The following is a 71,201-nucleotide window of genomic DNA, read 5'->3' on the forward strand; positions in this document are numbered from 1 at the left end:
ACCAGTTTCAGTTTGCTAAAAGCCCGTTCACCCCCAGCAACAGTCACAGGTAGTGTGCAAAATATCCTCAGTCCAATACAAACTTCTCCAAAAATGCTCTGTAATTGCATCCTGTAAGGCATTAAGCAGCTCAAGAGGAGACCGAATGTGTGGGAATGTGGCACCATATATTGTTCTCAGGTGTAGCATCTCATTCTCAAATTCAGCTGTGAGATCCTTGTAATATTTTCTCATCAGTGCCTGGCATGATATCTTCATCTGCTCTTCAGTCATGTTTGTCATGGTTCGTGATGTTAAGCTTTGCTAATACTGATATATCTTGATATATTAAATACATATGACATGAAATAAACCAGGTTCTCTCTGTGAATGTAATGTACTCTAAATTTTATAATCGCTGCATTATCAGCCAAATTATAAGATTGTCCGTTTTCAAGATCAAATATAAAGAAATTTAAAATAGGCTTAAAATATCTAACCAAGTCAATAACAATCCTCTAACACCAGTGTCATCATGCTATACGAAAAACAGTGGCAGCTTCACATTCCTGAGATTACCACGAATCCATCGATACCAAGTTTGTCCTGCTCCATGATTGGGAAGGAGCTGAAATATCCACACAGAGTGAACCTGTTTTTACTGCAAGGTCCGCGAATTAATTGGCGGCGGCCGCCCGCAATAATAATTCTGGTTAATATATATATATTAATTAGTGTTTTCACTGACAACACTAATTAATTTATATTTGATCTTGATGGTGAAACTAAAGGCGTTTAACACTGAACACCTAACATGATTGCAGCTTCTGAGAGCTAGCTAATATCAGCTAAAACTGTGTTCTGCTGCTGCTGCTCACCGTCCTTCTACTTGCTTCTTTCAATTAACTTTTTCTCCTTCTCCTTCTTTTCTTTTCTTTTCTGGAAGCCAGATTTCCCTTTCTTGGGAAAAGACATGACTGACTCCTGCCTCCAGCTCTGGCTGTCGGCATCTGCGATGTCTCATTAGCTGTATGCGGCCGTGCAGCCCCTGGCTGCGGGTGTGGACTAAACCACTTTGCACATTTTTAAGGGGTGATAGATGCCTCAGAGATTATTCAGTTATTATTTTTAAGGCGAAATTCTGTTTCTTAACCTCTTTATCCAGGTAAAGGGAAGTTTATTAAGACATTAAGTAAGTTGGGGGGAAAAAACAACAACAATAAAACATTTTTATTCAAAGCTGTCTCAGGGCCCCTCCCTGCAGTGGGCCCTGGGTAAACGGTACCCTTCCCCCCCCCCCCCCCCCCCCCAGTCCGACGCCCCTGCTCACTACATCTGGATTGGTGAAGAAACTGGAAAAAGTTATGAAAAAGAAAATATAAACCACCTGGGGTCCATCTGACCCCAACAGGAGCATGTGAAGGTTATATTAAAAAATTCACTTATTAACTTATTGATTTTTGCCCTTGTTCTGAAACGTTTGGACATCCCTGCTTTGGAGCGTGCTGTCAGTGTGCGTCTTGAACAGAAAAGGGGAAAATCTGTTAAAGTCCCTCGTTTTTTGAAATTACAATGGAAAATCTGGATTTTTCAAATGAGATTGCAAATATCACTTCCAAGAAATTTAAGCTGAAACTCATCAGTAGAGTCCCTTTGAAGGGGGAATTTACAGATTTATTGTCTTTATTTATTTTTTATCTCATCTGGTCATTTGAGATGGTGTTATGTTCAAAAATCCTGTTTTTCTTTATCTGGACATCAAAACAGATTTGTCTAAACCCTTAATCTAATCCAAATGATTTTATATTTACTGACATTTGTGTAATGTCACTGCGAAATGTCCTGTTGGCTCTAACTCGTTCAACTGATTTCGTATCATAAAGCAGACAGGAAATAAATTGTCATGCTAGGAAATGCACAGCCGTTGTGTCAGATGTGATCCAAAGCTAAGGTAAAAATAAGAAGCAAAACAAACACGAAGTTTTCCTTCCCTTTGTTTTAGAGGAAGAAAGGACCAACTTCCTGTAAAGGAATGTGGATGTGATTCAGGAAGTGAGAAGTGGAACAAATCGTCCGAGACTTTCTGTGCTCATCTGACACCACGGGGCAGCTATAGGGAATGTTGGCATTTTCATTTTGACATGAGCAAAACATTACAGGAAACATAATGTTGGGAAATCCCTGCTCACACCATCGGCCATCTTTTTAATCAGAGAGTACGTTTACTTTCATATGAACATTTATGAGGACATAGTTTAATTTTCTTTATGTGAAGACCTGCTTTGATCATTACAAGGTTACCATAATGGGGTCAGAATGTGAAATCAGAGTCATCCCCCACCTACAGTTCAGCCTACACGACTCAAAAACACAGCGGGAAACCAAAGCATGAGTACTGTAAGGTGACTCAGTTCATTTCTGTCCCTGTTGCCTGCGGCAATGACTGCCGTAACCTCATCAGACCCTGAAAGTGTGACTTGACTCAGCCTGATGTGGTTAACTGAAGGGGAAAGTTAGTAAACAACCACCTGAAGCCAGCGCCGAGTCGAGCTTTCTCCCCCACATTCTGTATCCTGTTGTTGAGATCACACTGAGCGAAAACGAAGCTAAACTCTTTTTGCATGTACTCAACAAAAGTGTTCCCATTGTTGTGCATCATTCTTTTGTTGTGAAGGAATTTTGATATTTTCCATCCATATCCTGACGTTTTGTATACATTTTCATGCAAATATGACTTTTTGACCCAAAACAAAAGTTCCTTGTTGAAGAGATTCTCAGATTATTGTAGCATGGTGCTGTAATAAAATGGTTTGTGAAATTTCAAACAATTCCACTGATAGTGATCAACACTTGTAGACTTTCTCTGTGTTTACTATAAAGGTCAAACTGAGTTCATTTTAAAGAGATAGTGCAGATATTCTGACGTACGTTTCTGTGGAAAGGTTGTTGACAATTTATATCTCATCTGTTGTAGATAGCTCTTTGAACAACTTCAGTTTGGAGAAATATAGATTTAAGGCCAACATCTCTGTCTGTAGTACAGAGACACGCGACGCCAGTAGCCGTCATCGCAAAGGCTCTCCAACAGGCTCGCAGGGACGGACTGAGCCTAATTTTAAATTTTAAAGCCTAATTTATGCTTCTCCATCTGCATTGGTTCGGAGACACACAACGCCATTATTTGTCATTGCGAGGACCAATGGAGTAACGCCCACTTTTCTAAAAAATCCATCAAACGAGATGAAGATCGCAAGCTTGTGATTGGTCAGGATGCTGCTTCCTATATCTTTATCAATAGCACATCCATTGCACCCTCAAAAAATTAAGAGACCAGAAGGTATTTAGCGACAGAGACGGAGCAGCTTGAAGAAAACCTCCAGGAAAAGCTTGAAATATGAACATTTAATCAGTCACCCGTTACTGGAGAAGTATAATGATACACAGCAAGCATTTTATACGTGAACATAAATGACAAGAAACGTGGAACTGGAGGTGGGGAGCACATGAAGAGGTGGAGGAGAATGGATGGACAGATGTGTCTTTGTTAAAAAGACTCTGAAACACAATGTAAACAACAAAACAGTAAAAGCACAACTCTGGAGTGGATAAACGACTGTAATGATGGCAGGATACCCCAGAAAACGCCCTCTGTTGTCCTGGCGGGGAATTGCTTTGCAACACCCCCCGGGTTACGGAGAAGTTGGAAGGCAAAACATCTCCGTCAATGCGTGTGCGTCCCTCCGTTTCCGGAGCTGATGGAGAAGCATAAATTAGGCTGAACTCTGACCAGATTTTCCATCTGAAGGTGAGTCACAGTGGGGCAAGTTCAAACATAGATTTCTACTTTAAAACAAGAGCAATGTCTAGGTCATAACAGTTCACACTAGGGTTTCTTAACATCGTCGTAAACATTGCCACTGCTGTCAGTTTCACACTACAGAACAGTTGTGGCAGCTATAAGATATAATACCATACCTCATTTATTTATAAAGCACCTTTAAAGTTCCAGCAGCAGGGTTAAGTGCTAAACTATAGAAAATTACACTTCAAACAAATCAAGACACGTGCAGGGTGTAAAAGAGGTTTAAACCGTGACTAGAAGAGTTACTTCCTCTTATATCTGCTGTAATTAAACAACTATGTTAGCATAAATATTCATGACATAGTTCAGATTAGAGGATTCATTTTACAGGAATGCAATTTGTAACTGCAGTTACACTAAATGTGACCATGGTCCCTCTCATACTAGCCACCAGAACATCCATCTGGTTCTAAGCCATTAGAAATAGTCTGTGTTTGTCTAAACTGAGTCTGTTCAAACAACAGCAGGCAGTTTAACCCTTTCTACAAAATCCCAGTTCACACTGTAAGGCATTTATTGTTGTGCTTTCACAAAAAGGATTGATTTAATTCAATTCAATTCAATATTTACATTTGGCAAATATTTGATTTTTTTTAGTAATTAGTTAAATTCTGATTGACTTTATGTAATTATACAAACAACTTTAAAACTAAACTAGAGAGTTTGCAGCTGTGTTGGGCACAAGTAGGTGTGTGTGAACGACTAGACATGTCGGTTTGCACTGAAGATAACCCACTGATCGGGTTTCTTAAAAAAAAAGGAAAATCACGGACCAGCGTCTTCAGAAACAACGCGAGAGTCTTTAATCTGCGTGACCTTCGATCCGCTCCTTCATCAGTGCTTAAAACTAACAAACACACAAGATAGTTTATCTAGTGGAACAGATGAAAGCAGGCAAACATGTTAATCTATTTAGTGAGTTTGTGATTATTACGCCATTGTCGCTCGCGCGCCACCACCTCCAGAACGCTCGCGCTTCCTAAAACCGCGCGACGCGTGCGGCGTTGGCTTGCCATAGACCAGGAGGCGGAGACGGACCTCCGTGTAGGTGTCGAGTGTTTTCTTTAACGCGCGGACGGACGCCGCAGCTGGAAACGCTTCGGACCTTTTCTGATTGGTTGTCTCGGCCGTTTGGCGTCTTTTAACAGCAACGAAAACGCTGACGGACTGTAACGCACCTGCCGCGATGGACAAAGAGTGATCTAACACCGGTGCGTTCCTCTGCCGACAGCTGACTCTCAGTCGAAAGATCCGCTGTTTTTTAACGTCGGGTGAATGTTTAAAGCTTCCGGTTGCAGTTTGACGTTGAAGTGCACCAAATGTGCCGTTTATGGACTGCCATGCAGGCCGACGGAACCGAGCCGTAGCTAACAGGCTCGTTTAATTATAGCAGCGCGTTTTTATTTTGCTGTGGACATCCAGCTGAAGGGTGGAGATTAACCAGCCCTGTAGTGTAAATAATTAACCGTTTGTGGACCCGGAGTCCCGTTCCAGTAAGACCAGTTTGACGGCTGCCACTCAGCAGTCCTGTCTGTGGGTTCAATGTTCCTGTAAAACCAATAAGAGCAGGAAAATGTGGGTCATTCCCGAAGACGTGCTGCTGGCGGGAGCGTTATGGATCACCGAGAGAGCAAACCCGTACTTCATCCTCCAGAGACGTAAGGGACACGGGGATGGAGGCGGAGGACTGGCGGGTGAGTGCCACCTCCCTGCTGCTGGCATCATTTCATTATATATATATTTTAAAAAACAGAATTTTATTTACCTATTTTGTTGACATAAGGTGTGTTTTGGTGCAGGGCATCAGAAAAAAAATCTCTGCGAAAGAGTCAGGTGACAAATCAGCTGTGAAAATGTCCTTTCGCACCCTTCACTAATTGATTAGTCGAACTTTTTCAAACATTACGTCAAAATAAAACTCCTTCCAGGACAAAAAGCATCACACAATCAGCCATCTGATTGCAGTTTTCCCACACACACAAGATCCTGCTGTATCCTGCCTGGTTAACCCAAACAAAGACCACTGCCTTGTTTTTATGCTGCTGCTAGCTGCAGAGCCTCAACAACAGTGGATCTATTTGACAACAAGTTAAAACACAGTCTGTCTGCGTGTTCATGCTGAATCATTCCCCTTCTTCCCCCTCTCACTCCTCCTCTGCTCATTGGCTAACTCCATCCGAAATGGGTCAAGAAACAGCAGGAGGAAGAGTAGTCAGGTCATTAAAAGGACTAGCCAAAGTCCACATTTGAAAGCTTGATGTCCTGTTTTGTCTCTGGTTGTGAAATGTGCTTTTCACTGATTTGTCCCATAAGTTTAACACCTTTGAGAAACTCTGGACTCTACATATTCTGGCATTTCAATACATTCACATGTAAAAAATGCAGTGTAGCCTCTGAATTAAACAGGAAGTGATGCTTCTTTTTATACTTTGGTTTCATTTGGATAAATGATGAGGAATTCTCACTTTTAGCGTCTTGATGTTAAAGCTAACTGACAACAGCAGCATTTGAAGAGGAAAACTGATGCTGAATTTTCCAGATGTTCACTGTGGGTGTCTGGGGCTGGGGGGCTGCTGCCCCCCTCTGGAGGTACTTGAGTTGCCTCAGAGGGTCGACTACTGACTGTTGTGAGTGGGGCCCCCTTGGGGGTTCTCAGCGGCGGCCATGGGTTGCTGCATCGCCCCTGAGTAGGTCTGGGTGGGGGCCTGGGGGCTCGGGGTGTGAGAGCGGCGGGCCGCATGTGAGGGTCTGGGCGGGGACTTGGGGATGGGGTCCTGACTCGTAAGCTGCCGGGAAGAAGGCAGGAACAAGCGGCAGTGCATGGCCCAGGCTTAGGGGCCTCAGGTGGACCTTGACTCCTCTGAAATAATAACAACACTGTCCCATCACAGGGGAGGGGGATGTCCAGGAGGGCGAGGACCCAACCTTTACTGGATGTCTCATGTCTTATATATTCTGGAAGTTGCGCAAATGCAAGGATGGGATTAGATATTCTGCTGGGGTGCCGCTGGGCTGGTGCCCTCAGACTCCGTGGAGCTCTGCGATGCTGCTGCTTTGGGCCCTGGTGAGATGGGCTGGGGTCTCGATGCCCTGGGGAGCATTTTGGGAACAGAGGTGCCTATTGGGGCCAGTGGGGAAGCTTGCTTCCTGGAGGGCTTAGGCCAACCAGCCATTCCCACACATTTTTCTCCTCCAGCTCCTTCACATCATCACAGTCATGCACAAAGATGCTTCTAGAAGTGCTTCTATTTTACAAAAACATACAGTTTCCTTACTTATTTAAAGCTGTAATTTGAATTTAAAATCTTCTATTTCTGATTTATTTAATATTCTCAAAAAACTGGTTACATGTAAATCATAGGGTGATTTTTCCCGATTAGTTCCGACACTGCATGATTTTAGTCATAGGTCTGCTCTTTGGTCATGGCTGGCGGTGTGAGCTTCTCACAGCACAAATCTACGGACACTCACGACCAAACATTTTTCTCATGATTTTTTTCCACAAAAACGTGTCTGTGTGAACCCAACTATTGGAGCTGGATTGATATCAACACAGTGGCTATATTTGGAGGTCTTTAACACTGTTTTCACTTTACTGTTAACAAAACACTTTTCACACAGTCGTTTTTAGCTTCCTATCTTGGTGTTTGTGTGCCAACACTCCTCTCACACTTCACATATAGGAGTCGACAACTGCAGACAACTTTTATACCCAATTATGGAGGAATCATTAGTTTATATGAGGAAAAAGTATTGATATGAAGCAGATAAACAGTGGTTAATATTTAAAGGCCCTATTTCGTGCAAAATCTACTTTTTGTAGCTTTCGACCATGTTTTATTAATTTGTCATGAGGAAAACCCTTACGCACTGGTTTTCCTCTTCACACATGCATCCAGGGACTCTCCAGTCCAGATCCCTCCTTCGCTGGACTGTAAACACTAACATCCAGTCTCTCCATGTAGCTAGCAGGGAGTTTCATTTCCATATTTGTGAAGAAGTAATTTCATTCTCATCTTGTCTGCATTTTAAGTAATGCCTAGACCCACAGTACAGGCCAAAAGTTTGGGCACACCTCCTCATTCGGTGTGTTTTCTTTATTTTCATGACCATGACCATTAACAAAGGGGCCAACCAATGCTAAATACTTCTGGGAACTCCTTCTAGACTGTTGGAAAACCATTTCAGGCGACTACCTTTTGAAGCTCATCAAGAGAATGCCAAGAGTGTGCAAAGCAGTAATCCGAGCCACGGGTGGCTATTTAGAAGAAAATAGAATATCAAATGTTTTCAGTTATTTCACCTGTTTTGGTGAAGTACATAACTCCACATGTGTTCGTTCATAGTTTTGATGCCTTCAGTGAGAATCTACCATGAAAATAAAGAAAACACATTGAATGAGACAGATGTCTCCAAACTCTTGGCCTGTACTGTATATTTGCGATAAGTAAAGGATCCCTGTCCAGTCTTTTAAAGAAATGGTTGGATTTTATATTTTGGACACAGACTGCTTGCTAAACCAAAGCCAGTGCTGGAGTGGGTTGTCAACGCCACTGAAATGTTAATATCACCTGAGAAACCATCAGGGCTGCACAGTGGCGCAGTGGTTGGAGCTGTTGCCTTGCAGCTAGAAGGTCCTGGGTTCGCTTCCCAGCCTGGGATCTTTCTGCATGGAGTTTGCATGTTCTCCCTGTGCATGCATGGGTTCTCTCCGGGTACTCCGGCTTCCACCCCACCTGATTGCCCATTGACCGCTGGCGATAGGCACCAGCCCCCCCCCCCCCCGGGGGTGGGTGTGCGCATTTAGCAACTTGGACACCGGGAAATGTCACAGTGCTCTTGGTGGCTTGTTCGCCACAAGTGTGTGTGTTGCCACAGCTGCTCTCTTCTTTGCGACCCATCCATGACATTTTGCTGGGGATCTGGGTTTACATTATGCAATAGATGGAATTCACACAGGGGAGGCAGGATTTGTCTTTTTTCTGAGTTGAAGGAATGGCTCACAAAAATAACTTGTATTTCATAAAAAATGGCATCTTAAAAGTTTCGAGAGTAAAGTTTTATCACATATTGTGTATCACTTTGGAAGGTGTAAAACTGCATGACGCAGGACCATTAATGTTTCCATAATATAGGAGTGGACCTTTTGGCATTAAACATCGTTGCAGCATTGTGCTTTACGCCTCTTTGTGAGTTCACGCTATGGAAGTGGTGCCGGACATGATGTCACTGTTATGTAAAAGCTCAGCTTGCTGACTTGTCTTGTGGGCCAGCTGGCACGGAGCATTACCTAGCAACACTGGCACTGGCTTTGAACCTTCCTTATAGGAGGAGGGGGAAGTTGCTATCGGCACCAGGCCGTAGCGTTTGACTTAGCAAAGCTCTGATTGGAGCAGAAAGCTCCAGTGTGACAGGAAGGGGAGGCTGAAGGGGTCATTAGTGTGTGTTTGCTCCAGCAGAACACAGCAGCATCTTGTGAGAGGAAGCATGATGAGGTGTGAATACAACAGCTGCAACGGGGACTGCAGAATTATGCAGGAGAGTTCAATGGCACTGATCAAGTGTGGAGAAGACGTGATTTTCTGCTGCTTCTGAGCGTTTAGATAAAAATAATTAAGCGTGCAGCTGTCTGACTATTCCTTCCTCAGCCTGACATTCAAAACAGAGCATCCCTCCTCCATCAACATGCTCCAGTCTAGAGTTCCACTGATATTGGTTCTCTGTTGCCGATACCAATATACAGGAGACCTGGTCAGCCGATAGCCGATCTGTACCACCGATTTTCATGGGCTGATTTTCATGGCAGATATCAGTTTTCCACCTTATTTTCATGCTAAAATGAAAATATCATCGATTGATGCAAAAATTGAAGCTGAATCTGTTTTTGAACTCTAATTTAACTAAGTGTTAAATAGTAACTTTGTGCACCACTCAGTTTTAAACACCTAAATAAAATTATTCTAGGGTATGTGTATTATACGAATGTTATTGGTGAACATGCAAATCCATTTAAATTCAAATCTCCAACAGCACCGGGCTGCCCGAGGATGCGCCTGACATTAAAGCAGCTTAAGGACAAATATCAGCTAATTTGTAAAATTCCGTAAATCTCGGCCGATCTGTCTACCTCTACTCCAGTCCACATTTAATACATCAAAAAGTCTTCTCCACCAACCTTTACACACCAACCCACATGGGAAACCGACCAAATGATAAGCCTAAGTTGTACAATGCTGTGAGATTTCTCTGATAATTGTTCATAAATATTTCTGGTAGATTTTACACGTATGCATTGGACTATAAATCCTCAGATAAAACTGCTGATTAGTGTGGCGCTAAGGATGTCATTTTCATTGAGTTCTGTTCAGTTTGAAACACGATTACATTTCAGCGTTCACTTCTCCTTCCAGCTTGTGCTTGAAAAAGCGCACAACTGTTTCAGGAACTTCCTTCCATTTCACCTCTATACATGTGTTCAAGGCTGATATGCTCAGAGTTAAATATGTAACCAAACATCATCTTGCTTGACTGTAAGTTGACAAAATTTCAGGCTGTTGAGTCACTTGACACGAGCATCATCTGAGTCAGTAAAGAACATCATTTCATAATACAGCTGAGATGCTAATCCTGTTTGATTTGATCGTGAAGTCTAATGTTTAGAGTTTGTTGTGTTGGATTGTTTGAGAATGTTCAGTTCGAGGCAGCGAAACAGTTATGTTCACCAGACACTTTTGTTATTTGATATTGTTCAGGTTTCAGGTGGGGGGGGGGGGGGGGGGGGGTCATTGACCTTTTTGTGGTTTGATTTGCATCCCACAACAAAAACCTTTCTTATTTAGTGAAGCGACGCGGGCCTGGAAAAGTGGCACAAAAGTAAAAACTAAAAAAAATTAATAAACAAATGTTCAGCTGGTTTCCTGTTCTTCCTCCATGTGGCTAAAATTGAACATGTCAGGGAATCACTGGTTTCCTGGTTTTCTCAGTTGGAAAAACTCTAAAGTGTCAAGATGTTTTATTTAGCTCGGTTTCCTACCAGCCAGAGATAATAATTGAAACCGTAATTTTGTTTCTAGGCTTGTTTGGTTGTGTTTTAGTTTGTTCGCTACTAACTTAGTGTGTGGAAATAATAACTGAGGTGAGGAAGAACAAGTAGTCACATGTTCTGATGAGTTCATGCTGCAGACGCGACGCTTGGAGCGCCTGACGAGCCTGACACTAACGTCGCCTTAAGCCTCAGAGTTCTGGGTTTAAGTAACAGCTGCAGTGTTGATGAAAACCAAAGTCTCAACCAAAACCGCGTAAGAGTCTTAACAACAACAACAACCTTTTTGTTTCTGTTTTTGAGGTTTCACTGAAACCCTGAAGGCAGAGAAAAGGTGTTCTCACCTGAGTTTCCTGAGTTAAACCTCAACTCTCACACACGCTGAAAGGATCGGGTCCAGTGGTGTGACTAAAGTCTAGACGGGATGCGTTTTATCACAACACCGTAGCTTATTCTCACACAGGCTTTTCACTTGTTCTTTCAGTCGGTGTGGAAACGGCAGCTATGACTGAGCTTTAAACTTGTTGGGTTTTTTTTGTCATGAGGAAGTTCATCTGAATAGTTCTTTATTTATTTATTTATTTGCACATTTGAAACTCACTTCATCCGTTTAATATTCATGTCTTAAGCCGTATAACGAGGGGTGAAGGAGTTCCAGATAAATGAATACAAGGGTATTTTTTCTGGAATGCATTGAACCAAACAGTAAAGAGGTAATGAGAAAATCTAAAGTAAGGACATGAAAATCAGCGGTTCATTTTCCCACTGACTTGTTTTTTTGTTTTTTACTTACGGTAAATAATCAAATGATTTAGTTCTCCTCCATAGGCTCGTCTCTTCTCCCCCTCCCCCTTATTTTCATGGGTGACTCATGCTGTTTGCCACAAAAAGCTGCAGAACAAAAATAACCTTATGTGGTGGTTAAACATATCAACTGAGAAAAATCAAGAATAAAGAAAACATTGCCTGCAGTTTTCTGACTCCTTCAATCAGATGTGTTAAAACTCCCTTGTATGTGAGAGATTCATAATAAACTCAAAACAGGTGCTAATGAGCACACTTTCTCATGAATAATGCCTGATTCACCCAGACTACGGAACGATGCGGCCCAGTTTCTGTACATCGTCCTGACGAAATGTCCTCCACACCAACTACGGTTCTTGGACATCTGCTCCAGCAAGAGCACCAGCATTTTTAGGGTTCACAGTAGGGATGTAAGAAGAGGTTCAAAAGCCGTGTATCTAATTTTTGGAAGAATTTACATACAAACATTTGTGTGTATTCTTTTCTTTTGGTGCAGTTCAAACATCGACCACTAGTTAGTAGCAGTGTGCAGTGGGTTTTGTTTCCACCACTGAAATGTAAATCCCTCGGTTATGGTTCAGATACATAACATGTTTAAAACGCGGTATCAGTTAGGACTGTTTATTGAATATTTCTACAATAAATTCGGTTAAAATAATCACTAACGTCTGACTGAATGTATCGCAGTATGCATTGTATCATCTCCCCTGTATCGTATCGCCAGGATTTCACCAATGCACATTCCTAGTTCACACAATAACAACTATGTACAGGGGTGTGAAAGTTTGGGTAGCCTTGTTAATTTTCATGATTTTCCTTTATATATTGTTGGTTATGATTATAATATTTCAGTGATATATATCATATAGGAGACGCACAGTGATATTTGAAAAGTGAAACAGTTTATCGGATTTAAAGAAAGTGTGCAATAATTGTATAAACAAAATTAGGCACGTGCATAAATTTTGGCGCCACAAATAAGAAATGAAATCAATTTTTAGTAGATCCTCCTATTTCTCCAACCTGGTGTCCCAGAGCAAAGGGAACCCCAAGGTGCTGTTTAACACCATCAGCAGCATCGTCTCTCCTGCCTCTCCTACAGCCTCCATCCACTCTGTTGCAGACTGTGAGAACTTTCTGTCTTTCTTTGTGGACAAAGTCAATAAGGTTAGATCTAGCATCTCTCCTTCAGCCTTATCGCTGCCCCTCCCAACTCCAACCAGGCCCATCATCCTAGATAGCTTTGCTCCTGTTTCTTTGCCTGAGTTAACCAAACTAGTTAACTCTATGAAGACCTCTGCATGCCCCCTCGAAATCTTTCCCTCATCTTTGTTTAAAAGTGCTTTTCAGTCCATCGGTCCCAGCGTGCTCTCTATAATTAATGCTTCTCTGGTTTCTAGTCAGGTCCCTACTTACTTTAAGAATGCTGTAATCCACCCTCTTCTTAAAAAACCGAGTCTCGACCCCTCTCTTCTTAGCAGCTTCAGACCCATCTCTAAACTTCTGTTCATCTCCAAGATCTTGGAAAAGGTTGTGGCTAAACAACTCACAGCTGCTCTTGATGAACATAACATCTATGATAGCTTCCAGTCAGGTTTTCGTAGAGCTCATTCTAATGAAACAGCTCTTCTTAGGGTCTCTAATGACCTTCTGACTCACAGTGATGCAGGGGATTGTTCTGTTCTGGTCCTGCTGGACCTGACTGCAGCCTTTGACACTGTTGACCATCACCTGCTACTGGAGAGTCTGAGAGACTGGGTAGGCCTATCAGGAACTGCTCTGGAGTGGTTCTCCTCTTATCTCTCTGAGCGCTCCTTTTCTGTGGCCGTCTCCAAGTTTAGGTCCTCCACCACCTCTCTTACCCATGGTGTCTCACAAGGTTCTGTGCTGGGGCCTCTACTCTTCCTCCTCTATCTGTTTCCTCTTCAGCACATCCTGAGCTCCTTCAAAGGAATCTCCTACCATCTTTATGCAGATGACATCCAGCTGTACATCTCCTTCAAGCCCCATGAGATGTCTAAGCTGCAGCTGTTACACACCTGCTTAGACTCTATCAAAACCTGGAAGGCTGGGAGCTTTCTTCAGCTGAATGAAGATAAGACTGAGATCCTCATCTGTGCCCCAGACAAGCTGGTTCCCAAAGTCAGAGACTCTCTTTGTCAGCTTGCTTCTCACACCAAACCTTCTGTCAGGAATCTTGGCGTGACCTTTGACCCAGCTCTTAACCTGGATTCTCATGTCAGTTCTCTTGTTGGCTCTTCCTTCTTCCATCTCAGGAACATTGCTAAGCTGAGTCCCATTCTGTCTCGCTCTGAACTTGAGACAGTTCTCCACACCTTCATCTCCTCACGCTTAGACTACTGTAACTCTCTTTTCACGTGTCTGAGCAGAACCTCCCTGAACCGTCTACAGGTGGTTCAGAAGGCCTGTGCTCGGCTTCTGACCAAGTCCTCCAAACACACCCACATCACCCCGCTTCTCCTCCAGCTTCACTGGCTGCCAGTCAACTTCAGGGTTCATTTCAAGATCCTGGTTCTGGTCTGTAGGGCCTTACATGGACAAGCACCATCTTACATTGGTGATCTTCTTAGTCCCTACACCCCCAGCAGGTCCCTGAGGTCCAGTGATCAATTCCACCTTCCTCAGGGTCCACTAATTTCCCTTTTTCCTATTCACTCTCTCTCTTTCTTTACATTTTTAATCACAATTATCTAGTTTTTGCTCATTTTAAAAATATTTTTCATCATTTTCTAAATTCTTTTTTTATATTTTTACATTTTTTGTTTTTGTTAAGCGCCTCGTGATTTTTATCTTGAGAGGCGCTATAGAAAAGATTTTCATCTTTCGCCTCCTTTTGCAGAAATAACAGCCTCTAAACACTTCCTATAGTTTCCAATGACAGTCTGGATTCTGGTTGAAGGTACTATGGACCATTCTTCTTTACTAAACATCTCTAGTTCTTTCAGCTGAGCATGGACAGCTCTCTGTAACTCACCCCACAGATTTTCAACAATATTCAAGTCTGGGGACTGAGATGTTCACGCTTTACTGAAGGTAGCAGGTGTTTTTCTTGAAATGCTGTGCTCTTTTTCCTCCATGCATAGCGCCCCATGTTATGTCCAAATAACTCAGTTTTAGTTTCATCAGTCCACAGCACCTTATTCCAGATTAGGCTGGTTTGTCCAAATGTGCTTTAGCAAACCTCAAGCAGCTCTGCTTGTTCTGCTTCACTTTTCATACAGCATCTCCTTCTCAAAAACATTTGGTAATGTTCCAGTGAATCATTTCTTCTCTTTTAATACCTTACTAGTTTATTTCTATAGCACATTTAAAAACAGCATGAGAGCTGACCAAAGTGCTGCACAGGACAACAATCATAGAACTTCAGAGATTAAATTAAAAAAGCAAACATAAAAAGGAGTCGCTGTCCAAAAGCCAAGACACAAAAGTGGGTCTTCAGCCGTCATTTAAAGACGGCAATGTATGAAGGCTGTCTAATTGTGAGGGGTAATCCATTCCTGAGCACGGGATCGATGCATACGAAGCCTGCTCCCCCTCTAGCTTACCTAGCTCATGGAAGGAGTGCATCCTTCCATCCATCCAGAGTAGCAAGTCAGCTGACCTCAGTGAGCGTACCAGTACGTGAGCAGTGAGCAGGTCCAAATCGTCAAGAAGCCTGATGACATTCTTTGTTATTAAAGGGAAAAGTATGATTCCAAACATTTTCTATTTGAAGGTTTCTGTGATTTTTTTTTTCTCTCTTAACCATATTTTGGTCTCATCCAGGTTTGCTGGTTGGGACCTTGGATGTGGTTCTGGACTCGAGCGCTCGGATGGCCCCTTACAGGATCCTCTACCAGACTCCCGACTCTGTAGTCTACTGGATTATTGCTCATGGTACGTGAACCACCAGCACCTGCCATCACACCTGTTTTAATTTGAAGCAAAACAAACCACTTGGACCCATTCCAGGATCACAGCAGGTATGAACTTATTCCATACGGACCCTGCTGTAATTTTACCCCCGCCCTGCCCCAGCTCCATCACAACACTCCGTAATCTAACATCCTGCCTTTTCCCGTGCTAACTGCATTACTTCATGCCTCGGAGGTTTCAGAGCAGGATTACAGGAACGATGGAGGAATCAATGTCCTCCAGCTAATTACTTGATGGAGTTTCTTTATGATTTACCGTTTTCAGATTAACCCCGCTCTGCTTTTTCTGCTTTTTCTTTTCTCTCCAGAAAATCTCCATTTGCTGCTTTTACAGTTTTGATGGGAATAAAAGTGCTTTGTAGACGACTTCTGGTGGTAATTTATGCTAATTCTTAACAAAGCTCCTGACTGACTTTTTTTTCTGCACTGTCATCTGAATTATGTCATTGCTCTGAGTGTGGCCTTAAATAGTTAGAAAGAAAAAGGGAAAAACTAAATCTGCGACACTATTTTTGATTTGATCTCAAGCGGACAGAATAAAGACTAAATTTTAAATTGTTAAAGTCTGCAGCCATGTGATAAGTGTGTGTGTGATGTTTTCATCATGCACATTCAGTTATCTTCTATCTGAAATGGAGGCCTACACAAGGAGTGCTTGTGTCAGAAATAAGATGGGCTCTCCTCTCTTCCTCCTCCCAGCAGTCCGGCCGGGACATGTGTGATGTGGTCTGTGTGCTCTCGCTGAAGGCTGTTAGCAGCCATGTTTGTGGTATAATGGTCTACTGTGGCAGCTGTTACTTGTCCAAAGGGGTTGGTTGTAATCTTGCTGCTCGGTTGATGTGACAGTGTAAATATAAGATTTTGTTTGTTCTCTTTACTTCAGCAATGCTACAGGATGTTTTTATTTTACAATGAGCTCTCTAAAATGACAAGTCAACACCAAACTGCATTTTCTCCACTCAGATTTGCACAAATTATTTCTGTTAAAACTATTGTGTGACCAAAATGTTTCACTATATCATAGTTTTGAATATTTTTGAGTTCTACCTGCAGGAACACAAAACCATATTATATGAAAGTTTTGCTTTTCCAATGGAAAATCCAACTTTTTAATCAATGGGTGATGCTTAATAGCAGAGCTATTCAATTGTGGGCCTCAAGGGCCGGTATCCAGCGGGTTTTAGGGGTTTCTTTCCAACACACATGCTTCAGTGGTTGAATCAGCTGTGCAGCAGCTCATCAGGCTCTGCAGAAGCCTGTTAATCACCAGCTGATTGAAATCAGGTGTGTTGAAGCGGAGTTGAAACCAAGACGTGCTGGATACTGTCCTTCAAAGCCCGGAATTGAATAGCCCTGCTTTATAGTCTGGTTTGTGATGCTAAAGACTCATTGAAGTTATTCTTTACATCTGGGTAACCTCACATCTGCACAAGCTGAATGTCAAGAACCTTGTCTCCAGTCATTATCCAGAGGTGTATCTCTGCGATTTAATCTAACAAAATAAAACCTAGGGATTTAGATCTTGCTACTTTAGTGTCCGCCCTGGTACTAGGAGATTAGGGTTTGATTCCCGGTCGGGTCATACCAAAGACTTTTAAAATGGGACCCAGTGCCTGCCTCCCTGCATGGCACTCGGCTCAAAGGGGTTGGATTGGGGGATCAAACCGTCAAATAGTTCCCAAGCGCAGCCACCGCTCCCCTCCATGGGGATGGATCAAATGCGGAGATGAATTTCACCAGCATGATGGTGGCAATTGGACTTTAACTTTGACTTTAACATTATACAACACATCTTTGTACTGATGAACAATAAAATAAACCTCTTAAAGCTAGCAGTGTTTAGCACAGAGCTTCCAGATGAATTTGATAGAGCTAATGAGCTGCAGGGATAAAAGTCCTCCGCGGAACCGGCCGTTTGAACTTCTCACAGCTGAACCAACGAAGGTGCAACCGGATCTCTTCTACGTTTTACGCATTAATGCTGAAGGATCACCGTGGCACAGCTCCGTTTATTCTGGCGAACAACAGAAACAAACACAAACGTATACAATTACGCAACACATTTTGTGTAATCAATGTAACAAAACTGTTCCTGTGGGTCACACAGAACCACACACCACACTGGTGGTGTCACCACTTTCACACACGTTTATTTCTCAGGACTGATCGGTCTACAGCTCCTCCCCGCTACTGGATCCGCTCGGTCGGTTCTCCCCAGCTCCTCGTCCCTGCAGCCGCGCACAATTATATAAAAAAGCACAGAAGTCATTAGATGGCTGTAACATGTTTGTTTCTGGACATGTGGGGCGATTGTTTAACTTTTTTATTCTGTCACGACTCACGAGACTTTGTCTGCACTAGAACTGGCCGCTAACCACTGCCTTCAGCGTATTTTATGGAAACCTGTAAAGTTGAACTTTACTGTCATTTTGTCTACTTGTGCAGCTACAGCTCTACTTGTGCTAACCATGCCAACAGATTTTATTTAGCTGCTGTTTATCTCTTGTTGACAACTAACAGATAAACACAACAGTGATCAATGGGGAGGTGCTGGTGTGCATCGGTTTCTTGCCCTCCAGTCTGGGGTGGGCGTGTGGGCACGTGACTCTAAACAAAATGTTCTAAATAAACATCGACTCGAACAATAAAACCTTCTAAAGCTGTTTTATGTTTTATTCATGCATTAAAATCATTTCAACTCTGCAGCATAATGCTTACAAGACCGACTGTCGTTATGCCCTTTGCTCCTGAGTATTCTGACTCCCCCCACCTCCTCTGCAGGGACGTCCCGTAAAGAGATCACAGAGCACTGGGAGTGGCTGGAACACAACCTGCTGCAGACTCTCTCCATCTTTGAGAATGAGAATGACATCACCACCTTTGTCAAGGGAAAAGTGCAGGTAGGTTCTGTTAAAGCTCCAGTGGGTTTAAAAATCATTTTATGACATAAAAGCTGCAATTAAGTCCTTAACACTATGACCCAAACACTTGTGGTGACGTTTCTATTTTGTTGCAGGGAATCATCGCAGAGTACAACAAGAATCATGACGTCAAAGAGGATGATGACACGGACAAGTTCAAGGAGGCGAGCTCCAAGTTTCGTAAGCTGTTTGGGATGCCTGAAGAGGAGAAGCTGGTCAACTATTACTCTTGCAGCTACTGGAAGGGGAAGGTTCCCCGGCAGGGATGGATGTACCTCAGCATCAACCACCTCTGCTTTTATTCCTACTTACTGGGCAAAGAAGGTCTCATATCTAGTCTTTCATTAACCAAAACACATTTTAACGTAACTTTTTGGTTCCGTGACTTTTTACAAAGAGCCAAATTCTAAACGGCTTAAATAATCTACAGTATGCTACCTTTCAGAGCAAAGATAGGCCCATCTATTGACTGAATGATTGAAACGTTCATCAGAACATTAGACAACACATTCTAAAAACAACTAATACATATAGAAAAGGAAAGGGGGAAAAAGTCATTGCCCCTAAGGGAGTGGGTAACAAATTACAAGCCTGAATTATTGTCCCAGTCTATTCCCCGACTCATATCCACCTACCTTTTTAACCATTCAGCTAGCGGTTAGCATCTTGGTTTCACTTGCATCTCTGGCCTATCCGTCGAGTGGTTTTAACGTTTCAATGGCGCTGGCTTGAAGAAGTAACTCGTCTGAAAACTAACTACAGTACTGGCGGTGGCCAGTATAGTCTGTGACATTGCTGTCATGTTCTGGCTCTGCTTTTATGAGATATACTGAAGATAAAATCCAACTATTTCTGGTGATTAAACTCTTCTTTGGAACGACAGAACAGATCCCTGTGTCTCTCGCAGCAAAAAGGCATTTTTGCATCCTAGCCAATATTTAAAGTGCAGATGAGACGAGAAAGAAATTACTTCTTCACAACTGTGGAGATTAGACTCCCTGCTAGCTACACAGAGAGACTGGGAGTTAGTGTTTACAGTCAAGGGGCCTCATTTATAAAGCTTCCGTATGCACAAAACTGGGTCTGAAAAAAGTGAATGTCCACACAAACTTTGTGATTTATAAAGAAAAATTGGATGTGTGATTTCAGACATATTTTCAGATGTGTAGATTCTCCTGCGCACACACAACCAACAATAACCCCTCCTATCTCTGAACTGAGAATAAAAGTAACATTTGTAATTAAAATTTATTGTTTTTAAGATATTGTATTTGTATGTCTAAAAAATTACTTAATGATGCAGTAATGTGTCTCTCATCAGCGCATCTGTGAGTTTAGCTGTAAACTTAAATGGCATCGCAGCAAACCGGGCAGAGGCGCTGTTGTCGGGGCGTCCTTAAACAGAAGTTCTGACAGAACACCAGCTTGTGTTCTGTCGATTAGCCGATTAGGCTCATTTGTTAGATCTAAAAAGATTTCCTCCCTAAACCCATTTTGGGTTACATTCAATGTTTTCAGAAAATGTTGCCCTTAACTCTGGAAAAGCGTGATCCCTCCCTTCACGGTCAGGCTGTTCTGTGGAGTCAAGTTCCTATGCTCTGGTTCGCTGGAGCGCTGGCAGTAAAATTCTCTCTGATTCTCTGATTCTGATTCACACCATTGTGCCACTTTTACTGATTTAGTAGTAGCATAGTATAATTCTAAGTTTTTACCTATTATATCTGCTGATCGCTCCAAAACGCACCGCTGTAGCAACATTTTGTCCACATCTACGTCACGACCCAGAGCATACGCTTTAACTTTTGAATCAAGGCCTTTCTTTTCTAAAGTGAAACTTCATTTAAAAACTTTTTTTCTTTTTCCTATTTGTTTTTTAACATTTGACCCATTGCAACTTTTATCAGTTAGATCTTGTAAAATAAATGTAAAACATATCTAGTTTATATCTTTTGACAGGCACACATGGCTTTTATGACCAATATTTTTCACTATGTGATCGTTTTTAATCAGTTTTACTGGTGAGAAATAGTTGCAGGTAAACAAAATCATAATAGAAGAACTACATATCTAGAACCTCTTTTAAGGAAAACTTAACTTTTGTGTCTAAATTTTTAATTTTTGTAGCTCTTTAACTAAATGAGTTTTATATGGGGATAATCATAAGAAAAATATGAAGTCTTAGATTTCTTTAGCCAAGTATTGAAATAAATGGGTGTAATTTAGACATAAAGCAGTGTAAAGCATTACTTAACAAAAGCCTGTTCATTTGGTTAGCTGAATAAGGAATCTTCTCATGTTTTCAGTCAAACTGGTGGTGCGCTGGGCTGATATCACCCAACTGGAGAAGAGCGCCACCCTCCTCCTGCCCGACGTAATCAAGGTGAGCACGAGAGCCAAGGAGCACCTCTTCTCCGTCTTCCTGAACATCAACGAGACCTTCAAGCTGGCAGAACAGCTGGCCAACATCGCCATGCGCCAGCTGCTGGACAACAAAGGCTTTGAACAGGACCGCTCGCTGCCCAAACTCAAAAAGAAATCTCCACAGAAGGTGTCTGCACTGAAAAGGTGGGAGCTGGCGTTCATTACTGATTAATCCTGTTTACTGTGGATTGAAAGTAATCCTCAATATTATAATTGCAAATTCTATTTTAGATGTGCCCTTGTGAGAAGGATTATTAATTCTAATGCTCTTTGAGCTCATTAAAATGCTAAATTCATTCATGGTGACTAAAGTCTTAGTTTTTATGTTTGAACATTTAAGGTTGATGCTTCTAGCAGAACTCTTTACTGCCTTTACTTAGCATTACTCTGTGGATTCATTTGGGCTTTATGATGGCCGATAAGCTAACGGCTGCACTGTTTATCGACTCATTTATGTACAAATCTTACGTGTTTTGCATCTTTCAGAGATCTGGATGCGAGAGCAAAAAGCGAGCGCTACCGAGCCCTCTTCCGTCTGCCCAAAGATGAGAAACTGGATGGGCACACAGACTGCACCCTGTGGACCCCCTTTAACAAGATGCACATCCTGGGACAGATGTTTGTTTCCACAAACTACATCTGCTTCACCAGCAAGGAGGAGACGCTGTGTAGCCTCATCATTCCTCTGCGGGAGGTCAGTTGTTGGGATTATGGCTTGGATTGGATTATGTTGGTGGTGTTGTCCGTAGCGAAGCGTAAAAATGCAGCTGTGCGCCTGAATTCATCCCCTTTATTTAGCTGTTGACTTACAGAAAGGTCTTGTTCAAACTTTCATCTCCTTCATTTAGTTTCCGTGAAGTTAATCTAATATTGTTTCCTTTTGTCCCACAGGTGACCATCGTGGAGAAGGCAGACAGCTCCAATGTGCTCCCCAGCCCACTCTCCATCAGCACCAAGAACCGTATGACCTTTCTGTTTGCCAACCTGAAAGACAGAGACTTCCTAGTGCAACGGATCTCTGACTTCCTGCAGCAAACTACCTCCAAGATCTACCTGGAAAGAGAACTCACAGGAAGCCTCAACAGCTCGGAAGACGAGGTAGGAGATAAAAACGTGTTTTAATAATGATGTAATGGTGTGAAAATTAATTTAAGATGCTTAAATTAATGGCAAAGGTTATTTATTAAACAGAAGATTCAGTAAGATTCTTTTCATTCGATAAACTGGAAATGCAACCCTTTTCTGTGTTTCGTTTCAATAATGAGGCAAGTTTAAACATGAAGAAATTTATTTACTAACAATTTTAAACTGAAATATTTGAAATGACAATTCATAAATGGCAATTTTGATGACAATCCTTAACAGCTTTGATATTAAACTTTGTTTGAAACAAACCTGTGTTTGAATGGAGCTAAAAAATAGAATGATGAGTTTTGGATACGTGAATGAAGTTCTCAGAAGGTTTCTTTCAGAGGGAATGGAAGCGTTCTGGTGAAAATGATGTTTTGCGGATAACGGAGTTATTTTTAGAGAAAACGGCATCAAACGTCATCTGTCGTGTTCTACCTCACCCAAAACAGGACCCCCTTTGTGGATCCGGACGTCAGGACGATGGGTTCATCCAAGGTGGCACTTCGGCTGGTAGAGGAGACGCAAGTGTCCGATCGTCCGGTCCAGAGATGTACTGGGGGCACGGCTGTACGAAGCGTTTGGCAGATGCACGTTTCGTCTTTTAACTTAACTTCAGACATCAATGACTCTGGGAGAGTCTTGCGTTAGTTCGTTAGTTTCGTTTGTTCTTCAGCCATTCTTGTCGGCGTGACAGAACAGCTTGGCGGAGGTCAGGAGACGGCCGTACTCCTTTCCTCGTGGTGTTGGTTGAAGAACTGGACGTGAAATCTGTGATGGTTAGTTTTTACCAAACCCTCTCAGAACACTCTCACTCTCTCCAGAAGAAAGCGTGGTCATGCGTCAAAAAACATGTGCTGCAGTTATTGTTTATCTGAACTCTGTTGGCTGAGCAGCTTTGCTGAACACATCTTTATAATCATTATAATAATCATCATTATAATACCCAAAGCATAATAATCCATTTCATGTAATTAAAATACCTTTATATTTGAACCAAGTGATCATGTATTAATATTTAAACAGTAATAAAATCATAAGTTTATTAATTATTATTTAATTATCATCATCGTGGCTTGAAGTGTCCTCCTTCTGACGGAACAGCAGATACTGGTGTTATGATCTTGGCAGACATCGTGGCTCCTTGGGCTTTAATCTGTGGATTCAAAGTATTGTTTGACCCAGCTGGGCAAATGTGACCTTTGGCACAAATCAGAGAACCTTCATGCCGTTACAATGAAAACCTCCCTAATCTGGATTTGACTGTGATCTCGCTGCAGGTTTACTCCCAGCAGGGGTCCCTGCTATCCAGCAGTCTGCCACAGAGTTTGAGTTCAGATGTTGAGCGAGCGTTCAACCTGAATGACAACAGCGTTCCCACCGCCACGGAGGCTCTGATGACCATGTATCGCCGGCGCTCACCTGAGGAGTTTAACCCCAAACTCGTGAGTTGAATCACACTTTACTGGATAAAATGAGCGCAGGCCTTCATTTTCCATCTGACTCAAAACTCATTTCTCTTTTCAAGTGGATTATGAATTGTGTTTTTTTTCCCATGAATATCATCTTTAAACTGCATGGAGACTTGCTGTGAGGCAAACTGCTTTTAATTATTTATCCTTCCCTTGTTGCTCAGGCGAAAGAGTTCCTGAAGGAGCAGGCATGGAAGAACCACTTTACAGAGTACGGCGAGGGGGTGTGCATGTACCGCACGGAGAAGACGAAGGAACTCGTTCTCAAAGGCATTCCTGAAGGCATGAGAGGAGAGCTGTGGCTGCTCTTCTCTGGTGAGCAAACACATGAAAGAGGCAGTCACACGTTCACCTGAGAGGCTGAGCTCTGGATGCTGCTCTCAAACCCAAAAAAATGCACGTTGCATATTTCATGCAGGTGTTCTGCAGAGGTGTGACCAAGTCACTGCTTTGCAAGTCACAAGTAAGTCACAAGTATTTCCAGTCAAGTCAAGATGGCGCCGGTGTGTGTGGCAGCTCGTCTATTGCTCCTTAAGCTTTTCTTCTGCTTCTTGTTAGTTTTTCTTTCCTTGAAATTTAGCAGTTCTATCCGGGTGTATGATCGTAAAACCTTGCTCGGGATTCGCCAAGCAGCTGAGGGCTTATCGTTCTCTGGAGGTTTTGGGCAGAATGGATCGCCACTACTGGATGGTTCTTTGGGCTGCGTGCGCTACGTGGCAACCTTACCTAGATGGAGGAGGCGCCGGAGACGGGGGAAGCGTGCTGGATGCCGGATGAAGCTGAGATCGGCTCGACGTGGGTTGGATGCTGTGTGTGGAGTTGTGTGCTCAGAGGGGGACGGTGGGTCGCCGGAGCACCAGTTGGATCCGGTGCCGTTGAATCTGGCGGCTTCCGGATTGGTGTCGGTTGTGTGCGGTGGCGGGATGATACAGTCGCGGCGCCCTGCACCACAGCGGCGAGCGTGCGGAAGAGAAGTTCACCGACAAAATCTACTTGAGGTGATATGTGAATCAGCAGAGCCCTCGCCAGTGAATCCAGAAGAATTGACTAACAGCATCTTCTTCCGTCATCAGGTTTGCTCTGTCTAACGCCAGATCTATTATGAATAAGACTTTTATTCTGAAGGATTTTATTGAAACAAATGGTCTGGAGTTCCTGTGTGTTACTGAATCCTGGGTCCCTAAAGATGAAACTGCTGCTTTTGTGGAGCTTCTCCCGGATGATTTTACATATTTTAGTGTTCCGAGACCCTCGGGGCGTGGTGGAGGATTGGCTGTGATTTTTAAATCATCAATTATGTGTAGGCAGGTACAGGTGCTGGCCAGTAAATTAGAATATCATCAAAAGGTTGAAAATATTTCAGTAATTCCATTCAAAACGTGAAACTTGTACATTATATTCATGCAATGCACACAGACCAATGTATTTCCGATGTTTATTACATTTAAATTTGATATTTATAGGTGACAACCAATGAAAACATCAAATCTGGTATCTCAGAAAATTAGAATATTCTAAAGGCCAATGAAAAAATGTTTGTTTCTCTAATGTTGGCCAACTGAAAAGAATGAACATGAAAAGAATGTGCATGTATAGCACTCAATACTTAGTCGGGGCTCCTTTTGCCTCAATAACTGCAGTAATGCGGCATGGCATGGACTCGATCAGTCTGTGGCACTGCTCAGGTGTTATGAGAGCCCAGGCTGCTCTGATAGTCGTCTTCAGCTCCTCTGCATTGTTGGGTCTAGCGTATTGCATCCTCCGCTTCACAATACCCCATAGATTTTCTATGGGGTTAAGGTCAGGCGAGTTTGCTGGCCAATCAAGGACAGGGATACCATGGTCCTTGAACCAGGTGCTGGTGGTTTTGGCACTGTGTGCAGGTGCCAAGTCCTGTTGAAAGGTGAAGTCTGCATCCCCATAAAGTTGGTCAGCAGCAGGAAGCATGAAGTGCTCTAAAACTTCCTGGTAGACGGCTGCATTGACCCTGGACCTCAGGAAACAGAGTGGGCCAACACCGGCAGATGACATGGCATCCCACACCATCACTGACGGTGGAAACTTTACACTGGACCTCATGCAACGTGGATTCTGTGCTTCTCCGCTCTTCCTCCAGACTCTGGGTCCTTGATTTCCAAAGGAAATGCAGAACTTGCTTTCATCAGAAAACATAACTTTGGACCACTCAGCATCAGTCCAGTCCTTTTTGTCCTTGGCCCAGGCGAGACGCTTCTTGCGCTGTTTCTTGTTCAAGAGTGGCTTGACACACGGAATGCGACACCTGAATCCCATGTCTTTCATGAGTCTCCTCGTGCTGGTTCTTGAAGCGCTGACTCCAGCTGCAGTCCACTCTTTGTGGATCTCCCCCACATTTTTGAATGGGTTTGTCGTCACAATTCTCTGCAGGGTGCGGTTATCCCTAGAGCTTGTACACTTTTTTTCTACCACATTTTTTCCGTCCCTTCGCCTGTCTGTTAATGTGCTTGGACACAGAGCTCTGCGAACAGCCAGCTTCTTTAGCAATCACCTTTTGTGTCTTGCCCTCCTTGTGCAAGGTGTCAATGATTGTCTTTTGGACAGCTGTTAAGTCAGAAGTCTTCCCCATGATTGTGGTGCCTTCAAAACAAGACTGAGGGACCTTTTAAAGGCCTTTGCAGGTGTTTTGAGTAAATCAGCTGATTAGAGTGGCAGCAGGTGTCTTCTATATTCAGCCTTTTCAGAATATTCTAATTTTTTGAGATACCAAATTTGGAGTTTTCATTAGTTGTCACTTATGAATATCAAATTTAAATGTAATGAACATTGGAAATACATTGGTCTGTGTGCATTGCATGAATATAATGTACATGTTTCACGTTTTGAATGGAATTACTGAAATATTTTCAACCTTTTGATGATATTCTAATTTACTGGCCAGCACCTGTATATCCATCCTCTGTGCCTACCAGCTTTGAACTCTGCCTCTGTGAGCTTGGATGCTCTCAGAAGCTACTGGTTGCTCTCCTATATCGCCCACCGAGACAAAACTTTGATTTTATGGATGACTTTACTGAACTGCTTGGCGAGCTGATTCCTAAGTATGATCAAGTGTTACTTCTTGGGGACTTTAACATACATGTGTGCTGTCAGGATAAACCTTTGGTGAAAGATTTTTTAAATCTCGCTGACTCTTTAATTTGGTTCAGTTAGTGGACCAATCCACACACGTTAGTGGCCATATTTTAGACTTGGTGCTGTCACTGGGTGTAGGAGTCTCCAACCTGCAGGTCCAAGAGGCCTATTTTTCAGATCACAGGCCAGTATTGTTTGATGTGGCCTGGACTCACAAACGGGTGCAACAATATGCTCCGATGAAGCGTTGTCGGATGTTAAAAGACTCTACAGCTGCTGAGTTTGCCGTAGTGTTTTCTATGGGGTGTGCAGAGCAAGACTACGGAGCTTGGACCACAGATGAGCTTGTTATACATTTTGACTCAGCATGTACCATGGCGCTTGATGTGGTTGCCCCAGTACGGGTAAAGAAGCCTAAAGCTACAAAGGAGCCATGGTTAACCGAGAGTACTCGAGCACTAAAAAGGATGTGCAGGAAGGCTGAGCGGAGGTGGAAAAAGGACGGGCTCCAGAGCTTGCTTGACCAAGTGAGAAGTCTTTGGATTGGCTATCAGAAGGCTGTGAAGGATGCAAGGAGAAAGTACTTTACAAACATAATCTCCTTAAATTCTCAGAATGCTAGGATACTTTTTAAGACAGTTGACTCTATTTTAAATGTCAATGAGCCCCTTGCGATTGAGTACTCCACTGAGTCATGTAACAACTTTTTAGACTTCTTTGTGGACAAGGTAAGGGTGACAAGGGCCTCTATTCCACCACTTAAGCACGCCCCCTATGCAGATCTATGTGTTCCTAAGGCACTGGAGGGTTTTCAACCATTAACTCTTGCAGAACTTGAGGATCTGGTCGTGAGACTTAAGCCGACAGGGGCGGTAACTGATGTTCTCCCGGCAAGGCTATTGACAGAAGTTTTTTCTGTAGTGGGTAACCATGTACTGCAAATTGTAAATAGCAGCTTGATATCTGGGGAAGTCCCTAGTCCCCTAAAACAGGCGGTGGTACGACCTCTGCTTAAGAAATCAGGTTGGACCCCACAATCTTGTCCAATTACAGACCTGTATCTACACTCCCTTTCATCTCAAAGATCATAGAGAGGGCTGTGTTTAACCAACTGACATCTTTTCTTCAGGAACGGGAAATTGGAGAAGTATTTCAATCTGGGTTTAAACCCTTTCATAGCACTGAATCGGCGCTGCTTAAGGTCCTTGATGACATTTTATTGGCAAATGATTCTGGTGATGCTGTGGTTCTGGTGCTCTTGGACCTGTCATCAGCCTTTGATACCGTTGATCATAACATCCTGGTAAAATGGCTGGAGCGGTCTGTTGGCATTACGGGCCAGGCACTTCAGTGGATACGATCGTACCTGACTGGGAGGAGTTTTTGTGTGAGGTTGGGGGACTGTTCCTCCGATCTGGCTGAGCTGCCATGGGGAGTTCCCCAGGGATCGATTTTGGCCCCACTATTTTTCTCCTTATATCTCATACCCCTGGGTGAACTATTTCGTAAACACAATGTGTCATTCCATCTCTATGCTGATGATTGCCAGGTCATTTTTCCAATTAAGCGTGGTGGTTTATGCACCATTCAACCTCTGTTGGACTGCCTTGAGGACATCAAGCAATGGCTGGCTCAGAACTTCTTGTGTTTCAACGAACACAAGACTGAAGTTATTCTGTTCACGCCACCAAAGACCCCAGGAGGTGCCCAAGGGCTTGATTTTGCCACTCTGGCACCGCATCAGAAGGCGGTGGTCTCTAACTTAGGGGTAAAACTGGACGCAGATCTCAGATTTGATGCTCAGGTGAACAGTATTGTGAGATCTTGCTTTTTTCATCTACGCCGCATTGCGAAAATTAAGCCTTTTCTGTCCCATAATCATTTGGAAACTGTAATCCATGCCTTTGTTACCTGCAGGCTGGATTATTGTAATTCGCTATATGCGGGGCTTAGACAAGCTCCAGTAGCACGCCTCCAGGCGGTTCAGAACTCTGCAGCCCGGTTGTTAACATCTACCAGGAGGTCTGAACATATAACACCAGTCCTACGTGCCTTGCATTGGCTCCCTGTTTTTTATCGCATCAGGTTTAAGGTCCTCCTGTTTGTGTTTAAGGCGTTAAACACAGGGGCTCCTAAATATCTTTCCGATATCATCCACCAGCATGTCCCGGTGCATTCCCTTAGGTCAGCTGACCAGAGATTACTAACTGTGCCTAGGTACAGCCTGAAGTCTCGTGGTAGTCGAGCTTTTTCAGTACTTGGACCAAGTCTCTGGAATGAGCTGCCAGCTGATGTAAAACAGGCCAAGTCATTAGAAACCTTTAAAGGAAGACTGAAAACACATCTGTTCTCGTTGGCTTTTGGACGTTGAAGTTGGGGGAAGTAGGCCGGATATGGACTGTGAACTGGCACTCAGGTTTTTGTACTGTATTTTAAAATGGATTTCTTATTGTATTTTTATAGGATTTATTACGGTATTTTACAGGTATTTCTTAGTGTATTTTAATGGATTTATTAATGTATTTTAATGGTCATATCTCTGTCCTATTGTGTTGCATTTTATTGATGTACAGCGCTTTGTTTGTCCATTCTGGCCATGTGAAAGCGCTCTATAAATAAAGTTGATTTGATTTGATTTGAAGTCCAAGTCAAAGTTGAGTCCAAAGGAAATCAAATGGAAGTCCAAGTCCTTAACTTTGAATTTTCAAGTCATAATCAAGTCATCTGTCCAACTTCAGTTTAATGACAATAATAATAAATAAATTCCAGAAATAAAGCTTCTAAAAGCTTCATTTATTTGCTCAAACCAGCAGGAAGTGCAACTGAATCTGATTCTAAACAAAGTGCTGCTGCATTCAGCAGAACAAGATCACACCCAGAACCATGAATGATTTATGATTTTTGTCCATGTCGTGCTACTTTTGTGCTAAAATATCAAATATGCTCATCAAGTCAACAGATGCAAGTCAATTCAAGTCGCAGGTCAGTGGCGTTCAAGTCCGAGTCAAGTCGTAAGTCTTTATAGATTTTTATCAAGTCAAGTCAGAAGTCATTAAAATAACGACTCTAGTCCAGGTCATGTGACTCGAGTCCACACCTCTGGTGTTCTGTCAGCCACGGGCTTCCTTCTGACGGGCTACGGAAGGTAAAAACATGAAAGTTTTTACTCGGACTGGAGCTTTTGCAGGCTGCAGAGTGCCTCACAGCAGTTTTATTTAATTTAATTTTGTATATAGGTATGTATGTACACGTGTGGGTATTTATGTATCCATGCTTATGTGTTTATATTTACGTGTGTATATATATATATTTATATATATCGTTAATTTTACTGTTATTATTTATTTACTTTCCTTTTTTTTAAGTTTGTTATAACTTTCTAACTCTGCCACCTTATTTGTTATTGGTTGTGTTGTAGGAGGACCTGCTCAAAAACGAGATGTTACATCTCAAGCAGTTTATCCTCCTGAAAAACATAAGTTAAATAAATAAATAAATGTGCAGAAACGGTTTGTATTTGTGGCGCTTGGCCAGCCCAGTTCCAGTTGAAGTGGCAAATTATTTGACCCTCTGACCTCAAATGAAAAAAATCTGGATAATACTTATTTCCTCGGACAGTTGATGGTAAGGTGGGTCATTAATTCTCATAAAACACTCGGTTCATGGTTGAATCTGCTGAAATCAGCAGCTCTTATTTAATTGGTTCCACTTTTTGTGGAACAGATTGTGAGTTTTTTCACGACTGAGCAAGAAGTGATAAATCAGCAGAAGAAATGTAAATAATCACATGTCGACTGTGTGAGGCGCTGAGACTTTCACTCTCTTCGTCCATGCTGCAGGTTTGCATGTGACTCTGAGGTTTATGGTTGCAGGTACAGCCACGTTTCCTTTACGCGCGTCCTTCTACACAAGCTGGGTTACAATCAGCCATGACCCAGTTTCACAGCTCCTCCGAGCTCATTTTCACACTAAATTTACCTCCAAGGAAATACTTCTCATACTTGATTAAAACAAGTCACATTTCACAGATAAGAAAACCAGTTTTGTGACTTTTCTGAACTGGAACAGATGACGGTAACAGCTGGAAATGTGTAAATGATGGAGTTTTGTAATCTTCCCACACAAAGATGTGTTCTAGAGTTAAGAAATGGCAGGATAAACATGGAAAAAGTTTGTCAAGCATAGATGGTAAATAATCACCCAGCTTACAGGCGTGACCTTTATTTTTAGATAGTTGATGGTAATAAAACTGATGTTGAAAGTAGAGAAACTCTAAATATGAAACGTTTTACTAATAATTTTCCATAATGATTTAAGGATGATCGTCATAAATGTAGGTACTCTACTCTTAACTGATCTTCTGAGCTCCCGGGTGTAGTTTTGTTTTTGTTGGCAAACAAAAGTTTGTTCGTTCACAATCAATGATGGGAATGACGCCGTACATCATCCGACTGTAACCTGTTTCTGATCATGTCTTTAGTCCCGCTGTAACACTGGTTGCATCAGTCTCAGATGTCATGGGTGTTCAGGTGTTATCAGAACTACCTGTGTGTCTCTACCACCCAGCTTCAGATCTTCTGTGTTTGGGTCTGACCCAAGTTAGTAAATTTAAGTCCTCTGTCTGATTTGTGCCTCTTCTAGTGTCATTTTAAAGGATTTTTATTTATTTCACCATTACTAGATTACCAGCAACAGAAATGCTACTTAAAAACACACAATTATGTGAAGCTGGAAAAAATAGAATACTGAGCAAAACTACATTTATTTCTGTAATTTAGCTAGACTGAGAGACCATTTAAAGGTTCAGGAACCTTTACAGGTTCCTGCAATTATAAATTAGAACGGATTGGGGTCTTGTTAAATAGTCTAGATGAGTGTAATGTTCCTGTTTGTAGTTCCTCCTATTAAGTGCCTATTTATTTCAATTATTCAGTTTTATACAAAAACATTTGAACATGCATTTTTATTATGTTCCACTCATTAGTCATTTATATTTCAGCAGTGCAGTAATTTATAGCGAATTAAGTTTAGGGGAACCCATTTTTCTTACATTCTTTAATGAAAAAAGTGCAACAAATTAGTCATTTTTCTTGGTAATTAGTTACTTTTAGACTCTTGTAACTCTGTAAGTAACTGAATAACTTTTTGGACAAAGTAATCAATAACTATAACTACGGTAATTACTTTTTAAAGTAACGTTCCCAACACAGCTGTACAGTAAACCCTGACTAACTAACCCTAATCCTAGCCAAATAACAATGGATTAAATATTAGAAACGATTCTAAAAAAAAGAATGTTCTGTCCTCATTCAAGGGTAATCTTACCCACAGTCCTATTTTAATTCGTGAATCTGTCCAGATTATTTTCAAATGACTATTTAAAAACCGACCCAGTCATGTTTAACAGACTTAAACTTTTTCTAAACTTCTTTTAATTTGAGATTTTTCTGTATTCTTCCGGTATTAGAAGTTTATAGTAACGAATGTGATTTTGTATTTTCTACCATTAACGAATCTTGTAAATGCTGTTTTTATTTATTTATTATGGAGGAAGCTTTGTTTCCACTTTTAAGAACCCACTCATGTTTCCTCCCACAGGGGCAGTTAATGAGATGACTACTCATCCTGGATACTACGAAGACCTGGTGGAGAAGTCCATGGGCAAGTACAACTTGGCTACAGAGGAGATTGAGCGGGACCTTCACCGTTCTCTGCCGGAGCATCCAGCCTTTCAGAACGAGATGGGCATCGCCGCCCTGCGCCGAGTCTTAACCGCCTACGCGTTCAGAAACCCCAACATCGGATACTGTCAGGTGCTACATTAGGATAAGCTAGCAAGAACCCGTCATTCTTGGACAATTCCTGAGGTTTATTGGTCTTTGATTGGTCATCACAGGCTATGAATATCGTGACATCAGTGTTGCTGCTGTATGCCAAAGAAGAGGAGGCGTTTTGGCTGCTGGTGGCTCTCTGTGAGAGGATGCTGCCTGATTACTACAACACAAGGGTCGTAGGTCAGTGCGACAAAACATTTTTTTTAATCTTATTTTGATTATAATCGATCTGTCTGAGTGCAGGCTGAACATGAAAATAGTCTCCTACATCTATCTCCTGCATTAGCTTCTGATAGAAAACAGATGGTGAAACTCTAGGATTTGAAAGCCTGTCACAAAACATGGACTTCACCGTCTTGACTCACGACGGGGAAGGCTGTTGTTGGTTTAGCGTCTAGGAAATGGCAGAAAACGTCTCGGCTAGTTGAAGCTAATCTTAACATTAGCAACTCCACCACACTTCAGAACTCCTCCAGGGTTGTGTTATTAGTGGAGATAAAACGTCAATGTTGCAGAGCAGAGGCGAGATGTCTAAGTATCAGGAAAGAAAGAGTCCAAAACCTGCCGTCTGACGTTCGGCTAATTCCTGAAAATTGTTCACCAGAGCTCCCCCCCTGAGTATGACTTGCAAGACATTAATCCCTACTAGGGATCACTGCAAATGTAGAGATTACATGAGTATCGGACCATAATCCTGCTGTGCCTCTCCTTCAGGAGCCCTCGTTGATCAGGGAGTGTTCGAGGAGCTTGCCCGCGAGTACGTTCCCCAGCTGTACGACTGCATGCAGGACCTCGGGGTCATCTCCACCATTTCTCTCTCCTGGTTTCTCACCCTTTTTCTGTCCGTCATGCCATTTGAGAGCGCGGTGGTGGTGATGGACTGTTTCTTTTACGATGGCATCAAGGTCATCTTTCAGTTGGCGCTCTCCGTGCTTCATGCCAACATCTACCAGCTGCTGGGCTGCAAGGATGATGGAGAGGCCATGACTGCTCTGGGCCGGTAAGACGAAGTCTCTGTGGGGAGCGCAATCGTGATTCGATTACAAATCAGAGGGATTCTAACTGTATCTGTCTACCATCACAGGTACCTGGACAGTGTGACTAACAAGGACAGCACCCTTCCTCCCATCCCCCACCTTCACTCTTTACTGACTGATAATGGAGACCCACATCCAGAGGTTGACATCTTCAAACTGGTCAGCAGCTCCTATGAGGTAAAGAATGAATGCAGTGCAGGTTTGTCAGACTGTTCCTGAAAGTTCGTCATGGAAGAGCCATCTTTGTTTCCCTTTGATAACAAAGCTGATGGTATTTCTCCTTCTCGTGTCAGAAATTTGGCTCGATTCGTGCCGATGTGATTGAGCAGATGCGTTTCAAACAGAGACTGAGGGTCATTCAGACTATTGAAGACGCAACAAAGCGCAACGTGGTGAGCTCCAGCTCTCGTGGTGTCTAGTAACAGAACCAAACCATAAAATTACAGCTTTTTAACTTTTCTTTTGTTCGTTTCAGGTCCGAACTATTGTGACAGAGACGGCGTTCAGTATTGATGAGCTAGAGGAGCTCTTTGTGCTCTTTAAAGTAGCTATTTACTTTCTTCTTAATACGCTTACACACCCACGTTGATTTTTAGATTTCATACCTTCTGCTCTTCTCCCCAGGCGGAGCACCTGACCAGCTGTTACTGGGGAGGCAGCAGCAACCCCACTGAGCGTCACGACCCCAGCCTGCCCTATCTGGAGCAGTACCGCATTGACGTGGAGCAGTTCAAAGGTCTGTTCAACCTGCTGTTCCCCTGGGCCAACGGAGTCCACTCAGACCCCTTGGCCCTGCGCTTCTTCAGACTCCTTGATGAAAATGGAGACGGCCTGATCAACTTCCGGGAGTTCATCAACGGCCTGGGTGAGCAGATTTAACAGATCACTGCCTTTGGAGACCTGGGGTCAGTCTCAACCCTGAAGGTTTTCTGTTATCGTAGGAGTTCTGTGTCACGGGGACCTTACGGAAAAGCTGAAGCTCCTCTACAAAACGCACGTGCTGCCTGGTGAGTTCACACAAATCCTGATCGGCGATGGTGGGAAAACGATATCTAGGAATTAAACTATTTGAACAATGCCTTGCTTCATTGGATTGGTCCACAAAAATAAACAATCAATAATAAACAAGTCTGCTTCTAGACCTGCAGAAAGAGGGAAAACAATCAAGAAAAGGATTTAAAAATATGAAAAAGTTGCATAGTATGGCTTTAAGAAAAGCTGATAAAATGACTGTAATGCAGCTTTCAGCCTCCTGTTTAAATGCTGAATGTAAATTGTTTATCTCAGAGTTGACTCAGGAGCTGGAAGAGCCCGACTCGGCCTTCGAAGCCACCCAGTACTTCTTTGAAGACATCACTCCAGAAACATCCATGGGTAAGGCGACTTCACGACTGTGAGATATCACGCTATGTGTATATAGCACATTAAGTTGTGTGGTCGAACTTCCAGCTCACAGCTTTGTTTTCGTCTGATTCACTGAAGAGCCTCGTTTCTGACACTGTTGTGGTTTTTAATTGAGTAATATCAGATTTTGGAGTTCAACAATATCATCATATCAGATGCTATATGTGCTTTTATCAAGATCATCGTGTGTGTGTGCGTGCGTGCGTGCGTGCGTGCGTGTGTGTGTGTGTGTGTGTGTGTGTGTGTGTGTGTGTGTGTGTGCGTGTGTGTGTGTGTGTGTGTGTTGCATATTGGAGCAGGAGATGATCTGAACACGTTATCTCTCTCTTCTCAGGCCGTGATTCAAAGTGCCGAGGTGAGAAGGACGATGGTTTCGTCAGAGTTACGTTCAAGACCGAAAAAGGTAACTCCAAACAGTCTGAATGGAAATCAAATACAACTTGACCATTTTTATTCTAGATGAGCAGCTAAATTAGTGAAGCAGCAGAAAATAATCATCTTTTTGTGAGGATTTTTTTTTCTGGTTGAGATGTCCCATCAGGAAACAGCACGACGAACAAGAAACAAACACCAGAGGATGGGTCGGGGGGTGATGATGATGATGATGATGATGATGGTGGTGTAAATGATGGCATCCTGAACACTTTGCAGATAATTTTGAAATGATGGGCAGAAATGAATTTATTTTAAAAATGGTAAATGGTCTGTATTTGTATAGCGCCTTCTTAGGGTTCTACAACCCCCCAAGGTGCTTCACAACACAGTCATTCACCCATTCACACACTGGTGATGAGCTACACTTAGCTACCGCTGCCCTGGGGCGCCCTGACAGAGGCGAGGCTGCCGAGCACTGGCGCCACCTCTGGTTAAGTATCTTGCCCAAGGACACAACAACAGAATTCTCTGGTCGGAGCCGGGATCAAACCTGCAACCTTCCCATTATTGGACAACCCGCTCAACCTCCTGAGCTACTGCTGTCCCAGAACACAATTCCTCTGGTTTTGATGAGATCTCAAAGATCTGAACATGACATGAGTGTCTTAAGTTAAAGGTTTTGTTTGTTTGTTTGTTTGTTTCCTCAGTTTGTGGGTAAAAACTAAATCTAAACTTTTCACAGTGAAGAAGCTGAAAACTCCTGATTACCACCAATACCTGAAAATGTGGAACCAGGAGTCGAAGCCAAACAGAGAAAACACGAAAGCCCTCCCAAAGCTGAACCAGGTGAGACGTGTTACCTGCAGCTTGGAGTGGCGTAAACCAACGGAGTATAACTGATGTTTCTGTTCCTCAGAGCCAGTTCATAGAGCTTTGCAAGACCCTCTACAGCATGTTCAGTGAGGATGTTGCAGAACAAGAACTCTATCATGCCACAGCAACAGTCACCAGTCTGCTGCTGGAAATGGGAGAAGTGGGAAAGCTCTTTTCCTCCTTTGGCAGAAGGGATCACAACCAGGAGGACAGATCCGAGCCGGGCTTGTGCAGGAGAGCCACACCAGAGGCTCGGGATCTGGGAGATGTTTTCATCCCAGCAGGTCCGGAGAACAAGTCGAGCTCCTGCGAGCAGGGTAAAAGGGTCGAGGGGAGCGAGGAGGAGCTGCCCCCCATGCAGGACATCAAGCTGGAGGACTCGTCCCCCAAAGACACGGGTACCTCATCTGTCATGCTCATTTCAGACGACGACACGTCTGTGTCGTCCTACTCGGTGCTGAGCGCTGGCTCACATGAGATGGATGAAAAGCTTCAGTGTGAGGACATCTCGGACGACACGGTGCTGGTGCGCAGTAACAGTGGCTCCAACAGCAAGGGAATCCACCGTCCTCGCAGCGCGGCGCTGCACGACAGGCGGCTGCCTCACAGCACCAGCATCGACAAAGACTGGGCCATCACATTTGAGCAGTTCCTGGCCTCCGTCCTCACCGAGCACGCACTGGTGCTTTATTTTGAAAAGCCAGTGGATGTGGCTGCACTCATTACTAATGCCAAGAATGTGAGCAAAGTTGGGCGCCCCCTGCTGTCCACCAGTGACTATGAGATCTCGACCTCTGGTTGAGATTTGAGCTAATGAATGTTTTCCCGAGGTGTTGAGGAAAATGTAAATGTGGAATGATGTGACCATAATGTTTCTCCAGACTTTTGTTGTATGAACCACTAGAATCCGTCCAGTGAGGAAGTAACAGGACATGTTATGACCGAAGGGTGTCCATGTAGTAGCTGTACCTTATAAAACATTAACGTGTAATCTCTCGTACTCTAAGGTTATTTCAACATAAACGTCCACAGGCACGGCCCAGCTCCAGTGTGGGATAGTGTAGTCTACGCCGCATTTCATCACCTTTCCTTAGATCTGGTCAAACTGTTGCTTCATATACATTTGCTGCTATTTAATCCTTTAAATTATTATTTAAAGCAAATTACAGAAAACTATAACAAAAATCTATGAAAATGTCATGAGATTATTTTTAAGTATCTAGTTCACTTTTTTCCAATGTTTCACTTTCCCAGAGTATTTATTTTTTTCTTACTGAGTTTACTTTTTTTTACTCGGTAAAAACAGAAACCAACCAATACAACAACATTACTGAACCTTTTTAGGTCATAATTACACTAAAATGTTTACATGGCCTGCTTCCTTGCCTTGTTTCTGTTGTTTGCACTCCAAACTTTTTTTTAAACATTTTTGCTCTTTATATTTTTAACTTGCTTTTTAAAGTTCCTCTTTTTGAATGTAAATATGTTGATTTTAACTGTCCAGGTGTTATAACTCTGGATTGCGGTGCATTGTGTATCACTTGTCTCATTAAACTTGGTGCCATTGAATAACTGCTGTGCTGTTTATGGTCTTTGTTTATTGACTCTTGTTAAAATGAAGCTGCTTCTTTATCGGACTTGAAACACCATCACTGCCATCTAGTGGAGGAAATTGCTAAACTGGATAGAACTCCACTCATGATTCACAATAATCTGAAATATAATAAAGCTTGGCACATGTCCCTTTGGTTAATTTGTTATTACTCTTACAGTTTTCTTCATAAATTGTAGATTGTATCAGGTCGTTCCAGTTTTCTCCCTATCATAGAATTTCTTTGAGCTTTTTTCATAAATGTTTTATTTTGGAGCCTTTTTCCCGAAACAAGTTAAATCATCCAGGTTTTTTATGATCATATGGAGCCATTCTGCGGACAAAACTATATAACACTTGTTAAATGTGCTAATTTTAAGTTAAAATAAAAATCTTTATAATTGAAACTACTCTATCAAAGTAGGAATGCCTGAATTAGTGTGTGATGGCATTCAAATGTAATATTGGAAGTTAGTATCAGTTATTCTTTTAATGACGACTTTTACACACCATGCCAGGGGGGTGGGGGTCTTATTTTATCTTCCATAAATACACTTCATCTCACTTTACATCTGAAAACGAATCTTCATAAACAAAGTTTTAAAAGGTTAAAAGCGTCTCTGGAATGGCGTGAAGAATTAACATAAAAAGGATGAATTTCTTCAGTTCAAAACTTTTGGGAGGATTTTTAAATGAGTATTTTTTTAATCCATGAGAGGGCTTCTGGCATGGAGCACATGATAGTGTTGTGATCTGATATGGAGAGAAAGGAGCGTTTATTTACTGTAAATCTTTCCACAGCCAGCCTTCCTCTGAAAACCAAACGTACTCTGGGGTTGTGGTTGCAGTCGACCAATCAGAGCGCACTAGGTTCACTACAATTAAAATGAGCTGTTTTACTTTTCCCTTTTTAAAAAAAAAATATATTTAAAATATGTTTTTATTTCTTTTTTAAATTTATTTTTAAGCGTTTTTGGTTCTTGTGAAGCGTCTCGTGATTCTAATCTTGAGAAGCGCTATAAAAAATAGTTGTCATGTCTACATGACTCAGCTGTACATTATTGATGCCTCATAAATGGTGTTTATCTAAACAGGACAGTTAAAATGTTAGTTCACCCTATTTCTGTCGGTGTCAGAAATTATATCACATGATTATTTATTATGTTTGGGCAATTGCTTCTTCACATATTATTTTAAAATAACATTTGTTTTTACTTTGTATTGTTATTGGCATTATTATCACTGCTGTTGTTATTGATAAAATTAGTTTCAAAAGAACATTTAATTGTGTTTTATGAACCAGTCTCCTTTATGTAATGTGTGCTCACATTTAGGATGATACTCCCAGCATAAAAACATGTAAACATCTTCTAATTGCAGGGCTCGTGACGACAGACTGAGAGAGGTCCCAGTTTGTTCAACTGTGTGTGTGTGTGTGTGTGTGTGTGTGTGTGTGTGTGTGTTTGTGTGTGTGTTTTCTTGTAATCTTCTTTCTAAGTTTTCGTTTGAGCAAACACTCCCAACTGCTCAGGACCCAAACATGATGTGATGCCAGGTTCTTATCTGCTTCGCCGTGAACTTCAGTCATCAATTCACCCCACGGTCCCCCCACCTGTTGCCTCAACTCTAACAAGAATGGACAATAAATGAATGTAACTGGAGCATGCTGTGATGCTTGGTAATAAATTCTGCAGAACAGGCGGTGGTTTGGTCGACAGGCCCTCATTGGCTGAGAGCTGAGACCAGCCTCCAGTGAAATAATCTGATATTGGCTGATAATGCCAATGTTCAAGCACACTCGGTCCAAACAAGGTAAATAATTACTTAATATTACAGTAAGTTTACAGCAGATAGATCTGCTGACTAAGTAAGGCTGTTTATGGGTCTAAATGGATCCACGCCAATGGTTTAAAGTTAAGACAAAGAATAAAAATCTGTTTAACATGGTTAGTTTTAGAAAAGTTCTGGACACTTATTAGAGTTTGGATGAGATTTGCTGAATTGCTGTTTTCATGTAAAATGTTTGCCCTTTGAGGTAAATTGAACATTGACTATCTGTCACTCAATGGACTTTGATTCAAACCAGCCACTCAGAAGTACACAGTGACGCCTCTCTGTGGATGTCATAAAAAAAAAGTCCAACCGGAAAAATATATAAATGCAGAGCAAGAGATGCTTCTCTCCTCTCTGTGCATGGAGGCCCTTCATGGATTAAAACCTGGCCCCTCAAATCCAGGCTACTGAAGATCAAAAGGATTCTTGAATCCAGTCAAAAACCATGTAAGTAGATGTTCAAATATAAATGATTAATAAAGGAGGTAAGTGTTTGTTTTACTGTGATTTATTGTTTCTGCTGATGTGCACCAGTCAGCAGGAAACATGGTGGGACTCAAACCCTCAGATGTTCCTCCTCCTCTGGGGGTAAAGATGGCAAGTGCTGGAGCAGCAGCATGTGTGGCTGACATTGTCACCTTTCCTCTGGACACGGCTAAAGTCAGACTACAGGTAATGGATGGGTCTCTCTAAAATATAAAATATGTAAAAAAACAATAAAAAGAAATTAAACGTTCTATTACGTCAGGAATGACGGGTGTGGTGACAGTTGGCCTTGCTAGTTCTGAACACAGTAACACAGTGTGATGTTTGCTCTGTTGACTGATCATCAGTGTTGGGCAAGTTACTTCAGAACTGTAATGCATTATTTATTACTTGTTATCCTTGTTTTAAAGTAATTCATTACATTACAATATTACTGATTTTAAAATGTAAGGCATTACACTACTTTTGCATTACTTTAAGTTACTTTCACCAAAACAACTTCAATATGAATCTGGTAATGTGACGCTCAGTGAGCTCATGACATATATGTAGAAAGTGATGTGGTGTCTGAGCTAGGATTGCTGTTAAAAACAGTCAGATATGCTTTAAAATGATTGTTTATTAAATAAAAGCAACAACAATCTGTACTCTCAGCACGCTGCCATCTTATAGCGCCATCTGAGCAGGGAGTGAGGTGGTGGGGGCTCCAAGCCTATATTTGCCTTGGTCCCCAAATGCCTTGATACGGCCCTGGATGTGGGACTGACTTCTGGGGTGATCTGATTCTATCACATGTATAAATATTAAATGCTTATATATTATTGCTTTTTACTGGTAAAAATGTGAATTGGGGATAAATCTACCAACTTTTTTTCTTTTCAAGCACTTTTGTTTTGTTTTCTCGATTTTATTTGAATAATTTCCATCCCTTTCTCTCTCTAACCTTCCTGCATGCTGCATGTTTTCTCCGTCTTCCAGAAAAACTGTTTCCTAGATTTCCTACTTTCTAACTAATCAGCCAAAGGGATCTACCGAACGCAAAAAAAAAAGCTTAACCCTTTGATGACAGGTACTCAAAATTGCTATTTATTTATTTTGCTATTAAGCACAGCTGTTGAATACTTCATTGCATTTGAGCCCCTCCATTTGGACTTCAGCAAGTCCAGCCAACATAGTTCATGTTCAGAATGCACGCTGTCCACTGAGGTGGACATGTAATAAATTATCTGTAAATTACAAAATTTTACAAAAAAATATTTGTTGAAATTTGTTTCATTCACAAGTAAAGATGAAAGAAAAAAATGTTACAAAAATCATGGTTGAAGATTTCACAATTCATGCATTAAAGGGCTAATATGCGCTGCGCTCCAGCAGCAATTAGTTGAAATCACGGGGGCACAGATTATGAAAAGTACATGAAGTACCAGAGAATATGAGCTGATATAAACAATCACAAACGAATGACTTTGTTTTGGTGGAGCGATTTTGTGAATATAACAGCGGCCGCGCGCAGGACACAGCTGGAGTATTTGAGCCATTACCGCTGCGTCCTCTCTGCTCATAGAATGCCCGCAAAGCTGAGTCCATAAATGACGTCATATATGTAGATACTGGATCTTTTTTCAGGCTTCCCGCAATTTGAATTTTTAGGAAACCCACATCTTAATTCTGGGTTTAAAAATGCATTGTAATTACCGCGTTACTGACAATTGTACCGAGTAAATATTACCATTTTCTTTCCCTGTACTGCCACATTACAGCAAAAAGCAATGCATTACAGTAATTAATTACTTTTGTACCGCATTACTCCCAACACTGCTGATCATATTCACTCTGGGCTCATTTGCTTCCCCTAAATCAATAGTGGACATCCAGCCATCTGCAGCAGCGAGCTACACCACTACAAACTGACCGGTTTTAATCTTGACTGTTCAGATTCAGGGAGAGAAGAAGGGAGTGGAGGGCATCCGCTACAGAGGGGTGTTTGGAACAATCAGCACCATGATCCGAACAGAGGGGCCCAGATCTTTGTACAATGGGCTGGTGGCTGGACTTCAGAGGCAGGTGTGCTTTGCCTCCATCAGGATCGGCCTCTACGACAACGTCAAAAACTTCTACACCGGTGGCAAAGACAGTAAGCTAACCCTAACAGGAAGCAAACCACACCCATTCCCCTTATGATTGTCACTTAACACAGCCCAAGTGCAAGGGAATAGAGTGACACTAGCAGTACTGTAGTCAAGTCACCAACTCTCACGTCCATTTTATTAGTGTTCAAGTCCAAGTCACATAGGAGCAATCCGAGTCAAATATGAGTCAAGTCATTGTGTCCTACAGACCAAGCCCAAATCCCACTCCAGCTGTTACTGTTCAAGTCCAATTTACAGGATTAATCCAAGTTGAATCTATGTCAAGTCACTCTGTCATTCAGACCAATCCCAAGTCCCAAAAATATTCTTCCAGTCCAAGTCCAGCATCCAATTTCAATCAACACTTGTTATGTTTGCACCCAGAAAAGTTGTGAAACTGCTAACGTTGGATTTAGCATGTAGCCGATGGTAATATTAGCTTAGGTTATATTAAATCAGATTACAAGATAATTATAACAACAGCAGCTTCCCAAAGCCTTTTAAAGGTATTGGTGAAATGTTGATTGATTATCGTTTTCAAATTTATTTTAAGCATGTTTTATTTAGCCTCATGCTACTGTGTTAGCTTGGTGCTAACAATGAGGCATTGAGTTCCAGTCTCATGTTCTATTGTCCTCCTGCATATTGTACATCTGGCACCACTTTCTCTTGACTTTGAGGATACATCTTTAAAAAGACAATCCGTACAATGCCTGATACACAAGAACTCTCTCTGGACATGTTTAATACATTGAACGGCAGCATGCCACATTTACACGTAGAGTTCACACAGAGTTCAAGTCCAAGTTCATGTCTTTACTGCTCGAGTCAAGTTACAAGTCCCTTAAAAGTGACTTGAGTCAGGAATCAAGTTTGAATCCAAGTTTTGAGTACTAGATTCTTGCTTCCTGGGTGCGCAGAATTATTAGGCAAGTTGTATTTTTGAGGAATAATTTTATTATTGAACAACCATGTTCTCAATGAACCCAAACAACTCATTAATATCAAAGCTGAATGTTTTTGGAAGTAGTTTTTAGTTTGTTTTTAGTTTTAGCTATTTTAGAGGGATATCTGTGTGTGTGCAGGTGACTATCACTGTGCATAATTATTAGGCAACTTAACAAAAAACAAATATATACCCATTTCAATTATTTCTTTTTACCAGTGAAACCAATATAACATCTCCACATTCACAAATATACATTTCTGACATTCAAAAACAATACAAAAACAAATCAGCGACCAATATAGCCACCTTTCTTTGCAAGGACACTCAAAAGCCTGCCATCCATGGATTCTGTCAGTGTTTTGATCTGTTCACCATCAACATTGCATGCAGCAGCAACCACAGCCTCCCAGACACTGTTCAGAGAGGTGTACTGTTTTCCCTCCTTGTAAATCTCACATTTGATGATAGACCACAGGTTCTCAATGGGGTTCAGATCAGGTGAACAAGGAGGCAATGTCATTAGTTTTTCTTCTTTTATACCCTTTCTTGCCAGCCACGCTGTGGAGTACTTGGACACGTATGATGGAGCATTGTCCTGCATGAAAATCGTGTTTTTCTTGAAGGATGCAGACTTCTTCCTGTACCACTGCTTGAAGAAGGTGTCTTCCAGAAACTGGCAGTAGGATTGGGAGTTGAGCTTGACTCCATCCTCAACCCAAAAAGGCCCCACAAGCTCATCTTTGATGATACCAGCCCAAACCAGTACTCCACCTCCACCTTGCTGGCGTCTGAGTCGGACTGGAGCTCTCTGCCCTTTACCAATCCAGCCACAGGCCCATCCATCTGGCCCGTCAAGACTCACTCTCATTTCATCAGTCCATAAAACCTTAGAAAAATCAGTCTTGAGATATTTCTTGGCCCAGTCTTGACGTTTCAGCTTGTGTGTCTTGTTCAGTGGTGGTCGTCTTTCAGCCTTTCTTACCTTGGCCATGTCTCTGAGTATTGCACACCTTGTGCTTTTGGGCACTCCAGTGATGTTGCAGCTCTGAAATATGGCCAAACTGGTGGCAAGTGGCATCTTGGCAGCTGCACGCTTGACTTTTCTCAGTTCATGGGCAGTTATTTTGCGCCTTGGTTTTTCCACACGCTTCTTGCGACCCTGTTGACTATTTTGAATGAAACGCTTGATTGTTCGATGATCACGCTTCAGAAGCTTTGCTATTTTAAGACCGCTGCATCCCTCTGCAAGATATCTCACTATTTTTGACATTTCTGAGCCTGTCAAGTCCTTCTTTTGACCCATTTTGCCAAAGGAAAGGAAGTTGCCTAATAATTATGCACACCTGATATAGGGTGTTGATGTCATTAGACCACACCCCTTCTCATTACTGAGATGCACATCACCTAATATGCTTAATTGGTAGTAGGCTTTCGAGCCTATACAGCTTGGAGTAAGACAACATGTATGAAGAGGATGATCTGGACAAAATACTCATTTGCCTAATAATTCTGCACTCCCTGTAGTGTTTATTGTGGCGGCTTATGGTCAAGGCAAATCTCACATAGTTACAAAAAGCAGCTCTGCATGTAAAGTTCAGATGCGGCTCTCACAAGGAGAAACTAAACCTTCTCCTCCTTCCAAATCAGGATGGATCCATCCATGTAGGACATTAACCAATCCCTGTCTTAGACAGCTTGTTCCAGAAATTCCATTTATTTTTAAATTTTCCAGGAATTCTTCATGTCTGATATGTTTGACTTTTTGCTAATAGATCTACAAAGGAGAACACAATGACAATGCATAAATCATGTTAACTTCAGTCCCAATTTCTTTTAATCCATCTTTAGGTATAAAATGTTACATTTTAAAGTTCATTTAATTTTGAAGGTATTTTTAAAAGTGTTTTTCTAAAAGTTTTTCATGCCCAATTAAGTGGACAACATGCATATTGACTTTAATATAGCTGTATTTCACAAACAAATAATCGAACTTTATAATATACTATGACAGTGCACACACAACCAGTGGATGACAGTGTTTGAAGTGACACAATAGAGTCCAAAGCAATGGCTTATGTGCAAGTACCGTCAACACCCATGTACAAGAAAGCATCTTTTAAATAACAATCCACTGTAGCTACTATAATGCATCATTCATAGAACCGCTTGTTTCTGTCTGTCTTCCCTCAGATCCAAGCGTGCTGATGCGGATCCTTGCTGGCTGCACAACAGGTGCCATGGCCGTATCGTTTGCACAACCCACTGACGTGGTTAAGGTTCGATTCCAAGCCCAGATGAACCTGGATGGTGTGGCTCGTCGCTACAACGGCACAATGCAAGCGTACAGACACATCTTTCAAAACGAGGGATTACGTGGACTCTGGAAAGGTGCTAAATAAGCACAAAAACAAGAGTAACACACAGATTTCCTTTACTTTGTGAACTTTTATTTGATGTGTTTTTGAGTCTGTTTCTAATGCTGTAAAGGTTAAAAACGTTAACATATGATTGCTCACGCCATAAAGGGTTAAAAGAGTTAACATGGTGTGTGTGTGTGTGTGTGTGTGTGTGTGTGTGTGTGTGTGTGTGTGTGTGTGTGTGTGTGTGTGTGTGTGTGTGTGTGTGTGTGTGTGTGTGTGTGTGTGTGTGTGTGTGTCCTGCAGGAACACTACCCAACATCACCAGAAACGCACTGGTCAACTGCACAGAGCTGGTTACCTACGACCTGATCAAAGAGGCCATTCTTCGACACAAACTGATGTCAGGTAACAGGGTGGAGCTTCACTCTAACACACACCATCTCAGAGAAAGCTGCTGATTGGACTAGACTCCCTCCACCCACTCACCTCTCCACCAGCTGATAACAGCATGCACACACACACACACACACACACAGAAAAGATTGTATTGTCCCTGATAGTGTTGTAACCGTACACATATCATTTACTACAGTCATCTGTATTGCTCCATTCATCAGATTATCCTGATTCAGGTCTTCATCAGCTGAAAACCTCACATCCGTTTATCTCCATCATCTCTCCACAGATAACCTCCCGTGTCACTTTGTATCTGCATTCGGAGCGGGCTTTGTTACCACGGTGATCGCCTCCCCAGTAGATGTGGTAAAAACCAGATACATGAACTCTCCGCCAGGCCAGTATAAGAGTGCTATGAACTGTGCATGGACCATGCTGACTAAGGAGGGGCCCACTGCTTTCTACAAAGGGTGAGTTCCCCTCATTTGGCTCCCTTCTGTTTAGGGAGCACTTGTGAATGATGAATTTGCTTCTCCGTAGATTTGTTCCATCATTTCTGAGGTTGGGGTCGTGGAACGTTGTGATGTTTGTCTCGTTTGAGCAAATCAAGCGGGCCATGATGGTCACAAAGAAGAGGATTGAAGCAGCTAACTGAGGCCTAGCTGGAGTAGGTCGGAACAAGAAGGAATGTCTGTTTTCCTAAAAATTGAGACATTTTTATTTAACTTTACATGTATAATTCACCTTTTGTCTGAGTCGTTAGCACCTGAAGACCTGCTGGGTGATACCTCCTAAACATGTGCACACAAACATCTGTACCATGAATGTAAAATTTGTTGCTGTAAATCTTAAATATAGTTGATGTTTTACAGATGCTGCTCTGTTCATTGACTCGGATACTAAGCAGTTGCTCTTGCTTTTAGCACCACCTAGTGGCCATTATTAGCTCACCGAGAAAGAAACGTTTCTCCTCGCTGTGCGTGTCTTTTTAAGGGGAGACTAGGAAGTTTGGTCTTGCTTTCAGCGCCTTGGCCCCCAAAATGCCTTGAAACAGCCCTGGGTGTGTGACTGAGTTTTGAAGGTGATCTGAATTGTATCAGATGTATAAATTATACATGTGTATAGCTTATTGTTTTATACAGGTAAAATCGTGTAGTGGAGATAAATCTACCTACATTTTACTTTTCAAACTGTTGGGTAGATAACACGGAAGGGGAGGACTGTAAGGTGTTGATTCAGGTTTGCAGCTGCCACTCCCCGGAGTGTCGGCCAGAACACTACTCTAGGCCCGGATGGCGATTCAGGAAGAAGACACCGAAGATACCCAGGATGGTTTAAACGCTTGTATTGCCTCCACACAGTCAAAGGTAACAGGCTTGTTGGAGGAGCAGGTGTTACATACCAGTTTAGTTACAGGTGTGTGTGTGTGTTCTCTGAAATGAACAGAAAGAAAATAGTACATCACTAAAATGTTCATAAAAGTAACTCAGAGTACATCAACAGAAACACAGGTAGGAAAGAAACTAACGTCCCCTTTGCTACCATAAACCAGATATTACCCACATCCCACTGAGCTAACTCAGCACAATTAACCCCAATCACACGGCAGGAGAGCTAGCCTAACTTACCGTAAATCCTCTAATACAGGCTGGTATTCAATTAAAGGCAGGGTCTCCAATTTTGGCCGGTGTCTGAGTTGGTGGAGGTGAATAATGGCCGGTCTCTTATTGTGGCCGGGTGGAATGTGGTAACAAGCAAGTACGGGGGCGGTTGTGTCATCGTCTCACTTTTGATTTGCGAGTTATAGACCGCGAGGGTAACTTTAACCGTGCGGAGACGAAGAGGAGGCGAAAATTTGATATCAAGTTCAAAGAGAACGTGCGCTGCAGAACACTGGGGAGCAATAGGGGTTGTATGAACTAGTCGACTTCACAATAGTGGCTTTTTAAGGATAAACTGGCCCTCCTTCCAGTAAAGGCCTGGAGCTTGATGAGCTTGAGTCAAATACAGGCCCAGGCCTGTATTAGAGGATTTACGGTAGCTTAGCTTAACACTCGCTAGCGACACAAACAGAAACATCGTCACTTCCCTCTAACTTCGATTACAGTCACAAACACATTTTATCCGCACATCCTCACACATCACAGACTTACGTTGCTCAGTAACGCACACTTCTCACAAAATGACCACTTCTCTGCTGGTAATCGGGAGCAAACACACTCATATAGATCTCACCCACGTATCCACCTGTCCAAAACCTCTCCCATCCAAAGGGTGGGGTGACCTCTACAGGTCACTCTAAGCAACTACAGGTGAACAACAAAACTCACAACTATGGGGCCTTTTGTACATAAACATTTTTCTTTTTCTTGTTTTTATTTTCCTGTTCTGTCTCTCATCTTCCTTCATCTCCTCTAAACTCTCAAGAAAAACTGCTGCCCGGACTCTTACTTTTTCACCTCATCAGTTACTTTTGACCTACGCGGATCAAAGGGATCTCCAAACCACAAAGCGGAGTACACTTTTGATGCTGTCAGTGAGATGAGCAATACATGTGCATCAGGCACGATTAAAAGACAGAGTACCAGAGGACAAGAACAATCGTGTGTTAATTATAGTTTTGTGGTTGCGCCACTTTGAGAATGTACCATGCGCAGAACGCAGCTGCCTGGAGCGCACCAACGATCAGCGCTCCGCAACTCTCTGTACTCTCCGCTCAAAAGCACCCCCGGTAGTTGAGAGTCCATATAAATTATGTAATCCAGCTCCCCCATAATTTGATCCCTGCTCCCGGATGAAAAACCGGACATTATCATCAATGCAAGACCCCCCCCACCCCCACACAAACACACAGTGAAAAGTGGACATGCCCGGCCTCCTGGTTTGATGTCGGCTCCGACTTTCTCCACGCATGGGAGATTTAAACACAAAACGGGAGATTCTCTTAAATGTGTGACAGCTTGCATGCTACTCTCCAGGCCAGCGCATGTCAGCACAGAGTGCACGCGGGTTGTGGGGTGGTGGTGTGCGTTCAAGAGTTGGGGTTGCTAAGCCGTTGCTTGGCCCAATCTTAGCTACCGCCTGGCGCCGCCCATGCAGCACCCCCTTGTGTCCGTTTATTAGAACTGAAAGCCAAACTTATCGCCTCACTGTTTGTCATTTTTAACACCTTAATCTAACAGCTGAAATGTCTCCCAGACTTCCTTAGTGTCTACAGAAGTGGCTCATCACTGAATTAAACAAATCAGCTGTGTTCATGATCTACAACATGCAGGAAACGTGCTGGAAGCAGACTCCAGCTCCACCATCACAACTCCACAGCTCCCCCCGCTAGTGGGGAACACGGCGACTCTGAAGTTGCAAGTGCGGTATTCTGGCCACAGAGGGTGGTGGGTGTCTGACGGACATAACCCTGTAAAAGGTCATTTTAGAACATACTTGCTCAAGAAAATGATTATAAATATGAAAAAGTTGCATAGTGTCCCTTTAAAATATTGACACAAAACACTTTTTAAATCAACGGCAACTTTATTAACTTTAAGTAAGACGTGTGAGTATTTACAATCCTTCCTCGTTAAAACAATAAAAAGTCAGAATGTACTAATTCATTACAGCTGGGGAATGTAGAGCTTCAAAATACATCAAGCAGAAACGTATGAGCAAAACGATGAAAACACACGAATTATACACAAATAATTCTTTTAACTTTATTCTCCTGCAGAAATGCAACCCTCAAAAGGGCTTAAAAGACTCATGAATCATTAGCAGCAGCTCTCGTGTTTCCAGTTCAAACTATTCTAGCCTGGCCAGACAGACTCGCTCTGTTTAATTCTCAGTCTCTGTGCAGAATTAAACAGAGCGAGTCTGGCGGGCCAGGCTAAAACAATTCACCCACTGGAATGGTCATTTTTGAGGCGTGGGGGAGTCCAGACTTGTGCTGTATGTGGAAAACCTTCTCATCACAGCAACGAGACGGACGGAGAGTCGCTGGTGAATCACTATACAAACGGTGGAGACGTTTTAGTTTGAAGCTAACAAGCTCTCCTCTCCTGCTCGCCTGCCTCAGCTCCTATCTGTCCGATCAAACTTCCGAAACGCGTTAGTTAGAGTTGGAATCCAGCTTGAGAGACACGTCGGGGCTCCGTAGAAGGGTCTTCACCACTTCGTGGAATTGTTCTCTGTACTGGTTGAACTGCATGATGCTTTCTGGTTTTTCTGACACCCAGAATTTATCAAACTCGTACACCAGGTAACCTAGGGAAGGAGGCATGCACTAACAGTAAGCAAGTGAGTAAATATGTGAATGAGGGAACATTTTTGTTTTAGAATGACTCACAGTAGAGCTGATGAAAGTGCTTCAGTTCGGGACGGCCTTGGACTGTGTTGTAGAAATGTGGCTTCAAAGCACCGCTCCTCAACAGGCTGTAGGCCATTTCAGTCAGGTTGATCCCAACTATAGCGTAGGAATACCTGGAATATAAGCAGCCAAGTCCAAATTCAGCAGCATACCTTTTAAAACAAAACCCAGACATGCTTGTGTAACCCAACCTTTCCACCGGACTTGTACGCGTTGCGTTACGACCACAAAGTAAGCAGCCATTAGCCGCCGTTACAGTGGACAGTTGTGGTTTTAACGGCAGCGAAATGTTGAGTTTTGGACGTATCCTAGAAGCGTAAGAATGACTTGCTTACGCATCAAACTCCGCAGCTCAGATTAGACCAGACAGGAAGTCAAAATCGAAAGCAGTGTAAAACCTCCATGAACTTTCAAAATAAAAGTCACGAGCAAATTTCCAGTTGATCAAGTCACCCCCTACCAGAGGATTACTCCGCTCCCACTTCCTGTTTGAAAAATGCAACAAATGCTGTTGCCTAGCAGACCGAGAGGGTGGAGCCGCTAACAAATACACACACACAGGCTCACAATAACATTGTGACATCATATGGTACCAGCTAATGTTCTAGGGCAGGGGTGTCAAACTCACACGGGGCCGAAATGAAACTCTGGGACGGAGTCGAGGGCCAAACTTAATATTTTTGAAAAAGTGACGGCAAATTTGCACATTTTCTTTATCAACATAAATGCAATTTTGAACATTTTAGTTTGGAAACAAACATATTTCTGCATTAACACTGAATGTGGAATAACCAAATTACACACGAGCAAGTCAGTTACAAATAAAAGGCATCAGTGGTATTCATTACTTGTGGTATAATCAGCATTTTATAAATCTATTCAGGATTTATGTTTTCTTGTTTATTCATTTTTCTTATTTTTTATTCTCCTTTTTTTTCTCCTGTAATACGTGTCATCGCTGCTGTGACGTCTAGCTTTCCCCACTGAGGAACAATAAACGGATTTTCTATTCTATTCATCTATCTGCAGCCTTTCCACTTCCTGTTTACTGTAGGTTAAATCTTTTCTCACGAGCCAACAACAAAATAAAAATATCATTTTATCTTAAATGAAAATGCAACATCTCACCTGTTAACTTTCATGTTTTGGAGCAGAAAAAGAGCATAAATCCAACATACAGTATTTAAAGCTCAGTTTGCTCCACTGGTTTACTGTGATGCTCACCTGTTCCAGCCAGATACCTGCATCATGGGGTTGATCTGAGCTGAGGAGGAGACTCCTGTTGTTTTGTTCATCTTCATCATAATAATGACAACATTAGATGTCAACAGGTGCTCACATAGGTTTGTGCTGATGAACATGTCTGAGCAGCTTGACCACGTTGTTGTGTGTCGGGGAGGAAACACAACGACAGCAGCCACAGAGCCGTGCTGGTTTGAGCGTGTCGCTGCTCGCTGGAGTTATATCAGCTCTGTCTGGAAGTTAGTTGGAAAACTTTTTCTTTCAGTCGTGAACACATTACTGAGCGGCTAGAATCTCAGTTTCTGGGCTTCAACGTCAGAAAATAGCTGAGTGAACTCGGCGCTGAGTGAGAGGAGTGTTAAGTTAGAAAAAACACAAAGGAGGGGGCGCGTCGGCTCCGCTCTAACGCCGCAAAGCATCATGGGAGTTGAAGTCTTTGCGGTAAAATCGGCCAGCGGGCCAGTTTTAATATATTTTTGATATTTTTCTCACGGGCCACATAAAAATGCTCCGCGGGCCGCATCTGGCCCGCGGGCCTTGTGTCTGACACATGTGGTCTAGGGTATTTCTTAGCCAATAGCGATGGCAGATTTAAATTCAAATGCAGTGCAGTTTTTACCTGACAACGGCACAAAACTGACAGTTTTAGGCAGAACATTTAAATTTGAACTAAAATGCACTAAAGTGCAAACCTATTGACTACACGTGTCTGCAGCACGATTAGACACGCATTTATATAGTTTATCAGACAAAAAGTTGATTTGGGGGTGACTTACTCTTTAACTAGTAAAACAAGTATGTGATTCCCTGTGAAACCACTGTAGCAGAGTTAAACAGAAAATAAACCACTGAACTTTTTGGATACATTCCGTTGCTTGGTTCTTATCTAAACACAGCGTAGCAAAGATTTGTTTTTAACTTTTAAGCTAAGAAGTTTCAGCTAAATCTGTAGCCATCCTCACTTCCTTCTCCTTTTATCCTCGCTGATGACAATGTCCCGTGAGCGATCCAATGTGTAAACTCCATCTCTGTTCATGGTCCTGGGTCCATGTCTCCTTATTTCTATGGCTTCTGTAATCCATCTTTTGTATTTTTGTTGCTCTATGTTTATGATCCCTTTCCAGTCCCTTATATGGTTTTCCCTTGAGCAGTAGTCTGTTACGGCTGATTTCTTTATTTTACTTTCTGCTTCTTGTTTTGTGGCTCTTAAGTGTCTTTAAGTAGTTTCTTTCTCACACTCTTTTCTATGTTGTGTTGTCCGTGTGTCGAGTTGGCCTCCCGTTTCTCCTGTGTACGTTTTATTGCAGAGTTTGAATGGGATTTTGTTTACGACTCCACGCTTGTCCTGCTGAAATCTAGTCTTTTGGGTGTACTAGTCTCTCTCTGACTGCCATTACAGTTCTGTTGGTGTGTTTATGTTGGTAAAAACAAATCTTTACTATGCTGTGCTTAGAAAAGAACCAAGCAATGAAATTTGACGGGTAACACGAACATCTTCCTGTGATTTTGTGACCTCGTGGGTCCAGCCGCGTTGAGCTCTTTTGCTGCTGTTTCTCATCGTAAACCTTCCCAGTGAGTTTGTGTCCGGTGGAAAGTACCGAAAAGAAGGTCTTTTACCCAAATTCAGGGTGGTTTGCATGAGACAACACCTGACGGGCTTCTGCTGTGTAGTTTTCACTGAAAAAACTGCAAAAAAAAAAAAAAACAGAAATAAACAAAGACAGTTACCTTAGTATTTCCTTCATAGATCATATCATCCCATTATTAAACTATTTATCTGTTGAGCACTCACACCAGGTTGATCAGACCCAGCAGGCCCATTCCTCTGAAGTCAGTTTTTGGGTCATCTCCTTGGAATCCGATGTCTCCCCACTGCTTGGTTATTCTAGACTCCAGTTTGGCTCCTGGCATCAAATGGTCCCACAGCTGGAAGAGGGAATAAATCTGAGGTGAAACATATGAACAGACTCTAAACTGAGTGGCAGGTGCTTGGATGATTATTATTTTAGAAAAGCTGTTATATCAGACACAAAAAAGCCAAAGTTTCACAAAAAAAAGGATCCAAGAAAGTTTCAGACTTCACACCTTCAAAAGCATGGCCTCGTGATCGGGGTTCTCTGAGCTGAAGACGACTTTCCTCAGGTCTTCTACAGATGTGTACAAGCTGCTGTATCCAGTTATCTGCAGCAGACAGGTGTGGAGTGTCCCCTTGAATCTAAATGAGAAAAAAATACCACATCAGAACAAATCACTGATAAAATATGGTACCCATTATAAATAAATAACTAACTAAACACAGGAAAGCAAACCAATAAGTGAGCTTACTGGGGATTCTTTTGAGGTTGTATACTCTTCGCCCTCATGATTTGATCCACACATTGCTCCAAATTCTCCGTGTTGGTGTCCAAGGATCCTCTTAAAACCTTATCAGAGGGAAAACCAGGTTGAAGGATGTAACAAAAACACAAACAAGGGCATCAGAGAGAAAACGGCCACAGAAGCTGGTGTGACTGAATCATCTGCCTCCACAGAGAAGAAACATGTTTAAAAGCCGAAGATGCACATCAGCACATCTGAGTGAACGCTGAATGGACTGTTGATGAGGAAATGCTCACCAAGTCACGATAATAAACGATTTCTTATCTTAGCTTGGCTAGAGTGATTTAAGATAAAGAGCTGAGAGGACATGCCGATATTAAAGTTCGCACCAGCCTAAAAGATAAGCGAGATTAAGCGTGAAGCAAACACGACAGTTTTAGACATCTGTGGACGAGCAAAGTTTACGTTGATCCAGCCTGAAACCGATTCAGATTACGTCTTATGAAGACGTTTCACTCGGAGTTGTCTGCTGCATTTCTTGTTTTCACAAAACACATCGAACAAACTTTCATTGTAATTCACTAGAATATAAATGTAATTTATATTCTAGTGAATTACAATGAAAGTTTGAAAACTAAACAAACTTTTTTTTAAAATAAAAATAAAATACTGACAGCTGTGCTGCGACTCCAGATGTTTCTTCAAATGTGATGTAGTATTTCTGGAGCTAGACAACTATATTTTCACCTTTAGCCGACACAAACTCAAAACAGTGGCTGTATTTCCTGCTGGAAAACATGCATCTCTCCTCGTTTTGTGGTTGCTGGCTGCTTACAGCTACACTGCCATTAACTGGTTTCTTCTGCCTGCTACTACAGGTTGACAGATATCTTTTTTTTTTTCATTGGCGATAACAATGCCGATATGTAGACGTCACGGTCAGCCGACGGGCGATGTGTTCTGACGATTTTCTGGGCTGATATCTAGACATTTTTCATCTTATTTGCTGAAACTTCACTAATAACATCAATGGAATCGTTTTCTGAGCACTGAACTTAACCGACTGTTAAACCTTCATTTCATGCACAGCTCCATGTTAAAATCAGACATTTAACTAAAGTTAATCTAACAAATCAATTAACTGACCAATATTTAAGTATTCAAAACTGGTTTATAAAAATTAATTTTGGTTGGGAATAGTTTTAGAGCATTTACAGTTTTTCTCAGTCGCTTTGGTGCATTTCTCGTCGTCGTCTTCCTCCGCTTATCCGGGTCCGGGTCGCGGGGGCAGCGTCCCAACTAGGGAGCTCCAGACCGTCCTCTCCCCGGCCTTCTCCACCAGCTCCTCTGGCAGGACCCCAAGGCGTTCCCGGACCAGACTGGAGATGTAACCTCTCCAACATGTCCTGGGTCGACCCGGGGGCCTCCTGCCGGCAGGACATGCCCGAAACACCTCCCCAGGGAGGCGTCCAGGAGGCATCCTGACCAGATGCCCAAACCACCTCAACTGACTCCTTTCGATCCGGAGGAGCAGCGGTTCTACTCCGAGTCCCTCCCGAATGTCAGAGCTCCTCACCCTATCTCTAAGGCTGAGCCCGGCCACCCTACGGAGGAAACTCATTTTGGCCGCTTGTATCCGCGATCTCGTTCTTTTGGTCAGAACAGTTCAGAGGATCTTTCATGGATGTAAATTCTAAGAGTCGAAGTGCCCGGCCCGGAGGGTTACCGGGGTCCCACCCTGGAGCCAGGCCTGGGGTTGGGTGTACAGAAACAAACCTGGTGGCCGGGCTTTCGCCCATGAGGCCCGGCCGGGCCCAGCCCGAACCGGATACATGGGCTCATCCAACTGTGGACCCACCACCCGCAGGAGGAACATGAAGGGTCCGGTGCAATGTGGATCGGGTGGCAGACCGAGGTGGGAGCCTTGGCGGTCCGATTCCCGGACAAGGAAACTGGTTTTTTGGTGCATTTCTCACAACAGAATTAAACTTTGCACAACAGCTAGTGCAACCTCCACAACAAGAAGTCATTTGGGCGCGACCTAGTGGCAGTTTCATGTTACTTTCATCAAATTGGACATGAAGCAATTAAGTACAAATATCTGCAAGACCACTTTTGACTTGTTTTTGTCATAAATGAACTCTACTTGTACAAGCTGAATATTCATTGTTCATACAACTAGTAATCTTCATTTCATTGCTTGTGTCATCACACACAACATTTGAAGTAAAGAAGCTCCATTCGCATATAGATATAGAATCTGCCCAATAACCAATACTGGTATGGTCTCTAATTTATGTGCTGCTTTTAAGAAATTAAACCACTTCTACATAGATGACATTTTCTCACCTGGCTCTTAGATGATTTCAGAGAGTATTCTAGAAGAGGACACAGTAGGTGGATTAGTACAAAGGAAAAAGAAAGAAAGAAAGTTAACCATGTGTTACTAATATCCACCTGCTCTCGTAGTCATGGAAGCCCCCGGCTTATACCCGGAGCAAATTCTCTGAAGCTCACATGTCCCTGTTGCCTGTCTGATGAGCCACTTCAGCCAGTATCTCAGGAAGGTTGTGTAGACATACTGCCAGATACACCCAAACATTTCTGACATGAAGATAGAAAGCAACAGATCATAAATACCAACAAGCTGCTAGATTTTTTAAACATTTATCTTCGTGATTCATTCTGGTGACAATTAATAAGCGAATGAATCCTTCCTGCACTACATCATGTGAGAAATTTTATTACAGAGAGGGATATATATTCTGGTAAAATATGGATGAATAAAAAGTTAACAAATGGACTAAATACATGAAGGATTCTTGGGTGATTAACATCTAACCTTAAGACTAAAAACCCATCATCAGTGGTCTCCATCACTTTAACAGCTGATCAGAATGCTTTCAGTGTTCACAATCCTGTCTTATGGCGGTGCATCTAGTTGATCTACACTGTAACCTCAACATCATAAAGCACAGCTTTGTGGGTTAATGTTCATATAAACTAACTGAGCAGCTTATTTGCTGCATCTGCAGTCAAGTAAACTGCAAGGTGCTTTTTACCTTTATAAAGTTTGTCGGACGGTCTGGTATTTCCAACAACGTTTAAATTTTGTTATTGTTACAATTTGATAAAAATCTGCAAATCACACATTTATTTATTTCCTCTAAGCTACATCTGTTCCTGACATTCATCATTTGAATGATAACTGGTACCTATGTTTACTATTTTACAACTGAGCGGTGAACCAATCTTTTATGTTCCATAAATACAGCTGATCAGTTTGTATCACAGCTGACTGGGTAATAAATTAATTTCTGCTAAAACCAGTCACAGAGCCTGTCAGTCAGTGTTCGAGAAGGTCAGACCACTGTGGCTCACTATTACAGTGTTTCTCCGTTGGTTTGCTCATTTCTTCAAACAGAATTTACAATCTCAAAACAACATGGTCAAACCTCCAAACCTCTTGGCAAATGTTCACAACAGAATGGCATTTCTCATTCATTTTATCAAATGGCAAACGCCTTAGTACATGTCTCAATTGTCCCAGTGCTTCTTTGCAAATGATTAAGTACATGTAGCCTACAGTTTTACAGCTAGCCCACATTTAGCACATTTTCCAAATGAATAGATCTTGTAGATCTAAACTGATTAGTTGATTCTCAGTCTAATGATCGTTCTCTCCAAACTATGTCAGCATGATATAATTGTATAAGTAACCGCATGCACAGCTGTCTGTTCAATTGTTAGAATTGGTCAAGAACCAATGTGAATACCATATATGAATTTCTTTGAATATTTGATACATGGATGACAGTCATTGACAGTCAGGTGAAACTAGACTAGCGGGGAGTGTCTCACACACAGGTGTGTTCCATGATCGTGTGCTGCCAAACAGATATATTGAGCTTGACCAGCGACCACTGAATACGTCCTTGTTTTTTGATTTTGTGTGCATACAATTTACTGTATAACTGTAATGTACATTTTCTTTTTACATACGTATGAAACTTTCTTTGAGTGTGAATAAAAAATGGTTATAATTTCCTTGGTAGTGTGAGGGCAATCTGTGATGTCAAACCTCGGAGGCTACTCTTTTCAGTTGTATATTTTTGGTCCTCTGCCATAGTGACAAAACATCTAAGCATTTTGTATGGCAGTACTCACACAATGCCAAAGGGACGATGCATTTTGGGGGCACCGACTATTCAGATCAGAAAGAAATGTAGTTTTGACACATGAGTGAACTGTTTTAGGAGAGATCATCGGGAGAGATATGAGCTTTTGCAGGAAAACCATGTTGTTGTGATCAACCATCCAGGTTTATTTTGACAAAAACACCAGGAATGATGAGAATGTCCCAACTGTGTTGAGAAATGAACTATTGAGAAGGATCTTTGTCATTGTGGGGACAGTGACTTTTTAAATGAGAAAGGGATTTAGATTGAAGCCTGAGTGAAGAGTTTTGGAAGAGATATGAGCTTTGGCATGTGAGTTAGTGTTTTGCTAAACTGTACGAGTGTTTCGCCAAATGATCTTAGAGGTTTGAGAATGTGATTTCTGTTTCAAGAAATGAGCCAAACCAATGGAGAAAAACTGTAATTAAAAACGGGTGACCTTAAACTAGACAACACTTTAATTAGTAAAACAGAAACAAATACCAAAACACTCTGGCTAGCACATACTAAAGCTAACTTCGATACAACGTGGTCATTTTCATACATCCAACTGTTTTAGTGACAAGTGAAGAAAGGGTGAGTGTTTTCCAACAAATCCACAGTTATTTGAATTTTTGTTTAAAATACTAGTGTTAGCTAGTTTCAAAACTTAATAATAGCTTAGACAACAAGTTGTCATCGTCTGTTAGCTAGCTACGAGATCAATATTTAGTTACGTGATAGCACAGTGATCATTTGTAAGCCGAGAAACAAAACGAGGCTCGATTCAGTTTTAGAGCGGGGAAACCTTTAGCTAAAATGCCTTACCTCCGGCTAGAAGCTATCACCTGGGAGGTAGTAAAACGCCAACGTTTCTCTTGACAACGGATATGGTTCAGTTGCGTTCAGGCTCAGACTGAACCCTCACGACACGCACCAAACAGAAAACAAAAACGCTTGCAGCCGGGATGCTAATTGTACTCATTGTGTAAAACATTTATAATAGCTTCTTAATTTATTAATACGTATATTTGGCAAATATGATTATCCAAAACTGAAAAATATATGTTGAATTTAGTTTTAAATTTGAATAATACGACTATTGTGAACATAGCATTTCAAATATGTGAACTCATGTTGCTGCAGCGACGCTTAGAGTTAGGATGTTGTACTGCAGTCCAACTGTAACCTGACTCGAGTCAGAGACTTGTTTTTAGTTAGTTAGTTAGTTAGTTAGATAGATAGATAGATAGATAGATAGATAGATAGATAGATAGATAGATAGATAGATAGATAGATAGATAGATAGATAGATAGATAGATAGATAGATAGATAGATAGATAGATAGATAGATAGATAGATAGATAGATGATAGATAGATAGATAGATAGATAGATGATAGATAGATAGATAGATAGATAGATGATAGATAGATAGATAGATAGATAGATAGATAGATAGATAGATGATAGATAGATAGATAGATAGATAGATAGATAGATAGATAGATAGATAGATAGATAGATAGATAGATAGATAGATAGATAGATAGATAGATAGATAGATAGATGATAGATAGATAGATAGATAGATAGATAGATAGATAGATAGATAGATAGATAGATAGATAGATAGATAGATAGATAGATAGATAGATAGATAGATAGATAGATAGATAGATAGATGATAGGTCTTATATGCAGTTTAATCCCACAGCACGATGCTACAGATGTCACAACTTCTGAGAGAGCATGCAAATGGCATGCTGACTGCAGAAATGTCTACCAGAGCTGTTGCCTGTGAAATGAATGTTAATTTACAACCATAGTTGTAGACCATGTGTTACCACACCCACTCAGAACCTATACATCCAGCATGTTCACCTCCATGATTGTCTTAGACCAGGGGTGTCAAACTCAAACTCACAAGGGGCCGAAATGAAACTCTGGGACGGAGTCCAGGGCCAAACTTAATATTTTTGAAAAAGTGATGGCAAATTTGCACATTTTATTTATCAACATATATGCAATTTTGAACCTTTAAATTTGGAAACAAACATATTTCTGCATTAACACTGAATGTGGAATAACCAAATTACACACAAGCAAGTCCGTTTTAAATAAAAGGCATCAGTGGTGTTCATTACTTGTGGTATAATCAGCATTTTTTAAAATCTATTCAGGATTTATGTTTTCTTGTTTATTCATTTTTCTTATTTTTTTATTCTCCTTTTTTCTCCTGTAATAAGTGTCATCGCTGCTGGGACGTCTAGCTTTCCCCACTGAGGAACAATAAAGGGATTTTCTATTCTACTCATCTATCTGCAGCCTTTCCACTTCCTGTTTACTGTAGGTTAAATCTTTTCTCACGGGCCAACAACAAAATAAAAATATCATTTTATCTTAAATGAAAATGCAACATCTCACCTGTTAACTTTCATGTTTTGGAGCAAAAAACGAGCATAAAACCAACATATTTAAAGCTCAGTTTGTTCCACTGGTTTACTGTGATGCTCACCTGTTCTAGCCAGATACCTGCATCATGGGGTTGATCTGAGCTGAGGAGGAGACTCCTGTTGTTTTGTTCATCTTCATCATAATAATGAAAACATTAGATGACAACAGGTGCTCACATAGGTTTGTGCTGATGAGCATGTCTGAGCAGCTTGACCGCGTTGTTGTGTGTCGGGGAGGAAACACAACGACAGCAGCCACAGAGCCGTGCTGGTTTGAGCGTGTCGCTGTTCGCTGGAGTTATATCGGCTCTGTCTGGACGTTAGTTGGAACACTTTTTCTTTCAGTCGTGAACACATTACTGAGCGGCTAGAATCTCCGTTTCTGGGCTTCAACGTCAGAAAACAGCTGAGTGAACTCAGCGCTGAGTGAGAGGAGTGTAGTTTGTCTGAGACAGCGGAGCTGCAGAGACCGGCAGCAGGCGGAAAAAACACAAAGGAGGGGACGTCGTCGGCTCCACGCTGACGCCGCAAAGCATCATGGGAGTTGAAGTCTTTGCGGTAAAATCGGCCAGCGGGCCAGTTTTAATATATTTTTGATATTTATCTCGCGGGCCACATAAAAATGCTCCGCGGGCCGCATCTGGCCCGCGAGCCTTGACTCTGACATCTGTGTCTTAGACCATCCACTCGGTCAGCTGCAGCAACAATCAGTTTGCAAAACCAAAGAATATCTGCACAGTTTTTTACAGTAAGTATACAAAAATATGTACAAAACTACAGCTAGAAGGCTTTTTCATACAATGTCAGGAATGCAGAACTGTCAAACACACAGGTGGTAGGAACAGCCAATCACACGTTAGGAAGTATCAGAAGAGCCAGTAGTTGAGTTTATGGATGGTTCTAACAGGAAACAGGCTTCAACACAAGCGGTTGTTTTCTGCTTGGTCCTAGTGCTACACCAGTGTCTATTTAATACAGCAGCTTAATGTTGGATGGTAAAAAGTGCAGGGAACAAAAATGTACTTTGGAAAAAGTGGGAGGTACATGTCCCCCTAAAAGAGTTCTACCTCTTTAACAGGATTAGTACTTTCCTCAAAAACCAGTATCAAATATGATCCCCTGCCCTCTGGTGGATGATCGAAGTACTACAGGATGCAAGTGTTGGTTTATTATCAATAATTTAGAATTATTTATTTACTACAAAAAAAGTTAGATTTTTTTTATCTATTGAGGTTGATTTCTTTCTACTGTAAGTGTAAAATTTAAAAAAAAAGCATGTTATTTGTTTTACTTGTGTTTTTAGGAGGACACACTGCTTGAGATGTAATGTCTCGTTTTCGAGCAGGACCTCCTTCAACACAACCAATAAAGAATAAGATACCAATGACCAATGCTTCTTTAAGAGTAGTTTAGCTGTACGGTTACACGATAGCGTGACACTAAAAAGGATCCAAAACTACTTTCTATCCTAGTTGTTAAGCAAAAGTTAAAATCCCAAGAGTCCTGTAGTTGACCCAAACGTGAACAGTGTTGTTTGTAAACCCTGAAATATTTTGCCCTGTATAACTTCAGCAAATACAGAACACTGGGTTTTATCTCTAAAACCAGCCACTGCATGTAGTAAATAATACATCAAGCCTTGAGAGGGAGAGAGTAGATCAGATCGTGTACACGATGGCTAGAGGGTGGTGAGAAGGGAGAAGGCAACATGTTGCAGGCCAGAAGAGAATATGTTTTTAGTCGTGTAAAAACATTTCAGGCAAATAGGTTTTGTATAAAAAGCAAAACAACAACAAAATTTGAAACATCGTGTCTAAGTAAAACTAATTAGGAGGTTATTCTAGTGTGAACTACGTTCACAAGCAAAGTGTTTGACAAGATGTTTAACTAAACTCGTACCTAAAACCTCCAGAGGGACCATGGTGGCATCCTAACAGTATAAAACACCTCAGCAGACTCCTCCTGACGCAGCAGTTCCACTTTGAGCTTCGCCTCGGATGGCGATCCTCACCTTATAGCTCTCAGGCTCACTGCTGCCACCCTATTTTCGTATCCAAGACCTTTTATTCACTATCCAAATCCAGGGTTGGAATGTTGATGGATCAGTAAATCGAGAGCTCTGCTTTTCAGCTCAGCTCCTTCTTTACCACAACCAGAGTGTTGTCTTCAGCACTTCAGCCCAATCTCTCACACCAGCTTGTGAACAAGACACCAGGATGTTTAAAGTCCTCCGCTTACAAACCTCGCTTCAAGCCTGGAACCGCTATGGGCCCGCCTATGCATGCTGGCTGGGAAGGACCATTTTGGGGGACTGAGCCATGCTTTAAGACTGGGACTGTCACAATCAGCTGCAAACCAACAAAGGTCAAAGGTTAAAGATTCAAAATGAATCATATTCATGAGTAAGTTGCTTTTGTTTAGATCTGTGGTTCCCAGTGCTGATCTAAAAAAAATCTCAACATTTTTGTTTTGGTTTGAGATTTTTGGAGAAAATTCCAAATTAAGTCCTTTTATGAAAGATAAAAGTTAGCTTAGTTCCTCCTTTTACCATTTCATTTGTCTATTGTTAATTTCTATTTGATTCGGCCAACCTCCAGCCATTCTTTGACCAGTTTGATGTAGTTATTATTCCAAAAGCAGGAGCCATTTTTTACATTTGCTGTTTAGACTAATAGTTTATTATTATTTCCACACGGGGTTTCTTACAGAAAACATTAAGGTAAATGATCTCATTCAGAAAAACGGGACTGCTTTTAATGCACCAATCCAAACATCCACAGCAGGTGTTAACTCGTAAATCCATCCAGGCACAAATAGGTGCAGATGAATCCACCTCCATCTCCTCCTGGAGAATTATCGTCTTCCTCATGAGGCAGCTCCAGCGCCAGGGTCTAAAAGTAATCAGTCTCAAGCGCAAGTGACCCTCCTGTGATTGCCTGCAGGTTTTCACAAAGGGACCCCGCTGCCTCCATTCCCATCCTATCTCCCATTCATCCATTCATCTGCCGCACCACGCTGCCTGGAACGGCTCCCTCAGGGGTTGATGCAGCCCAGCCATGCCGTTTTATCAACGCTCCTTAACAAAGACGGCGGCGGCGTCCCTCGGTCAGCCTGCGGTGACTCATTGCGCACGGTCAGTCCGTCAGGGCGCTCGGAGTTTGCGCTCGGCATCGGAGGATCGATACCTCTAAAGACTCATATTCTGCTGGAAGGCGTGGCTTGGTGTAACAGACACAAGGTTGCTTTTTTCCCATATTCATTCCCAGGCTCAAGCCTCACCTCTCCATCACGAGCGTGCCAAACGGAAGCCGCCTGCACGGGACATCAAGGTAAACCTTACGTTTCTTGTTTTTAGAAGAGCAGTCTTCGATGCGATGTTAAATTCATCTGCAAGGTCAAATTAAATCAGTGGCTTTTGAATGGAACAAGTGCAGAACATGACACAGATGTTAATTGGCCTGAATAGGTCGAGAGCATCACTGATGGTGTATTGAATTCACACTGATTGTGCATGCTCTCCGTTTTCTACTGTTTCCTGCAAACTGCTGCATGAAAAAAGGCAGCAAAGCATCTGATTGTCGAAAATCTATCCACATTCAGAATGTGCATAGTGGCGCACACACACACACACACACACACACACACACACACACACACACACACACACACACACACACACAATTATTCTGTTTGATGAGTGATGAAGGATTGACCATTTTCTTTGACATGTTAAGAAGACATATTGTGACTGAGTCCTTCAACAGGCCTTGGAACAGAAAATGGGCCAAATTCATTCTAAATGTCATAAAGACAAATAGTTTAGGATCAAATGAGAGCTATGTGTCAAAGCAACATACCACATCTTCACATAAACATTTAATAATGTGATTTATTTATAAAAGGACATTTTGCACAGATAGACAGATTTTAAATAGATTTTTTGAACACCTAAAAAACCTGAAAGAGTCTAATGTGGATTCCTGAATGACCTCTTTTTAAAGAAATATAATTTTTATCCAACATGACTGACGAGCTAATGGCTAGTCCAAGTGTGGCAAAGAATTGCTGCTATCTAAAATTCTCCCTCTCCTGATAATAACTTTTTGCTTTCCTTGACGTTGAATGTGCTACTGCTAGTTTACCCGTTTAATTATAGATCCACTAGGATACATACAATAAAGTGTATCTCTCGCCAAATAGAATATTTACTAAGAAATCACAATATAACTATAGACACATTACTTTGTCTTGTGTGTGTGTGTGTGTGTGTGTGTGTGTGTGTGTGTGTGTGTGTGTGTGTGTGTGTGTGTGTGTGTGTGTGTGTGTGTGTGTGTGTGCGTGCGTGTGTGTGTCTGCTCTGTCTTCTCGATCCCCAGTGAGTCGTGGTGGATGGCTGCTTATACTGAGCCAGGATCCTCTGGAGGTTTCTTCCTGTTAAAAGGGAGTTTTCCTCTCCACTGTCGCTGCATGCTTGCTTAGTATGAGGACTGCTGTATAGTCATTGACACTAGTCAGTGACTTGATGCAATTTGCTGGGTTCCTTATATAGGAAACATTATTTCTGATTGGCTTAATGAACTGACCTGAATTGGAATGTTTATTATGTGAAGTGCCTTGAGATGACACTTGTCGTGATTTGGCGCTATATAAATAAAATTGAATTGAATTAAAAACAGCTCCTTTCTCCCAAATTAAAATGTTAAGGTTATTTATAAATCTTTGCAAAGCCTTTAAGTCAGGTAGGTGTTCACTGTGCAATCTTTGGCTCCTGTTGAACAGATTTTCCTCTCGTGCCAGAATCTTTGAGGTTGTGGTTCATACAGGGGGCAATGAGAAGCAATTAACTCCTCACAACCAGTTCTTGATCAGCAATCGTGTGGTTGCACAAAAATCAAACATGTTTGATATTCTGCTCCTCTTTCGTGAGGGTATCTCACTGTTGAAAGAGCATTGTGACCCAAATGTGCCAGAACCACTCACGCAGTTCATGAGCCAACATGTCTGCCCGGCTATTTCCGTGTCCACACCTGTCGTCTGTTTTTATTTACACTTTTCACTGTAGTCAGTGGCAAGGATTGTCAAGAAAGCATGTTTGCTGGGTTTATGTTAAATAAAACAAATCCCAAAACCTCCGTTCCTTTTATTCATCTTTCTACTCCAACCCACATAAACCCCTGTGTGTTTTCCTACATCTACGGCAAGCCTGAAGGACATTAGACATCAACAACAGCACAACAGTCTCTTGGCCTTGCAACAAAGTCATACAGTTTGATGGAGCTGAATACGACTGAAAAAGCTGCACAGTGTACACCTAGCTTAAGTTTGACTAGCATGGTCATGGAGTTATACGGTTATTTACCAGAGAAAATATTACCAGCAGCACTTCCAAAGAAACCAGGGGTCTGGCAGGAATTTCATAAATCGATGGCAAATAAAAAGTCTGGAAAATAACACGAGTTGCTATAAAATTCAGGAGGCTGTTTTACAGCAATACACTTTGATTTTGACTGCACTCAGACTAGCGGTTAGCTCATCATTCCTGGAGGTAAAATCTTATCCCGAAAAAGAAAAGGAAAGTTTTAAACACAAATAAAATAAAGATTTTTTAAAAATAGAACTTAAAAAAAAAAAAAAAAACAATCTTCAAAATGTTTGAAATTTGCCTTCAGTGCAGTCATACATCCATGAGCTCTCCTTTCATTTGGAATTACGGCATTCTTGTTCTGGGATTTCTTCCAGCTTCATGTTTTATTTTAGATTTAAATGCAATCAGTTGGTTAGAAACATGTCAAAACAATGTCAACGTGTTATTAAAGCAGAAGAAAGGCATCATAAATGTATCATATGTATTCAAGGCAGAGTCCAGCCGCCTCAGGGATAGGTACAAAACCTTTTGTTTTTTAATAATAACAAAAACAGCACATCCCATCAGAGGAAAGAACTAGAACATGTACACGGTTTTGAAATAATGATTTAAAAACTTGCATTTATATAGCTGCTAGTTTTTTTTTTGTTTCCTTTTAGTTGAAGGTTGTTTTCCATGTTTAATAATGTTTATGTACTTTTCATAATGCAGTCTGTCCTGCACCTGTTATCTTTTTAAGTTTTGTGTTAAGTCAACATTAATTATAGCTAAGTCTATTTCTTTTTCCTCTTTTCTCAGAAAGCTGCGCAAAGAGGCCATCCGTGCCTCGGTTTCTCTGAAAAACAACAATATTCAAAGACCAAAACAGTGAAATCAACATGGGAACAAACCCAAAACGGACAGTGACGGTCCAGATGGTGCCTGAGTTGGCTGTGGTGGACTCACTGGGAAATAAGGAGTCTAACGCCAACTGGGATAACGAGCCCCACCTCATCGTCTCTCAGGTCTGTCCAAACACTGCTCTTATGTCCCCGGAGCAGCTGGACGAACCGTCTCTGGCTACTGCTTCCTCCAACATCCTCCCACCTACCGATAAAACAGCTCCTAAAGGAGGCGAAGCAGTTAGCAGCATTGTGTCAGAAAACCCAGCACTAGGAATCAGAAACCAGACGAAGTCTGAGCCGAGTAAAGGTGACAACCAACACAACCTGTCCCTGACAGGTCAAGCAACGGGTGACCAGAAGGATTCTAACGCTAACATAAAAATACAAAGCCCAACTCATGGAATGGATGTGTGCAAGGCCGGTCTGCCAGCTGCTGTTGCCGCTTCAAAAGTCGAAGTGCAAAGCGATGACAGTCGAGTGAAAGGGCCAAGTCCACCAGAAGAGGATCGGGTAAAGCTGACGTCCTCACCTACCACACAGAAAACCAGCGATAAACACATTTCAACAAATGACACACATCAAAATAACCCTAGGGAGGTAAGGAAGGCGACAGCTGACTCACAAGACATCAAAGAAGGTGTTTCGGCTTTCAGAAACTCAGATTCTGCAGCTTCACAGAAAGCCGACGCGTCAGATAAAGTAAGCTCAGTCAAACCTGAACAAAGCACTGAAACTTTAACGTCCCACACCTCCACCAAACCTCCATCCACGAGGAAAGAAGAAGTGAGCAAGACTAAAAAGGAGAATTTGTGTTTAACACATCCAGAGAAGAACTTCCCAGTGGCAAAGACAGAGGTCTCCTTGGATAAACATCATCCAGCGTCTTCACACCAAGATTCCCCCGCTCTGCCCCAGGCCACCTTAAGCATGTCAACATGTGGGCAGGTGGCGGAGAAATCTGGCCAGACTGAGGCAGCCGGCTTTGCAGTAGAGCAGCACTGCAAGCTCTACAGGGAAGCGTCAACTATGACCTCATTGCTGTCGCCAGCCCCGCTCAAGCAGTGTCATGATATGGAGGTTCAGGCTGTGGCAGATACATCCAGTAAATCTGTGGCCACAAGTCCCAGTCTGCTGTCCTTCAATGTGGCTCGAAGGCCAAGCAGCGGCACGGTCCCTCGGGAGGAGGCGCAGAGTCTGGCTGTAATGTACTCGGCTAACGATGGTCTGGGTTTCCATCAGATTTACGCATCGTCTCTATCTGGTGATCAGGTGTCGGATAGACTAGGTGTCAAAACAGAGTTGGGCTCCAACCGAAATGCTGCTTTCAGCTCGGAAACGTTGCCCCAGCAGCTAGACTCCAGGCTAGGAGCGAAGCCTAAAGAGCCAGGATCGGCTCTGTGCAGCATTCAACCGGTTTATCAGATCAACATCGAGCACAGCACCCACAAAAAGCACAATGAGACGAGCGACTCCCATCACAAGAGCGGAGCTGAAACGTCTTTGACTAAAACCTCCCCTGCTGAAGCTCCCTCTGTCGGAGCAGCAGCGGTTGTTGCTTGTGCTGACAAAAACAATGCTACGCTGTCTCAGGCTGCTGTTACAACCAAAGCTGAGCAGGCCCTGCCTGCAACAACAGCGGCGACAGCAACCAAGTCAGGTCCAACCAAAAATAAAGAATCAGCAAAGGAGAAAAATTTGAGCAAACAGGCAACAGAATTAAAAAGTAGCGACAAGGACGGCATGTCAGGGAAGCAGACCGACAAAGGCGTCCAAGACGTAGTCTGGGACGAGCAAGGGATGACTTGGGAGGTCTATGGTGCTTCTGTGGACCCAGAATCTCTTGGCTTTGCGATTCAGAGCCACTTGCAGTGTAAAATCAGGGAGCAGGAGAGGAAACTGATGGCCCAGGCCTCCTTCAGAAAGTCCCTTTCTGGTGTGGATTCGCCACAACAGGGCAAAAAGAACAAAAGGAGGCAGCAGAACATTTTCAGGTCAATGCTGCAAAACGTCAGGCGGCCCAACTGCTGCGTGCGTCCCTCTCCCTCCTCCGTCCTCGAGTAGCGCCGCACAGGGGTGGCCGATGTGAGACTTCTGTGTTTTCCTATGGGTCACGGGGTTTGCCCTTGCACTGTCGTGACTGTGGCGGGGAGTGAATCATTACTGGGACTCTGGTCCGTACCAGTAAGTATACAGTAATGTTGTAGCATAAAGAGCTGAAATGTGTGTGATGTTTGTGAACAAAGATGTAGGATGTAGAAGCATAAGACGAAAACTAGAAAGACATATTTTCTAGAAATAGATGTTATAAAAAGAGAAAGAAGTTTTTTAACAGAGGCAATAACAGTGAAGCATGTATCTTAGTTTCAAACGCATCTGTGCAACTTCAGACGTTCACTGTAAAACAATCATGAGCTAGACACCTTATATCTGCTGTGAGAATATCTGTGCAAATATATAAAGCTAACACGTCTCTACATGTGTTGCATTTGGTTTATGTTCTCAAAGTGATTTGGGGCCTGATATTTGTTTTTTTCTTGCATTCGTTTATTTTTAGTAAACTCACTGTTTAATCTCTGTTAGTGTTTGGAATTTCTATTAAATATGATCAAACTTTCCTGGCTTTCACACATTTTTCCTTTATGATACAAAAGTTCAGAATCATTTGCAAGACAGCTGAAATGCTTAAAAAAGTAGTTCATTTAAATTGACCCAAAATACATCTGATTTAACAGTTTTTAGTGTCTTAAGCGTTCTCTGTGGTTACTTATTAGACTTTGAAGCAATAATCCAGATATTCTGATTTAGAGTTGTATGACCATCTTATCAAATATCAATATCTCACATGTTGTAGATAATGCTTAGACTAAAATCAGTTTGGGCTAAAGGCTAGGCTGAGTCACAGAGTGGGTTACTAGCATCCAACCAAATCAAATCTAAAAACAAAATAAATCAAGGTTTTGGGATCACTTTTAAATGGAAGTATTTGATTAATCAAATGTGCAATGGGTAAGAAGTTTACTGTGAAATAATCACAAAACAGTCTAATTTCTCAATCATGTTGAAAGGAAGGTTACATAAACAGATTTCCTGTCAGTTTTTTTTTCCTTTCAAAAAGACCCCAAAGTGACATCTGCCCAATCCTAATACTCCCACTTCCACCCTTGTGCCCTTCAAATGCGCGTTCCAGTCCAGGGGTGCGAGTGCATAGGGTGGCCCGATCCTCAAGTGCTGAAGTTGACCACGCCCCTTTTGTACCCTTGATCCGCACTTTAGCGAACGGCATTATCCACAATCCATTGCTGTGTTGGAATTTTGAGAAGAAGGTGGAACAATGGCTCAAGCCCATCTGAAAATATGTATTTTCAAATGAAAGAAGTTCATTTTAAGACAATTAATGATGTTTATTCATGCTCTGAATGTTTTAGACTAAGATTTAATACGGACAGCAGTGAATGTAAATTTCGTCAGTTGTTTGTTTGGAAGTTGTTTTTTAAGTAGCAGAAACAGCGATCGGCATCTTGGCATGCATCATGGTTTATGATGCAATGGTCTCTGTCCCAATCTGGCACTCATTTGTGTACACTTGTGTGCTACACACTTAAAGCCTTACTGCACACTTCCTCCAAGTGCACTTCACAGTAGACCGTAGGGCGCAGTGCGAGTATTGGGATTGGGCCGTAGACTTTGCTTAAAATCTGTCCTGCCTCCATACTTCCAGGTTCCACAGCCAATCACATGGGAGCCCATACAATTGCCAAGTCTTTTACTCTAATATCAGGTAAAGAAGGCTAGAGGCTAACACTGAGCTAACAATGCTAACAATGAATTAGAAAAAAAGCCAGTTCCAAAAATTTCTCAAGCTACTTTTTCAATTACCAACAACTAGATATTACAGTGAAACGGTTTTATCTACTTAGCAGCGTATTGTGTAAGTCTTCGTCATCTAGACTCTTCTGGCACTGATCCTTAAAGCCGGGCGTACACTGTGCGACTTTTTCACTTTTTTGAGTCGATTTTCCACTCGTGCGAGAATCCACAAGATCGGGGCGAGTTGCAACGTGTAGTATACAGGGGGTTACACGAGGCGATTAACACCACGTGACCAGCTACCGATCAGCAATCGTGAGCTCGCACGGACTTCCGGGGTGTGTGAAATTTGGCTCGTCCCTCGTGAGAGTTGAAGCGGCGCTGCGAGCGGCTGTGACCCAAAAAGTGTCAGAACCGCTCATGGCGCATGCGCTATCCTGCGTCAACACCGCTCGCCGGCTATTTCCTTACTAACACACATTGTTTGTTTTTATTTCTACACTTTTTTTACACATTCAATGACAAGGATTGTCAAGAAAGCGTGTTTGTCCTGTTCATGTCAAATTAAACTGATCACAAAACACTAATTTACTGTCTTTCTTTCGTTTTCCTCCTCCAACCCCCACAAATCCCTGTGTGTCCTACTGCAGCACTCCCAAAGGACAACAGACA

The 71,201-nt window shown here is 42.1% G+C and overlaps 4 protein-coding genes across 4 annotated transcripts; 3 read left to right on the plus strand and 1 right to left on the minus strand.

The window, feature by feature from the left end:
- The first annotated feature begins 5,222 nt into the window (after positions 1 to 5,222).
- Positions 5,223 to 37,224, plus strand: tbc1d9 (TBC1 domain family, member 9 (with GRAM domain)). The gene is made up of 21 exons (XM_015965504.3): positions 5,223 to 5,535; positions 15,474 to 15,584; positions 18,404 to 18,522; positions 18,639 to 18,867; positions 20,847 to 21,108; positions 21,451 to 21,658; positions 21,856 to 22,062; positions 23,373 to 23,537; positions 23,729 to 23,879; positions 32,274 to 32,488; positions 32,572 to 32,689; positions 33,224 to 33,509; positions 33,594 to 33,723; positions 33,840 to 33,938; positions 34,022 to 34,090; positions 34,171 to 34,411; positions 34,488 to 34,553; positions 34,834 to 34,920; positions 35,285 to 35,353; positions 36,068 to 36,171; positions 36,242 to 37,224. Exons 1-21 carry the CDS (start codon positions 5,415 to 5,417, stop codon positions 36,998 to 37,000), a joined length of 3,816 nt encoding a protein of 1,271 aa, XP_015820990.1. The 5' UTR covers positions 5,223 to 5,414; the 3' UTR covers positions 37,001 to 37,224.
- A 2,708-nt stretch (positions 37,225 to 39,932) lies between these two features.
- Positions 39,933 to 46,813, plus strand: ucp1 (uncoupling protein 1). The gene is made up of 7 exons (XM_015965516.3): positions 39,933 to 40,069; positions 40,157 to 40,294; positions 42,044 to 42,242; positions 45,377 to 45,574; positions 45,850 to 45,951; positions 46,232 to 46,412; positions 46,483 to 46,813. The coding sequence occupies exons 2-7, from the start codon at positions 40,169 to 40,171 to the stop codon at positions 46,595 to 46,597; spliced, it is 921 nt and encodes a 306-aa protein (XP_015821002.1). The 5' UTR covers positions 39,933 to 40,069; positions 40,157 to 40,168; the 3' UTR covers positions 46,598 to 46,813.
- Positions 46,814 to 50,016: 3,203 nt separating this feature from the next.
- Positions 50,017 to 58,966, minus strand: elmod2 (ELMO/CED-12 domain containing 2). Its single transcript, XM_015965491.3, has 9 exons — positions 58,846 to 58,966; positions 56,318 to 56,464; positions 56,210 to 56,238; positions 53,867 to 53,964; positions 53,627 to 53,756; positions 53,334 to 53,467; positions 53,159 to 53,227; positions 50,279 to 50,412; positions 50,017 to 50,196 (listed from the first exon to the last, which is right to left on the minus strand). The coding sequence occupies exons 2-9, from the start codon at positions 56,460 to 56,462 to the stop codon at positions 50,042 to 50,044; spliced, it is 894 nt and encodes a 297-aa protein (XP_015820977.1). The 5' UTR covers positions 56,463 to 56,464; positions 58,846 to 58,966; the 3' UTR covers positions 50,017 to 50,041.
- Positions 58,967 to 61,710: 2,744 nt separating this feature from the next.
- On the plus strand, positions 61,711 to 69,336 carry gprin3b (GPRIN family member 3b). The gene is made up of 2 exons (XM_015965477.3): positions 61,711 to 63,802; positions 66,637 to 69,336. The coding sequence occupies exon 2, from the start codon at positions 66,717 to 66,719 to the stop codon at positions 68,781 to 68,783; it is 2,067 nt and encodes a 688-aa protein (XP_015820963.1). The 5' UTR covers positions 61,711 to 63,802; positions 66,637 to 66,716; the 3' UTR covers positions 68,784 to 69,336.
- Positions 69,337 to 71,201: the final 1,865 nt, after the last annotated feature.

Source organism: Nothobranchius furzeri, chromosome 4 (assembly GCF_043380555.1).
Source record: "Nothobranchius furzeri strain GRZ-AD chromosome 4, NfurGRZ-RIMD1, whole genome shotgun sequence".
Taxonomy (NCBI): domain Eukaryota; kingdom Metazoa; phylum Chordata; class Actinopteri; order Cyprinodontiformes; family Nothobranchiidae; genus Nothobranchius; species Nothobranchius furzeri.

Coding starts and splice junctions, on each gene's coding strand:
- tbc1d9 (XM_015965504.3), top strand. CDS start 5,415: ATGTGGGTCATTCCCGAAGACGTGCTGCTGGCGGGAGCGTTATGGATC. Junction 5,536..15,473: donor TGGAGGCGGAGGACTGGCGG/GTGAGTGCCACC, acceptor GGTCTCATCCAG/GTTTGCTGGTTGGGACCTTG. Junction 34,554..34,833: donor CAAAACGCACGTGCTGCCTG/GTGAGTTCACAC, acceptor TGTTTATCTCAG/AGTTGACTCAGGAGCTGGAA.
- ucp1 (XM_015965516.3), top strand. CDS start 40,169: ATGGTGGGACTCAAACCCTCAGATGTTCCTCCTCCTCTGGGGGTAAAG. Junction 45,575..45,849: donor ATTACGTGGACTCTGGAAAG/GTGCTAAATAAG, acceptor TGTGTCCTGCAG/GAACACTACCCAACATCACC. Junction 46,413..46,482: donor CCCACTGCTTTCTACAAAGG/GTGAGTTCCCCT, acceptor GCTTCTCCGTAG/ATTTGTTCCATCATTTCTGA.
- elmod2 (XM_015965491.3), bottom strand. CDS start 56,462: ATGTTTGGGTGTATCTGGCAGTATGTCTACACAACCTTCCTGAGATAC. Junction 53,468..53,626: donor ACGAGGCCATGCTTTTGAAG/GTGTGAAGTCTG, acceptor TCCCTCTTCCAG/CTGTGGGACCATTTGATGCC. Junction 50,197..50,278: donor GCACTTTCATCAGCTCTACT/GTGAGTCATTCT, acceptor CTCCTTCCCTAG/GTTACCTGGTGTACGAGTTT.
- gprin3b (XM_015965477.3), top strand. CDS start 66,717: ATGGGAACAAACCCAAAACGGACAGTGACGGTCCAGATGGTGCCTGAG.